Here is a 72,089-nt window from a genome sequence, read left to right on the forward strand (position 1 = left end):
ATTTCAAATGTACAGTTAATATAAATCATTAAAAATATGTAAAACCTAGTGATCTTATGTATTTTGTATTTCTAATACACAGAACTCCAACCAAGAGCTTAGGCATCATTATCAACGTAAAAACATCCAACATAAAGAAACCAAAAATAACACATTGCATGAAAAGGAAATTATCACCTCCTAGTGATTCATCAGTGATCCCTAAGTTAGAATGGGTTAATGACCTTGCTTGCAGAAAGGTAATCCATCAAATTTATCAAGTCCCATACCTACACGCAATATACTATAAATGGTGAACATTCTAAACATGAAAGACAATGCATACAAAGATTGCGTAGATTATCTTCGGATACATCGCATTATGTTTCTTGTTGATCACTGGATACATCAAATTAGGTTTCTTGTTGATCACTTGGATACATCGCATTAGGTTACTTGTTGATCTCTGGATACAATGCATACAAAGATTTGAAACTCAAAGAACTCATAGTGCATAGAAATAATTATGGAGATCATTAAAAAAATACAACTTTCTCCTCCAAATATGACAAAAAAATGAAATTGAAGTATTTGACATCAAAATGGAAAAAAGAAAACATGTACTGGTGAACAATAGATAACAAAACACTGACAAAGTGACAGTCCATGCATTATTCTTCCCTACAACGAACACTAACAAAGAATAATAAGACAAAAAATTACAATCTTGATACAAGAGAAATATGCATGCCTCAAAGCATTGAAGAGGATATAATATTGCATTTAATAGGAGCTACCCCACGGTAGGAATAAAGACAATTTATCAGAAAGGAATGGTGATGTATATGTGAGAATGAGGCAAGGATGCAATCATCACAAGGAAAGGAATAACAAGAAAATTCATTTTGGGTGCTTGAGATAATCTAATTCGAGGAGATGTCATGTGAGAATACGCCAAAGAGAGAACCAACAAGATATAAAGGAGAAGCAAGAGAAGGTATAGCTCATCTCCCTTGATTCTTGAAGAACTAAGAAATTAAGGTTTCACGAGAGTGTCAAGTGGAATCAATGTTCAAGATGAGTGGTTCTATAAATACATGTAAGGAAGGCACAGACGCAATCCATGCGAAAGGAGATTTGGAAGTTCAAGATCCCAAGGAATATACATCTCGTCAGAACATTTTCATTGTTGCACTTCTAATGAAGCAAAAGGTTCACCAATTTCTTCCAAGTTGGGGTGTCTTCCTAGAAGTTAAGGAAACGTATAAAGAAAAAAAAAAATTGTAGGAGCTTGCAAACAAAAAGGCTAAAGGATCTTGAGCTAGCAATGTTTTCTGAGAGGCAAATTCTAAAAATGAGAACTTCATCGAGGAGGTCATTAACATAGTGGAAGGTCGATTGTAAATGTGTTTCAAAGAGAGAATTAAAATCCTATTTACATTGAGGAAAAGGGCATTGATGACTCTACAAGTAGTCATCAATAGCACCATTAGACAATTATGTGAAGAGTTATGGCAGTCCTTGAAATTGCATATCTAAGTACTGAGTTTTAAAAAATGCTCCACACATAATGGCAGAGTACATGTTGAATGGTGCATTACATGTATTGTTTATTGAGATTGCTACAAATAATGATAGTAAAATAAGTCAATATAAATATTTATATAGGTAGTCCCAACAAATTCTGAAATCAAGTTCAAATTCTAGAAGCAAGTTCAAACAGAAACATTTTCAAGAAGTCATGAGGAACTACAAAGAGAAAATTTATTTTTCCACCTTTATCCAAGCCTTAAAGTTGACTCACAAATAATATTCTATATAAATTGCTATGCTTGAAGTCATACTTCCTAGTACAAAAGAAAATCTATATAGGAAAGTAAAGAGGGGCATCTACTCCTAAAAATCTCAGAAGCGTCTATTGTTAGCTATTACACATAGAATGCACCCTAAAGTAATATTATTTGTATTTTTAATACTAAAAAAATGTGCAATGAAGAAAGTATAGAAAAAGCAAGCATGCGCATCATATATAAAGAGACTAGAGAGCGCATCAAAACAAAATGTACCAACATTTGCGAGATTGGATATCTACACTTGGTAGAAACAAAATCCTTAATGAAAGGAGAAGAGGAAAAAAAAGGTATAGTGTAATCATATACAAATGATTGGAAAGCACATCAAAACAAAATGTACTATCATTTTGCAGAATCAACATGTATTATTCATCAACTGGCTTCTACGTAAACAAGAAAAATAACCTGGGTCCTATCAAGGGAAACACAATGAAATTCCCACAAATGAAAATTATAAACACACCTTGAACTTCTCTAAAACATTAACCTTACTGTGTACCTCAATAGCTCTCGAGCACGTGTCTCCAAAACTTCTACTAGGCATTGAGGATCATCTTGCCCTGCCAATATAAGCTATCACAACTTGAGTATATCTCCATAAGGTAAACCTTTGACACACTCCATACCTGCTTCCATCACAATAAGAAGGAATGAAAATAATAACCTTGTAGCAACATAATAATTCCAGTGAACATACCATTGAGGATCAAGAGCAGATGAGGTGTAATGGATGGAACTGAAAATGGAGCATCAACACTATCTGCACTATTCTGTCCCAAACCTGATTCATAGAGTTTTTAGGTAGCATCAGTATTTGGGAAAATGCACAATGATTTCAAAAGCAACTAGACCAAGAACACCAAGAAAGCATGCCTAAACTATTTTCCTAGAATGGATAGAAAGACAACTTAAACCTTAGACATACAACTTGCACCACATAAGCTTCAATGGAAGTGACCAAAGGAAGAAATAGAAAAATAATTGAGCACAATATTAAATCAAATGTAATTACAAAGGTGCTACAATATTTGTTAGTCTTTTAAGTTTTAACACGTGATCTCAGTTATATTAACCGGAAGCACACCTTGCAAGAAAATTTCATATTTATGGATTCATCTTCTATGTCTACTTGCATGGAAAAGAAAGGGGTTGCTACATTGTACTACTCAATGAGTTCTAGGTAATTTTCTAATAGGAGTGTCTAATTGAGTAAGAAATTACACCATTTTCTTCATAAATTCTACGGTGTTACCTTCATCTAATTCAAAATAAAGGGAAATTTGTAATCACAGTCAATATGCATTATGTGTGGACTTGGAGAAAGTGAACCTCTCACTTGGCATTCCTACTAAAAATCAAATTTTAGTTTTGTGGCTTAGTTGGCAAGTAGTGAGCCCATAATAATGATTCTGAGAGATCCTTGCATACTACTATTTCCTATTCATGGTATAAAATCAATGTTTGAAGAAATATTGATCACACCTAAACTTCTCTAATAACTTCGAGTTCTAAAAAACAAATATAGTTTCATGGGCCACCTCTTGATATTTTTCTACTTGGTCATATACAATGGTAACAATAGTTAAGAGCAATCATAATGAATTCACACAGGTATATATATTATAAGAAAAGTTATCTCAAAGAAATGTTGAATATCAACAGAACAATTATATAATAGGTAAGACAAAAAAATAGACTTATCTTCGTGATGCTTTGACCTATAAGTCAAAACTACAGCAAAATCTTGACACCATAAGCATGCATAATAGATGTAATATTTTAAAAAATCCAAAGATCTGAAATCAATATAATCAAGGAAATCATGATTGATAAACTCATTAATTTGATAGTTTCCATACCTTGGATGATAAAGCAATACTTTTGGGCATCCTCTACTAATTTGCAGATCTTGTATTGATTTCCATAGGGCAGAGTAAAGAAATATCTGTTGCAAAAGGTGTTGTTTCCAAAGGTCTTATTCCTCATTTATTCGCTTTTTCCCTCACCCATGCAGAGGTTTTTGTAGGCTCAGAACATAGTGGCCCCTCTTGCCTATATTGTTGTTGGGACATGTGTATTCCTTATATTGGTCACCTCGGTGGCAATAGACAAGCTAGCATTTGGCCTGCTAGGGATAACCCTAACAGTGAGTTTTACTTGGTGGGTTCTAGTATATATTCTATAGCCCATACTGCAGGCATACATGGGCGGGCTTCACCTTGAAGGCCTTCACAAGACTCTGGTCATACTTCAAGTTAACTCTAGCATCAACTGTTATGCTAATGTATGCCTTAATACTCTTTGCAGGATACACAAATTATCTTAATTATGTCTGGATGTTTACATAATAGTTTAGCCTGTTTTGACAAGTTTTGTTTTGTTCTACACCTCATTCTGCAGTTTGGAAATATGGTACATTGAAGTATTGGTGCTTGTATCAGGTTTGCTGCCAAATGCAGAGGTCACTCTAGATTCCATTTCTGTTTGGTATGAGACTTTCCCATTTAAAGATAACTAATTTAAAGCCAAATACAAGCTCCATGGCTATGCATTGTCCCAACTTAGTTAGACAGCTATGCCAGTTAATAGATCTCTAACGTACCAGGTTTTGAACATATATGCAGCATGAATTATTACAACTAGGAGTTGATGGGAACGTTGGGTCTTAGTGCAGCTACAAGGTATACATTTATGATCTATAGTCATATATTGTTTTATTGGGGCATCTTTACGGCTATTGCAGATTTTGGGAATATCTCAAGATTTTACCATCCAGAGAGGGTCAAACAATTGATCCCTCCTGACCTTAGGATTCTTGAATATTGGGGAAATCTGCAGTCCACATAAGTTCAACAGTTTTATTGCAATGTTGAACTTGATTTCTCCTTGGAAAACATTATATAGCATGGTATACTTTTTTTCCCATTTGCTGTATCTAAAAATTTCTTTTCTTTATTGTTGTATTTATATTATTTGTAGTATAAGAGTGGGTAATGAGCTAGGAGCCAGGAGACCTAAAACTACAATATTTTCAGTTATAGTTGTGGTGGTCACTTGCTTCATAATAAGTGTCATACTTTCCACTGGGATTTTTATACTAAAGAAAGAACTCGCTATGGAATTCAAAAGCATCATTGTGGTTATATGCTCAATCTATGCATTGATACCTCTGCTTACAATATCTATTATCTTTGAATGGCACCCAACCCATTCTCTCAGGTTGGAATTTTCATATCAACAATTTATCTATAGTAGAAAGTTATAATGTTGGTAGTTGATGTTTGCTATATTTAGGCTTATATTTTCACAATATAACATGCAACCCTTTGCAACTCATGTTGTTGAAGAGCATGAGAATGTACAGTTACAAGTAACAAGCAATGAGAAGTTTATGTTCAAAAACAGTTCTTTATATTCCTAGTCTAAGTAGAAAATTGCTTTTTGTTAGCCAAATTACAGAGAAAAATCTGCATGTAGAGGTTGTGTTCACAACAGGCAGATACTTGGTGAAGAAAAGGGGCAAAAATATCATAGCTTTGGGGGTGGAACAACATTCATTGTATAGGTTTGAAGATGTGGCAATGAAGAATCCAAAGGATGTGGTAGATTCACATGAAATGGTGAACAGTAGAGATACTTACGTCGGCTCACTTTGGCAATGGTTAGCATTTGTGTTTGCAACATTTTTCTCTTCTAAGTAGGTTAGAGATGGTTGTTAGTCTACCTACTATTCAGGGGAAGGTTGGAGATGTTCAACATGTTTGGACAGGGAGCAGAACAAGGAGATTGTTGACACAAGCCAAGATAAGAAAGCAAGTAGAGTGTTGGAGTTTGCGCATGGGGAGATTTGGGGGATTCTTGTCACTTGAATTGATCCCAAATCAGTCTAAAGGGGGTCAAATGATCATTTAGAGAAGGTACCTTTGCTAATAGCACAATCCCTCTCTCCAAAACTAGTACACGCTAGCTCTAAAGGAGTTTCCTAAAAAAAATCATATGCTTGAACTCATATTTAAGAGTGACCAGTGCCAAACCTAATGGGCAATGGAAGAAGATAAAAATATAAGAAATTCATCAAAGTAATCAAAGATTTAAATTTGCTAAATAAAACCTGAAACATTGAGATAATAAGACACAGAGCCGCGATTAAAATCTCAACAATAAATAAGTAAATAAATCCAACAAATATGATTTTAATATAATCAAATATGTAGTCATATATAGTTCTAAAATAATTGAGCTAAGAATTTAGTCATATATAGTTCTAAAATAATTGAGCTAAGAATTGTTCCAAGGAAACAAAGGGGGCTTGAAGGTTTGAAGCATTGTCATAACTTAAAACCTCATTGACTTACACAACTATAGACAAGAAAAATTTAATATGGACAAAGATGGAAGAACTCTGAAGGGCACTGATAACTTGAACTACCATTCTTCCATCCTCACACAAAGTAAGAAAAATATACGTCGTAGTTAAGCCTAGCCTTGATGATCATATCTTTAATCAACTAGAAATCCCCTGCCTTGAATAAGAGGTGTAACCCTTGTCTACTCATGAAACCTAATCATGGCCATAATACCTTTGTCACAGATCCAAAACAACACAAGCTTTGATTTTTTTCATGGAGATATTGTGCAATATCTCCATGAAAAAATTAATCACAATACCCTCAAGCAAAGTGCTTGAGTATGCTCAGAATAGGTTCCAAGACATAAAAATAGGATAATGTAATTTTATTTATATCCAACAAATGACAACAAAAGAATGTCAATAGCACTACTAAGTGCTAGTGTTGATTTTTTGTGGGAGCACGGAATATGGCTCCTAAGAAAAAAAGTAGAATGCCAAAAGTAAACTAAACTAAAATACTGCTCTAATACGACAAACCAAACACAAGCTTTAATCTAAGATGAACTGAGCACAGATAAAGGAAAACCAATTAAAAGAAATGGACCTAGAATCTAGAATATAAATAAAGCAAGAATATTAAGATCCACTAGCACTTTCTCCCTAACATCTTAGGTTGAATATAGGAAACTCCCAACATCATACTCTACAGAAAAGGAGCTAGAAGATAATCTGTATTGTGCACTATGTTGCTACCTGGACAAGGACTACCACCACTAAGGCCTAGATGGCATCATCTAATTGCTGCAATGGGATCCAGAACGACAATAACACTAGGGTTTCTAGAAAGTAGGAATAGCTCATAAGCCCATACTAATCTAGAATCAAGAGCCATGTTGCTAACATTCTGTCTCTCGGGTCCCCTAGCAGAGAGGAGCACCAGAGAGAAGTGATCAACTGAGTGGACAATAGTCTAGGGGGTGGCTAGAAAATTTGGGACCATACTCTCAGAGCCTCTTGCACATATAAATATGTAGCATTGGTTTGAATACCAATAGAAACTGGAAAGGGTTCATGACTCCCTAAACAGAGGGTGGAACCATCCTTAGATCTCATAATAAAAGGGGCAGCGAAAAATGAAATGTTCCTCAATCTCAATCTTAGTCATAGCATGCCAAGACTATGACCTAAACAACGCATAGGAAAAAAATAATTTATTTGCCCTAGAAAAGGTTAAGCAAGTCCATGAAAGCCATTCATCATATGGTCCCTCACAACCCTCTATAACATGGTATGGTCTAATGCTTAATGTTGGTATTAAACTAGTATTGGCACCAGAGGTTGCAAAAGAAACGACGTAAGGCATAAATTGAGGACAACATGCCATCTCAATTTGAGAAATAGTAACATTTCATGTTCAAACACAAAACACTTTATTTATAGGATATCAATTTACAAAATCTGAAAATGAAAAAATCCAACCAATTTGTAAATGTATGAACTTTATCTTACAATCTCAATAGGTTGTACGAGATCATTTATTTCATGTTCAAATACAAAACACTTTATTGATAGGATATCAATTTAAAAAATCTGAAAATGAAAAAATCCAACCAATTTGTAAATGTATGAACTTGATTTTATATTCTCAATAGCTTGTACCAGATCATTTAATCTTGCTCCTGTCACTTCTTTAACAATCTTTTTACCCTTCAATACTTTGAAGGTGGCCACAACCTTCAATCCCAACTCCTTGAAGAAGCATGTTAAAATTGACAACTAGGGAAAAAATTCATGTGGGTCATCTTATTCATGGCTGATAATATTTTTATTAGATTCCTCTCATCGAGAGGTGTAGGATTGATATAAAGATCATACGATTCTGATAAGTATTCATGGAGATATGAATTTATTTTGACTATGGAATTATTATCAAGCCGACCTACAACTCATGTAGGCTCAGAAGTCCAACAATCGCATCTATTCAAACACCAACATTGTGTATAAATATAAGAGTACTTTTCCTCATTTGGACTCACTCATCTCATCACATCCCTCTCTCTCTACTGCGCAGAAATGAGTCTCTTCTCTACTGCGTAGAAAAGGGTCTCTCTCTCACACATGTGAAGCCAGAAGCTGTTGAACCTGAAGCTATAACTGCAGATCCAAAGTTTGACCAGCGTTGACCATCAGATCTCCTCTTTAGAACTGTGTTGTAGGTCCATCTGGATCTCCTCTGAAAGATGCAACTTTTGGTGGTGGAATGAAGTCAATCCGACAAACAGTTTGCAGGATATCGACTGCCCTAGTTTGAAGCCGAAAACTGCTGAAACTAAAGCTGCAACTGCAAAAGTAAAGATTGACCTACGTGGACTAGAATATATCCTCTTTGGAACTACGTTTTAGGTCCATCTGGATCTCCTTTGAAAGCAACAACTTTTGGTGGTGGAATGAAGTCAATCCGACGAACAGTTTGTGAGATATCATCTGCCCTAGTTTGATAATGAAGCACTAATGCTGATGCTACTGATCTAGGGTTTGCTACTGCTGATATGAATCAGATTTATTGTACTATTTATCTCTACTAAATTATTGAAGATAAAAGAAGATTTGATCAAAGGGTTTCCCCACACATTGTGGGTTTTGTCTCTGGCTAGCCGCCACATCTTGTGTCTCTTGTCTTGGCTTGTTTTCTATCGATCGTTTAATGTTCTATCTGCACTTTACTTTATGTACATGTGATTGCTAATCTGTGGAATATAATGAGCAAAAGAAGTAAACTGTTACAATCATATAACATACCATAACTTAACATGGTTTCAGAGCTGAGGTGAAGACAAAGCCCAAGCAAGAGAAATCACCAAAGAGAAGATTGGCATAGCTATCCTAAAAGAACGATGGGGTCCTCAACACTCTTTCCTGCCGAAGACAAGCTTCATGAGAAAGCTGACTATCATGGATGGAAGATGTCTATCGATCTAACCCTAGAGCATCAAGGAGTGTTGGGTCACGTGAGAGGCAATATTGTTGAGCCTCCATCAAATGCACCTCCTGCTACCAGGAACAAATTGAAGAATGGAGAAATTAAAGCGAAGAAGATCATCCGGGACTCTATCAACAAGCGCTTAGTGGCCTACGTCTCTGATCTAGACACCTCCAAGGAAATCTACGATAGACTAGTGAGTTTATTTAAAGTTAATGATGCAAATCAAGTTTTGTTTCTTAGAAATAAGCTGAGGGAAATCAAGAAGGGTAGAGATGAGAGTATGCAAGCATACTTCTTAACAATCACCGAGATCAAGAACGATCTCCTATCTATTGGGGAAGCTATTATTGATAGAGAAATGGCACTCACAACTCTTGGAGGATTACCATCTGAATCGTATGTGTTCAGGACTACTCTTCTGAACAATAATGTAATTCCTGGTTTCGAGGAATTAGTGGCTAGATGCATTCAAGAAGAAACAAGGGTAGAAGAGCAGGAAATGACCTTGCCTAAAGGTTCTCCTGCTACTTTTTCTTCTCATGCTAAGAAAATAAATAATTCTGGGTCTAAATCGAAAAGAAAGGCTGGATTTAAGGGTGGAAGAAAAGGATGATGTTTCATTTGCAATAAAGCAAGTCACTATGCAAGGGAATGCCCTAATAGAAATGACTCTCTCCATGACAATGATCAAAATCCCTCTCACGGTAATCGAAGGAATGGAAAATTCAACAGCAAAGGTAAACGGAATAATTGAAATCAAGGAAGAGGGCAACCATTCAAGAAGGCTAGAAATTATAGGTATGAATCTAACACTGTTGACAATAAGCAGGCTGAATATTATCTACTAGTTGCTCTATCTACCTCTGCTCGTTTGGACTCAATGGGAATTTGGCTCATTGATAGTGGTAACTCAAGACACTTCACTGGTTACAAAGAAGTACTCCATAATCTGGTAGAGAAAGAAACTAACCTAGAAATTGTCCTTGGAGATTACATGAAATACCCAGTGAAAGGTGTAGGCAATGTTTCTCTCAAATTGAATCAAGGTAATACGATTCACTTACAAGATGTATTATATGTACCTGATCTCAAAAAGAACCTAGTATCCATCTTGGCAATGGAAGACAAAGGCTACAAGGTAACCTTCAATGACGGTAAGGTACGTATATGGAAAAATAATGTTAAAGATGATTTCACTCTTAGGTTTCGATTTGATTATTTATATCAGGTCGGTGGAAGTCCGCTAGGTGTCATGTCTTGTGACATAATGCTTTAGTCCAAACTTTGGCATCGAAGGTTTGCCCACCTTTATTACAAAGCTCTACCTGATGTAAGATAGATGGTAACAGGGATCCTCGAATTCCAAGTAGAGAAAGAAGGTGTATGTCCGGGATGTGCCGAAGGAAAGCTCAAAAGGGGACCACTCCCTTCAAGTCAAAGCAAGACCTCTGTTATATTACAACTAGTTCACTTATACATATCAGGTATGATGCCTGTGAACTCCTTGGGAGGATATTCATATTATCTCACTTTTATAGATCACTATTCTTGAAATACCTAGATATACTTCTTGAAAAAGAAGGATGAAGTGTTCCCTTGGTTTCGACACTTCAAGGCCCTAATCGAGAATCAAACTGAAAAGAAGATCAAGATCTTAAGAACTGATAATGGGACTGAATATGAATCTAATGAGTTCCATGATTTTTGTAAAGAGGCTGGCATCAAGAGGGAGACTACTACACCATATACTCCTGAACAGAATGGTGTGGAAGAAAGGAAGAACCATACAATTATGGAAGCTATCCGGGCCATGCTACATGATCAAAGACTTCCAAAGTTTCTATGGGTTGAAGTTGCAAACACTGCTGTATATGTACAAAATTGATGCCCTCATCAAGCATTGGGTTCCAAGACTCGTGAAGAAAAGTTCACCAGTAAGAAACCTAATGTTTCTCATTTTAGAATTTTTGGAAGCCTTGTATATTTTCATGTGCTGAAAGAAAAAAGAAATAAATTGGGTGCATCTGGAAAGAAGGGAATTTTCGTGGGCTATGGTGAAAATACTAAAGGCTATAGAATCTATGTAGCCGGTCAAAGGGAATTTGTAATGTCACCTTTGACGAAGATATGGCTCTCAGCAAGGTGAACAATCTTCTGACATTGAGGAGCTCTCAAGAAGCGGACACCAAGGAACCAAAAGAAAAGGATGATGAATCAATGCTTGATGTAGAAGAACCCATGGATCTGATTGATCCTCCTCCACATGAGCCTTCCTCTTATAGGAAGAGGCCTTCATGGCTTAGGGGGCTACTTGATGCTGCTGAAGGACATGCTGCACCCCGAGGAACCTTTCATGAAAGTAAGAAACCTAATAGGTATCATGCATACCTGACCATCATGAGCACGATCATACAAAATGAGCCTTCATCATTCTCAGACGTCGTCAAGCATCAAGTATGGAAGGATGCTATGACCAAAGAATATGAGTCTGTCATGAAGAATGATGTCTGGGAAGTAGTTCCCAGACCCCAAGACAAGATAGTTGTTACTTCCAAATGGCTTTACAAGATAAAGCATGCAACAGATGGAAGTAGAGAAAAGTATAAGGCTTGTTTTGTTGCTCGTGGTTTCTCCCAGAAGGAAGGTATAGACTATGATGAGATATTTGCACCTATTGCCAGATATAAGACCATCCACTAGATCATTTACCTTGCCGCTTCACATGGATGGAACCTACATCAGATGGATGTGAAGACTGCATTCTTACACGACTCGATCAAAGAAGAGGTCTACGTGGAGCAACCCGAAGGATTTGAAATTTATGATCAAAAATATCATGTATGCAGGTTGAAGAAGGCTCTCTATGGGCTGATGCAAGCACCCCAAGCATGGTATGAGAGGATCAACAACTACTTGATGAAGCTGGGATTCACTAGGAGTGAAGCTGATCCTAACCTTTACTTTAAGGTTGAAGAAGATAAACCTCTCATACTAGTGTTGTATGTGGATGACCTCATTCTAACATGTGCAGACCCTCTCATTCTCAAATGTAAGAGGGAGTTGGCTTCTGAATTTGAAATGAATGACCTAGGATTGATGCACTATTTCCTAGAACTTGAAGTGTGGCAAAAGCTAGGAGAAACTTTCCTATCTCAAGGAAAATATGTGGTGAAGATATTGGAAAGATTCGGTATGATGGACTGCAAGCCTATAACTACCTCGATGGAGCTTGACTTCAAGAAGTTAAGCGGTAGTGCTGCTGGACCTATTTTATGAAATGCTATCGAGTATCAGCAACTCGTCGAAGCATTAATGTTCTTAGTGAACTCTCATCTAGAAATATGCTTTGCAGTCAACACGTTGAGTCAACATATGGTTGAACCCCACCACATACATTGGATTGGTGCCAAGAATCTACTGAGATATCTTCGTGGCACTATCACTTATGGGTTAAGATACACTGTCGGAGATGTGAGACTATTTGGATACACAGATGCTGACTGGGCAGGCAATTTGGAGGACCGTAAGAGAACCTCCGGGTGTTGTTTCTCCTTCGGATCTGCTTCAATATCCTGGATGAGCAGGAAGCAGAAGTCAGTGGCTTTGAGCACCGCCGAAGCAGAGTATATGCTGCTACCATGGCTTCTTGTGAGGCAGTTTGGTTGCGAAAGATCTTCAGTGAGTTGTTTGGATTTACTTTGGATACTATCGTGATCCTTTGTGACAACCAGAGTGGGATTCGTTTGTCAGAGAATCCCATATTTCATGATCGCTCCAAGCATATCGATATCAGATACCATTATATTCGAGATATGGTGCAGTAGGGAGCTATAAGGCTCCAACATATCGGTACATATGAACAGGTCGCCGACATTCTGATAAAACCCTTGGGAAAGTAAAATTTCTGACTTTCCGGGAACAACTTGGAGTTGTTCAAAGATCCTCCGATGAGGGTCATGTATGATGCATTGAGCTTTGAGAGCTCCAGGTGGGTGCGGGGTGCTTCTTGGAGCAGCATATGACCACAGGATGATTCACTATCTCCTGGTGGTATACATGTACAACCCATGGCGACATTGTAGCAGGATTGATGTGTTCTCCTATGAGGCCTGGATTGATGTGTTCTCCATGGCGATTGTAGCAGGATTGATGTATTCTCCTGTGAGGACATGATTGATTAGTTGTCCTGTCGAGGCATCCTACCCATGTAGTCTAGGACTCATGGCAAGTACCTCTCATCTGATCAATGAGCAGGGAGATGAAGTTAGGGACCATAATAATATCGATGGACACATCGTTGTATCTACCATACTCCCTACGCTAGGATGACCTCCATTCATCTGGGATCAATGATACTGGTCTAGGACCAGTGGTAAGAGTTGTACCATACTATGACACTGACTTCGGATCGGTTGAGATTGGCCTGGGACCAGTGGTACATACTCTGAGACTGACTTTGTGTCAGTGTAGTACTAGTCTGGGACCAGTGATAGTGGTACATATTATGACGTTGACTTCGGGTCGGTTGAGACTAGTCTGGGACCAGTGGTACACTCTCTGAGACTACGATACTGGTCTGGGACCATTGGTAGGAGTGGTACTTACTATGAAGCTGACTTCTGGTCGGCTGAGACTGGTCTGGGACCAGTGGTACGCACTATGAGACTGACTTTGAGTCAGTGGAGGATGATACTAGTCTAGGACCAATGGAGTTGTACTCACTATGACGCTGACTTCGGGTTGGTTGAGACTGGTCTGGGACCAGAGGTACATACTCTGAGACTGACTTTGAGTCAGTATGATACATCCTCGATCATTTCTTCTTCTTCATAATTCGGACAAAAGCAGAGAAGAACAGAACAATGCAAGAGCATAGTAGAACAAAGCAAAACAATACAGATTAGTAAAGGGCAGAACAAGACAAAGTAGAACAGGTAGAATAGAGCAGAGCAGGGTAGGGGACAAGCTGTACAAGGCAGTGCATTTGATAGTAATGACCAATAGACAGATTATAGATGAAGTTCTCCCTAGTTGAGAGGGAGTGTTAAAATTGACAACTAGGGAAAAACTTCATGTGGGTCATCTTATTCATGGCTGATAATATTTTTATTGTATTCCTCTCGTTGGAGGTGTAGGATTTATATAAACATCATCCGATTCCGATAAGTATTCATGGAGATATGAATTTATTTTGATTATGGACTTATTATCAAGCCGACCTACAACTCATGTAGGCTCAAAAGCCCAACAGTCGCATCTATTCAAACACCAACGTTGTGTATAGATATAAGAGGACTTTTCCTCATTTGGACTCACTCATCTCATCACATATCTCTCTCTCCACTGCGCAGAAATGAGTCTCTTCTCTATTGCGCAGGAAAGAGTCTCTCTCTCACACATGTGAAGCCGGAAGCTGTTGAACCTGAAGCTGCAACTGTAGATCCAAATTTTGACCAGTGTTGACCATCGTATCTCCTCTTTAGAACTGCACTGTAGGTCCATCTAGGTCTCCTCTAAAAGTCACAACTTTTGCTGGTGGAATGAAGTCAATCCGACGAATGGTTTGCAAGATATCAACTGCCCTAGTTTGAAGTCGGAAACTGAAGCTGCAACTGCAGAAGTAAAGATTGACCTGCATGGACTAGAAGATATCCTCTTTGGAACTGCACTATAGGTCCATCTGGATCTCCTCTGAAAGCCACAAATTTTGGTGGTAGAATGAAGTCAATCTGACAAACAGTTTGTGAGATATCATCTGCCCTAGTTTGATAATGAAGTCGCTAATGTTGATGTTGCTGATCTAGGGTTTGCTACTACTGATATGAATCAAATTTATAATACTATTTGTCTCTGCTGAATTATTGAAGATAAAAGAAGATTTGATCAAAGGGTTTCCCCACACATTGTGGGGTTTGTCCCTGGCTAGTCGCCACACCTTGTGTCTCTTGTCTTGGCTTGTTTTCTATCGATCGTTTAATGTTCTATCTGCACTTTACTTTATGTACATGTGATTGCTAATCTGTGGAATATAATAAGGAAAAGAAGTAAACTATTATAAGCATAGAACATACCATAAGTTAACAAAATAGTACCTTGGTAATACTCATCCACATAGCTAGTGTAGTTGCAGCTATTTTTCATAATATTATATGTGGAGTTAGAAATAATTCCATGTGACCATAGGAACTCTGCCCTTGCGTTAACATCTATGAAGAAATCAAGCAATGTGTTACCAATCTGTAACCCAACAAAAAAATATTAATCAGATAATGTCTTGACTTCATGCACCACCAGAATAAAAGACAAAGACACTTTCCCTTTATAGACTTACTATAAATCAACTTGTAATGACTGTATATATAAAATTTTATATGCATTATTTATATTGGAAGAATCTTGTCATACAATATAGTTGGTTTACATATTCCAAAAAAATACAATTTAAAGCATCTTTTGACCATTTAAATTGGATCCCTTACTTTACCAACAATAATGGAAATAGCTATAGTACCACCATAGACAGATAAAAACGAAAGTGAGTATCTTTTGAGAAGGACAAAAGAAAGATCAACAAACTTTGTCTCTTAAATTGGTTAATCCAAAAATGCATTTTCAAAGAATAATTGTACAAGATATTGTTGAAAAGCTTTCCACAAATGTAGAATTAGACTTACCAGTATACCCTTCAGATTGAAGATATTCTCCTCAACAATAAGTTCTACCCACTGAGGAATATAGTGACCTAGTTAAGAACTTCATACAAGTCAGCTTGAAGATGAAGGGAATGACAATAGATAAATGTTTTCATCTTTCCCTGCTATCAGTTTTAGTAAAAATCTTAACTTAAATAATAATTTCACCTACATATCTCTCCCCTGTTAAATACAGATATCTAGTCCTATACTCTAGAAACTTGTCAAACCAACCATGGAGAAATAGCAAGTTGTCCTCCGCTGCAAGAAAATTAGGCAATCATATTGTTGTTACATACAAAGGTATTGTAGAAAGTTTTATCATATAATTTACATCTGGCCACTGATATTTGATACTTTTTTTAGCATCATTTTCACCCAAATAGTATGATGTATCATTAGAATAGGAAAATCCAACTCTAGCGGGAGTCTCTAGATAAAGCATGTTTTCTTCTGCACAAAGCAAATAGGCAGTAGCCTGAGAAATACAATACATTCTTCTGAACTATTGGTAATCCTTGCATTAAGAAGGATGATTATATCATACAAGTACCAAAAATCAAATATTAGCACACATACCTTTGTTCTAGTTGTACTCATTCATAATCCATTTGCCTCCCCTAGGATGAAATGGACCATTCTCGGATAGTGCCCCAATGCCAAATGAAGAACAACCAGGCCCTGTAATTTTCCAGAGCCAAACATGATAAGTAGAATAAAAGATGTTAATAAACTCCGGGAAACCTATTACAAGTTACAATAAAATTTATGAAAAGAGTCAGGGGCTTACGTACTATTCTCTTAAGGGATTTCTCTACCAACTACATATATACTATGGATATACATCAACTATGTAAAATTACATGTTCCTTCTTAGCTCAATTTACATGTACCTCTTGAACATTGAACATGAATTTTAAATATTTATTAATAATAAACATTTAGAATATTGAGACCAAAGGAGAGATTTAGTGGATGGACATTGAATTCTTAGGATTAAAGCTTGAAGACTTGAGTGCCTTAGAAAGCCACATATATTTATAGGACCATATGTAGTTTTTTTCCTGAATAATGGCCTATCTATTCAGTTGCAAGTTTACGTCTGTGCTTTCAAGACCAGCAATTCTTTCAATTTCGAAAAAGACAGAGTCATATGTTAATCATCACTTAGCCCTAAACAAATTAAATATCTTTCGTCCATGTTTTATTAGGTTGTCTATACCATTAAACAACATGAAAATGGCCAAAAAATGCAGATGTTGCTACTTCAACTAATCTCCATTGAGCCATACAACCAAAGGCTTCAAATTTGAGTCTATCTCAGCTTCTACAAAGTAACAGAATAGATCTCAGCCACTCTTTTCATCTACTGTGACATACCCAACATATTGCTTGAAGGTCATGTTAGGATATTCCAACACATATGAAGTAGTTAAGTATAATTTGGTCTAGTATATAGTTAGGTAAAGTGTGTTTCTTTAATATGTACTTTTTGTAACTTACAATTCGACGGTCACGATATGTAGTGATCCGACGGTTCATTCTCTCCTCGATATTACCGACACTTGATCCATGGATTAACACCCGATTGGTCCATGATCTCTATTTAAAGAGCATGGAGGGTCATCTGTAGGGTAACCGTTCATGAGAGAAGCTTATGTAAATTTTCATTCTTTTATAAATAAATTGCCTGAAGTGGCCGCATTGGCTCAAGCCGTGGACAATACTAGTGTATTGATCTGTGATCTGTTTGTGAGCGGTTTCCTTTGGTGTTCTAGAGCTTCTTATCACATGGCCAAAAACAAAGCCATGTTTTCTTCTTTAAATGGTTGTAACACCAAAAATATATGTGTTGGTGATGATAGATCTCTTAGAGTTGTAGGGACTAGAACTGTTCATATAGACAATGGTCAATTTAATGATGTATTATGTGTTCCAACCTTATCCTGCAACCTTCTATCTGTATATCAGATAACTCATTCAGGTGAAGGTAAAATCGTTGAATTTTCACCTCACAATGTTGTAATTAAGGACCTAAGAGATCCTCGTGAGATTTTAGCTACTGGCATTGCTGATGACTCTACAAGGTTGTATAAGTTTCACAACTTTGGGTCATCAAATCTTCCCTCGGTATTTGTTGCTCATAACAATGAAGTGAGTAAATTTTGACATGATCGATTTGGTCACTTAAACTATCGCTCCCTTCAGAATCTATGTAAAGAAAATATGGTGACAGGTCTTCCAATGGTATCTTGTAGAGATGGTGTTTGTTCTGGATGTGTACTCAGAAAACATCATCAGGATAGTTTTGAAAAATGTGCCTCTTGGCACGCCTCAGCCCCTTTACAGCTTGTGCATAGTGATTTATGTGGTCCACTTCCAGTTGTTTCATTCTATGGCTACAAGTATTTCTTAACTTTCATTGATGATTTCTCTAGACGCACTTGGGTATACTTCTTAAAACTCAAGAGTGAAGTATTTAACATGTTCTTAGCCTTTAAGGCCTTTGTTGAAAAACAATCTGGACATCAAATCCTTAAGCTAAAATCTGATAATGGCAGAGAGTATGTTAACCACAAATTCATCAACTTTTGCATTGAGATTGGAATTCAAATGCAACATACTGTTCCATATACTCCACAACAAAATGGTGTAGCTGAAAGGAAGAATCGCACCTTAAAGGAAATGGCTAATTGTATGCTTCAATCTAAAGGACTTAGTCTTAATTTTTGGGCAGAAGCAATTAACTTTGAAAATTACATAATAAATTGCACTTCTACTAAGGTTTTAAAGAATATCACTCTAGAAGAAGCATGGAGCTCAATTAAACCTGATGTAAGTCACTTTCGTGTTTTTGGAAGTGAAGCATAGGCCCATATTCCATATGAGAAACATAAAGCTTTAGAACCTAAGAGTGAAAAATGTATTTTTGTTGGATATTCTGAAGATGTCAAAGGATATAGACTTATTCCACTTAAGTCCAAAAATGTTATCATTAGAAGAGATGTAAAGTTTGCTGAAAATATATCGGCCTATGAGCCTAGTTTGGCGGATGTGCCACCTCTCCCTATCTCTTCTACTTTTGAAAATATTTCTTCTTCAGATGATGAAAGCAAGGATGACAATCCTCCCCCACCTTCTCAAGATCCTCCTTCAGCTCCTCAACTTCCAAAATGGGTCCGTGCTACTCGGGATGTAGCAGGTGATCTTGCCGGTGATCCTACAGATCAGCGATGTACACGTTCTCAGTTCGATAGAGCCTCTTCTTTACTGGCTCAAGCTTCAACGAATTATGATCCTGACACCTTTGCAGAAGCTTTAGGCCATCCAGATTGGGACGCAGGTATGAATGAAGAATATCGTTCATTATTGGCAAATGATACATGGGATCCTGTTCCTCTACCAAAGGGATGAAAACTTGTTAGGTGCAAATGGGTTTATAGAACCAAGTATGGACCAGATGGGAACGTTGATAAACATAAAGCTTGTCTTGTTGCTAAGGTTTTTCACAAGTTGAAGGCATTGACTATACTGAAACCTTCTCCCCTGTTGCCAAAATGAACTCTATCCCCCTTGTTCTTTCCCTTGCTGCCTCTTTCAAATGGGAAGTCCATCAGATGGATGTTAAATCTACTTTCTTGCATGGGGACTTGCATGAAGAAATCTATATGGAACAACCTACTGGCTTTATACAAATAGACTCCAGCCTTGTATGTCGGCTTAAGAAATCCCTTTATGGTCTCAAGCAAGCTCCTCGGGCTTGGTATGCCAAAATGGATAGCTTTCTTTTAGAATCTGGCTTTTCTAAGTGTCATTCTGACAATACTGTCTACAGCAAGAAAGAGGGTAAGTCTCTTATCATTCTTGTTCTTTATGTTGATGATCTTATCCTCACTGGTAGTGATCCCAACCTTATCGACCATGTGAATTCCAGCCTTAAAAAGAAGTTTGAAATGACAGACTTAGGACACTTGCATTATTTTCTTGGTCTTCAAGTCTTGCAATCCAAGGAAGGTATTTCCCTTTCCCAGTCCAAGTATGCCTGTGATCTTCTACACTATTTTCACATGGAAAACTATAAGCCAACCCCTTCTCCCTTTCAATCTAGAGCCAAACTTTCAGTCACTTGTACTTCCCTGAAGTTGATGCTACCTTATACCGTCAACTTGTAGGAAAACTTTTGTATCTAACCCATACTCATGCTGACCTTTCCTTTGTTGTTGGCCTTGTTGCTCGGTTTATGCAAAACCCACATGAAAGTCATTAGAAAGCAGCTAAAATAATACTTAATTATGTTCAAGGTATAGTTCAGTTTGGGATTCATTACAGTGCCGAAGCATCTCCTCTATTGGTTGGTTTCACTGATTCCAATTGGGCTAGTGACCCTGATGATCGGAAGTCTACTGCAGGTTATGTGTTCACTCTTGGTTCAGGACCTATTACATGGGCTTGCAAGAAACAAGGTGCCATTTCTCTTTCTTCAGTAGAATCAGAGTATCGTGGTGCCGTAGAAGCTAGTAAGGAAGCCTTGTGGCTTCTCAGATCCTATCAGAGTTTGGCTTTCAGCAGCAGCATCCGACTACACTTTGGTGTGATAATCAAAATGCCATTCAACTATGCAAAGATCTAGTCCAACATCAGCGCAGCAAACACATTGAATTGCACACGCACTTCATCAGAAAGCTCTTTCACGACCATTTTCTTGAAGTGCAATATTGTTCAACAGATGATCAAGTTGCAGACATCTTTACAAAGGCTCTCACAGAGGTGAAGTTTACTAAACTTCGATTTATGGTTGGAGTTCAGGAAGTCGTCACTAAGGGGGGATAGGCTCTAGTGCCTCCTTCCTTCTCCTATTGTGTCATATTTGTACATCCTTCAATCCTATCCCAAGTTGTTCTTAAGGGGGGATGTTAGGATATTCCGACACATAGGAAGTAGTTAAGTATAACATGGTCTAGTATAGAGTTAGGTAAAGTGTGTTTCTTTACTATGTACTTTTTGTAACTTACAATCCGACGGTCATGATATGTAGTGATCCGATGGTTCATTCTCTCCTCAGTATTACTGACACTTGATCCGTGGCTTAACACCTAATTGGTCCATGATCTCTATTTTAAGAGCATGGAGGGTCATTTGTAGGGTAACCGTTCATGAGAGAAGCTTATGTAAATTTTCATTCTTTTATTAATAAATTTCCTGAAGTGGCCGCATTGGCTCAAGCCATGGACATTACTGGTGTATTGATCTGTGATCTGTTTGTGAGTGGTTTCCTTTTGTGTTCTGTCTGAGGAACTTACCCTGTAAATTCCTACAGGTCACAACTAGCTATCTAGGCAGCCTATCTACAATATCACTTTTTCGAGTTGATATGATTTTTGAGACTAAGAAGACCAAAATGGCTAGCCGTTGAAGACCATGCATCTTGAAGACACGTTGTGATGCTCTACAGATCCAGACTTTCTCTTTAAAGGAACACAATTTTATTCAACACTGATCATAAACTATCAAAATGGGTAGAGAACTATGTTTGTATCTAAGAAGCTTGCACTTCTTCTTCCTTTGTTGTAAGATTCCACACACATACTTTTATATTAAAACCAGTTGGCTCTCCAAGCTACTTGGCAAGTAACAAGTTACCACTCCATTAAGAAAGGTTGAAAAGTGAGGCAAGGCACGACACAAATAACTTTAACAACCTTTCTTTTCTTAATCACAGATTAGGAGGAAAAGTTTGATAGGCCCCAGATTACCAGGTGTTGCACTTTGACTTTAATACATACAGGTGATTTATAGAAGTTACTGAATAGAGGGAATAATTCCAAGGATGGCTATATAGAAAAACTAATCCCAAGGAAGACACTTTGAATCAATATTTGCGTTCACATTTTCGAATTGGAATGTTTTCACCATGGATCAATTTGATTCTAGATATGTCAAGCTCCCACCTAAATTTGTCAATCATATGCTAACTACATGGTCATTTCGTCAAAATAAATGTTGAAAACAGTGCATTTATAGACTCATAAAGTTGGTTTTTATTTAAAAACTTGTGTCAATAATTGAAAAACCCTCGCCTCACCTCCCCCTTTAGAGCTCCATTAAAGTAGAAATTGAAAAAACTTAAATTAGCATCCTCTTATGAAGTCAAAATGCCCTTTGGTGACGTACTGCCATGGTAGGTTTTCCATATTCATAATTCATAAATATTTACAACTATAAGTTAACAACCCTACATAAAGTCAAAAATGTTGCACTATGATGCATGGATATGTAGTATTCAATACCTGGAAGTCACAAATAGAATGAATTAAAAATTTCACACTATAGATCAACCACTCCAAAAGTGTCTACCAGATTGGAACTAAATGACCATTTACATAATAGATGGATCTGTCAAATAGATGTTAATCAAATGATCATTTATTTTTAAAAACATTGTTGAAAACAATGGATTTAGGGACTCCTAAAGGTTAATTTTAGTTTTAAAATTTATTAATACTTAAAAAAATCTCTTTTACCTTACCTTTAACCTTTTAAAACCAAATGTTAGTCAAATAAACAAAAAAATTATATAATTACATGTTTTATCGTTCAACAAAACTTTATCTACTTTACCTCAACTCCAAACATCTTAGACTTCTGGGTGTCGAGAGATGATAGACAGATGTCTAGTGTGACGTCATATCTATCAATGTATTGGCTGACCTCCATGCTTAGTATTGACTACACTTCTTCACAGGTCGAAGAAACAGTGCCTCGGTAATACTCATCCACATAGCGAGTGCAGTTGCAACCATTTTTCATAATATTATCTGTGAAGTTATAAATAAGGCCATGTGACCACAAGAACTCCGCCCTTGTGTTAAAATCTATGAAGAAATCAAGAAGTTGGTTTCCAATCCGTAACCCAACAAAAAAATATTAAATCAGATCATATCTTGATTTCATGCATCAGCAAAATAAAAGACAAAGACAATTTTCATTTGTAGACTTACTATAAAACAAAAAAATATTAAATCAAATCATATCTTGATTTCATGCATCAGCAAAATAAAAGACAAAGACAATTTTCATATGTAGACTTACTATAAACCAACTGCTAGGGATTCTACATATAGAATTTTTTATGCATTAATGAAATGGACCATTCTCTCATAGCGCCCCAACGCAGAATGAAGAACAACCAAACCTTGTAATTTTCCAGAGCCAAACATGATAAGTAGAATAAAAGATGTTAATAAACTCCAGGAAACCTATTACAAGTTACAATAAAATTTATGAAAAGATTCAAGGGCTTACGTACTGTTCTCTTAAAGGATTTCTCTACCGACTACATATATACTATGGATATACATGAGCTATGTAAAATTACATGTTCCTTCTTTGTTCAATGTACATGTACCTCTTGAACATTGAACATGACTTTTAAATATGTATTAATAATCAACTTTTAAAACATTGAGACCAAAGGAGAGATTCAGTGGATGGACATTGAATTCTTAGGATTAAAGCTTGATGACTTAAGTGCCTTAGAAAGCCGCATATATTTATAGCACCATATGTAGTTTTTTTCTTGAAATATAGCTTATTTGTTCAGTTGGAAGTTTTCATATGTGCTTTCAAGACCAGCAATGCTTTTAGTTTGACAAAAGACAGAGTCATATTTTAATCATCACTGAGCCCTAAACAAATTAAATCTCTTTCATCCATATTTTATCAGGTTGTCTATACCATTAAACAACATGAAAATGCCAAAAAACTGCAGAAGTTGCTAGTTCAACTAACCTCCATTGAGCCATACAACCAAAGGCTTCAAATTTGAGTCTGTCTCAGCTTCTACAAAGTAATAGAATAGAGCTCGACCACTCTTTTCATCCCCTATGACAGACTAGCACATTGCTTGAAGGTCATAGATGGCTCTCCGGGCAACCTATCTACAATATCACTTTCTAGAGCCGATAAGACTTTTGAGACTAAGAAGACCAAAATGGATAGCCATTGAATACCATGCATCTTGAAGACACATTGTGATGCTCTACGGATCCAAACTTTGTATCTAAAAGAACACAACACTATTTAACACTGATCATAAACTATCAAAATGGGTATAGAAGCATGTCTGTATCTAAGAAGCTTGCACTTCTTCTAGCCTCATTGCAAGATTCCACACACAAACTTTTATATTAAAACCAGTTGGCTCCCCAAAATGCTTATCAAGTAACAAGTTACCATTTCATTAATAAATGCTGAGAAGCTAGGGAAGGCATGACACAAATAACTTTAACAACCTTTCTTTTCTTAATTACAAATTAGGAGGCAATGTTTGACAAGCCCCAGATTACCAGGTGTTGTGCTTTGAATTTAATACATACAGGTGATTTACAGAAGTTACTGAGTACAGGGAATAATTCCAAGGATGGCTATATAGAAAAGGTAATCCCAAGGAAGACACTTTGTATCAATATTGGAATTCACATGCTTGAATTGGAATGTTTTCACCATCGATCAATTTGATTCTAGATATGCCAAGATTCCACCTAAATTTGTCAATCATATGTTAACTGCATGGTCATTTACCTAAAATAATTATTGAAAATAATGCATTTATAGAATCATAAAGTTGGTTTTAATTTAAAAGCTTGTGTCAATAATTGAAAAACCCTCACCTAGCCTCCCCTTTACAGCTCCATTAAAATAGAAATTGAAAACACTTAATTTTTTTACAATTATAAATTAGCAGCCTTTTATGAAGTCAAAATGTCCTTCGGTGACATACTGCCATGGTAGGTTTTCCATATCCATAATTCATAAATATTTACAATTATAAGTTAGCAAACCTGCATGAAGTCAAAAATGTTGCTCAATGATGCATGGATATGTAGTATTCAATACTTGGAAGTCACAAATAGAATGAATTGAAAATTGCACACTATAGATCAAGCACTCCTCAAAAGCGTCTACCAGATTTGAACTAAATGACCATTTACCTAATAGACATATTTGTCAACCAGATGTTAATCAAATGATCATTTATCTATAAAAAAGTTGTTGAAAACAGTGGGTTTAGGGATTCCTAAAGGTTAATTTTAGTTTTAAAATTTATTAATAATTAAGAAAACTCGATTTACCTTACCCTTTAACCTATGTAAACCAAATTTTAGTCAAATAAACAAAACAATTATATATAATTACAGGCTTTATTGTTCAACAAAACTTTACCTACTTGACCTCAACTCCCGGCATCTTATACTTTTGGGTGTCAAGATATGATAGACAGATGTCTAGTGTGATGTCGTATCTATCAATGTATTGGCTGACCTCCATCCTCACTATTGAGTATACTTCATCACAGGTCGAAGAAACAGTGCCTCGGTAATACTTATCCACATAGCGAGTGTAGTTGCAGCCTCTTTTCATACTATTATATGTGGAGTCAAGAAATAAGGCCATGTGACCATAGGAACTCCACCCTTGCGTTAAAATCTGTGAAGAAATCAAGTAGTGGGTTGCCAATCTGTAATCCAACAAAAAAATATTAAATCAGATCATATCTTGACTTCATGCATCAACAGAATAAAAGACAAAGACAATTTTCATTTGTAGACTTACTGTAAACCAATTGGTATGGATTCTATGCATAGAATTTTATATGCATTAATGAAATGGACCATTCTCGGATAACGCCCCAACGTCGAATGAAGAACAACCAAGCCTTGTAATTTTCTAGAGCTAAACATTAGAAGTAGACTTACTGCTATACCCTTCAGATTGAAGATCTTCTCCTCAATAGTAAGTTCTTTCCACTGAGGAATATAATGACCTGGTTAAGAACTTCATGCAAGTCAGCTTGAAGATACTAAGTTTCTTACCCTCTGAGGACATGTAACAAGAGTGGGTCGAATCAATCGATAGGTAACAAGAATGCAAACAGTTGGGGATACTGAGTTTCTTAGCTTCTTACCTGGAACATATGAATTCATTCCTCCTTCCAAGCAAGTGTGGTCGAGCCGAAGCACCTGGAAGTAGTAGTGTTGAACAAGGGTCGGGCCGAGCAAGAAGTAGTGTTGAGCAAGGGAGGTCATCCTATAACTAATTTAATATAATTTTAACTAATTTAATACTGGTCCAATTAATCAGATGGTTGAAACTGTTTTAATCCTCTAACACTGTTAAGTTTAGGTATGTTCTACGCTTAGAGCAATTTATTTCAATTTTCACAGTTAGCTCAATATCGTTTCTAGATTAGCAATCACATCAGCATTAAAGTAAACTACAGGTAGAACATAAACATAAATCACAAAATACAAACAAAGACAACAGGATATAAGATGTGGCACTAGCAAGGGACAAACCCCAATGTTCGGAAACCCTTGATCAATTATTCTTATATGTTCTTCAATAGTTCAGTAGAGAGAGAGAGAGTACATATACATAAATCTGAGATTTTATGAAAATAGCAGTAAGCCCATCATTTTGTTAATGATGACTAATCTAAAGTGAAATCCTGAATTTTGATGACAGTCTTCAATCAATGATAGAACTGTAGCATTTCCATTGACAGTGAAGAGTTGTTGATCTGGTGAGGGCACTTGTGGATGTACTAATCTTCCTTCATAATCTTTGACCAATAGAGCAGCTCTAAGAGACCCATGCTATGATGCTATGGCCTATGGTCTAGCACATATCAACACAGAAGTAACTATCTTCCTAATCATCAAAGCTTCAGAATGTTAGCATCCAATAATTTGAAGCCAACCCTAATGGTCTGAGATAAGTTTGAGTGCAGACTCCTTCATCACACAAGTTTACCTTATGATTGTGACTTCCACATGGAAGAATTCTCATACCTAGAACAACCTTTATCATAGTACTAATAGTAGTGAGCTGTCACCTACAGCTATGCTAAAGCTTCCTTTGGTTGTGACTTAGCAACCCTTCTAGCTATGGATGAGAGACAGTTCATGGGTCTTCCATAAGCCTGCGGCTAGACCTCCTCATTTATGCTAAGGTTTCTTTTTTCTACGATGGCTTCACATTGGTTAGTGTTAAGGGAACTTTCAAGATAGCGTATAAGAGCCTCTGCTTAGGTCTCCATGATAGTGGCTAGATGATCCATTTTACTATGGATTAAGGCCTCTCCTTTATTGCATATATGTGCCTCCTGTTGCAGAATATATGACTGCGTCCTAGGGCACCATAAAGACATCTTGAGACTATAGTTTAGAGCCTCATACATCAACAGATTTGTGCTGTCCATAAGTGCATATTAGATCATACATTGACTGCCCTTTCTTTCCAACTTTTAAGGCATGTCTTCCATAGACTTTGGTCTCCTCTATATAGTCATTCAACTGCATTTAGAGGGCTGCATTAGTCATCCTATTTTCTACGGCTAGGGCATAAAAAGATCCTCCTTCCTCTGCATCTAGATGACTTCTATTGAGAAAACGCTTATGGAATTTAAGGATAGTGTCTTAGGGTCTCTAATAGACATGCATTCAGCCTCTTCTAATTGTGTTTCCCTGACTGCATTTGACTATAAATTAGGGTAGCGTAGACACTCCTAGAAGACCCTTTGTCCTCCACGTCTAGGGCTACTCCCTGACTGTAATTAGGGCTCTCCATGGCAACGTATAAGAAGTTGTGTATAGGACTCCTCCATGACAGCGTTAGGGTCTAGGGCATCTCTTCTAGGGCAGCGTATAGCCTTTACTTCCATGGCTGTGATTTGATCTTCATTAGGACAACGTATTAGACTAGGGCACTCCCTCTAGATCTCTCTTTCATAAAACCCAAAACAGAATGAAGAGAGAGATCACAAGAGTGTGAGTGAGTCCAAATGACTTGAGGACCTCTTCTATTTATACTAAAACGTTGAGCACATGAGGGGTTTATTTGGTTGTTGGCCGACCTTGACGAATTGTCCCATAACACAAATAAATTCATATCTCCATGAATACTTATCGGAATCAGATGATCTTTATATCAATCCTACACCTCTGGATGAGAGCGATCCAAGAAAAATATCACCTGCCATTAATAATATGACCGACATGGAGTTTGGCCCTAGTTTCCAATTTTAACAAACACCTAAATCAATGACCCATGAATGTACACATACACTTAGAGGAGAGTTGATTTCAGAGGGGAACGACTTACGATATAATTAGAACATAAACGAAGAGGGATTTCTATAATTCTTGATGGCTACATCAAGACATATCCATGAAGCACACACATTATGGATTCCCACAACAATAACAGGTTGTCATCGAAATGGGAAAACAAAACGGACGAAGAATTAGAGACATACATTGGTCTTGAGCTTGTTGATGATTTTGGATCTCAAAGCATCGAAGGTGCCATCATTCATCAGAGATGAAAGCACATGGTATGGTGGAACCGGAGACCCCATCTCGATCACCTGGCTTATTTCTGACTTGCAACCTCTTTTTTTTAGGGATGACGAAACATTCATTCATAAATAAAGTTTGAGACATGACACTTCTAAGAAATTTAAAGTTCCTTCACCGATCATTTCCGTTGAAAATTTCATCGGTGAATTGACAAATGGTGCAATATGTATTGGGGATTTGTGTCTATCAATGTGTGGTTTGAGCACCATCTTATTATAGGAGAAAAATATGTGTTTAATGGTTAATAACATTTGAGAATAATGTGTTTAATGGTTTAATAAGGAGTTATAGTTTAATTTAGAGGGTCAGAGTATTTAGATTTTCTTAGATTTTAATAGTTAAATTCTCCTTTTTCTTACAAGCAAGTTTCTTATATACTGATTTGGTAACTCACTTGATTGTGATTTCAAAAATAAATTATTATTATTATTGATTATGGTGAATTATTAACATGTTGGAGAAATTTAAGTAAGGTTGTGATCAAATCTTTTGGTTAATATTATAACACCATGAGTATATCCAACAACCTGCAATCCAAATGTACCAACAACTTATAATTTAGCATGAGCCCAAACGTTGAGGGTTCAAAGTCTATGGAGGTTTACATACTATACCAAAGAATATTTATATAATATTAATTTATTTTTAAGGTTATGGCCAAGACAAACCAAGATGTTATGTGGGTTTTAGCCTCTTAGTGATAATGTTTTGCTACTAAAGTATACCTAAATATACATACCCTACCAAAGAATCTTTATATAATAATAATAATCTATTTTTAAGGTTATGGCCCACAAAAACACCAAATTGGTATATCAAAGTCTCTCTTTGTGGGATAAGGATTGTCTTCATGAAAGAACATTAATGTTCTCATAAACAAAACTTCATAATTAATCTTAAATGTGAGGAGAATACAATGATTGTCTCAACTAAGTATAATTAACTATTGACTATGAATCAAAGAGATTTAGAAGAGTCGGTGAAGGAGTGTGTTGTTAAGGTGCTCAGTAAGCAAGGTCACTGGTTCTAGACTTGCCAATACCAAAAAATCCATCATGGTTTCTGCTGGTGCAGCACAGGTCGGGTGCAATCCCTCGGTGACTTTGATGGCTTAGATGCTCCTCAGTCGTGGCATGTTAGCCACAGGGTAAGCATGATTTTCAGGCTTCACCCTCTTATCAACCAAAAAAAAGAACTACTGACTACGAAGTCAACAAGCATATCATCATTGTAACTATTCAATTATTATGTTAGTGGCATGCTTATTATGTTTGTGGATGTTCCTTTTAACGCATGAGGTGTAGACCAGTTGGTTTGCATGAGGTTTAGTCCATGTTAAGTTACAAGTTCAAACCTCATGGGAAGGGGTTGAAGATAGAAGCCACTTTGGGGAACCCATCTTACAATCCCAGTGATAAGAATCTCATAGTGAGTGATCCATACTTCTTCCATCTAATCTGTGTCTAATCTTTTAATATATCTACATCTAATCTACTAATATAAAGACTGGACCAACCTAAAATTGGCCTCTTTTTGTATTCTATAAATGACCTGAGAGTGTGATTACTCATTTTCCATTTATCTACTATAAACAAATGACTTGAGAGTCTTAGTCATACTTGAAAAACAAGTGGCGACAATTTAGAGCCTAATCAGACTCAGAGGTGCTACTGCACACAAATTTCACAAAAGAATAATCTAATCTACATCTAATCTATTAATATATCTACATCTAATCTACTAATATAAAGACTGGCCCAATCTAAACTTGGCCACTTTTAAATGACATGAGAGTCTGAGTACTCATTTTATTTTTGTCTACTATAAAAAAATGACCTGAGAGTCTCAGTCATACTTGCAGAACAAATGGTGACAATTCGGAGCCTAATCAGACTCAGAGGTGCTGCTCCACTCAAATTTCACAAAAGCAGATCCAGACTGAGGAATCAATTTGGACTCGAAAAAGTCTGTAATTGGGAAACCATCGAGTTTGGAAAAAAAATAAAAAAAATCTTCATCATTTTTGGGCACTAGCAATTCACATCCTTGACAGTAAGGAAACACATAATAACCCATTTTAAAATAATTAATTAAGATTCTGAAAGCACATTAGGATTGAGTGACCTTGTACCTGGATTAACTAAATTGATTACATATTTATAGGTTTTCGTATCATCCTGGTTTCTCTTTAGTTCTCCTGACGATGGACTCATATCTGTAGTCCAAAATGTATGTCGTGCACAGAAATTTCACACAGGTGTTCAAATAAACTGTGAAGGAAAAATACTTTTATCATTCATACACCCTCATTTGAGCAAAATTGTTGGAAATCTTTCCGAGAGGATGATTTGAAGAGTGCCCCAAGTCACTAGGACCATAAAGCGCAAAATTCTAACCCCATAGAATGTGATGGCCAATGATATTTATGAAGACAGTGCAAACCTCACTGTGAGAATGGGGATCTTTAATAAGCATGGAGTTACATCTGAGCCATGAACTTCACCGGTTAAAAAAAAAAAAAAAAAAAAGAATGTTGCTACTGTATCTGTTATTCCCAATTCCTCAATCTGTAAGTGTGGAGCAGAATAATAAGAAAAAGTGCTAATGTCTCTTAGCTCACGAGCAGAAAATAATTTATTTTCCCTAGTAGAGGTTAAGCAAGTCCATGAGAGCCATTCATTATATGGTCCCTCACAAATATGTATAACACGACATGATCTAATGCTTACTGTGAGTATTGGATTACAACGTAAATGAAGAGGGTTTGCTATAATGCTTGATTTCTATATTAAGACCTCGGAATCCATGAAGTGCACACACTGTGGATTCCCAGAACAATAACAGGTTATGATCAAAAGGTGAAAATACAATGGAAGAAGAATTAGATACATACATTGGTCTTCAATTGGTTGATGATTTCGGATCTGAAAGCATCGAAGGTTCCATCGTTCATTAGAGATGAAAGCACATCCTGTGGTGCAATTAGAGACCCCATCCCCATCATTCCCATTGCTCGGCTCGGCTCAACTACGGAGTATAGATCCCAGGATCTATATGGAAATCCGAAGCCCAAATTGGAAACCCTTGAACTAGCGAGGGTTTTAAAATTTGACGAACAAATATAACTATGCTTTGGTAGCACGGAGTAGTAGATTTGAGTAAAAGAGTGAAATGTTGTTGCTGCCCTTTTTATTGAACTAGAGCTACGAAAACATAGATGGAATACAAAATACTAGATATCATGTTTCATACAACAGCGAGAGCCCAATCATCTCATGTTATACAGAGGATCAAGTTAACTAACCTAACACACCTTTAATACTGATAACCAAAATGTACATGTTACTAATCAAGTGAGCATTGTGTCATGCCTCTATCATGTGCAATCGAACATAAATGTTGTTGATGGGGTTGACCTATCTAACATATCTACCACAATTGTAGTCAAACTTGCATGTTGATTCGATTAATATGCTAGATAATGTTAATAAAAAATACATTTTAATATCCAACCTAACATGTCACTAATAGTGACAACGGAATGTACATGTCAATGACTAAGCTAATTGACCTAATATGTTGTTCAGTGAGATGATTAACACATAACTCACTAAGCTGATGAAGTTGACAAACCATTGGTTTTGTCATTGAACTAACATGCCTTTAATAGACACAACAAAATGTACATGATGTTAAACCAGTAACCATCATGACATGCCTTTAAGAGTAGTAACAAAGTGTGTAAGTTTTGGATTGGGCAAACCAAACTTGTAACGTACTTCTCCCTTATCCAAGATAATGCTCTTGATTACAAATTGAACAATGTATCATGGCATTGTCTTTCTCTCTTCGTGTGAACTTTCTCAATTAGCATCTAGATACCTTGTGAGATAAAAACTCAATGTATGTATTTTATTTGGTATTCCGTCAATTATTCATTTTCTATGTCTTAATATTGTTTTAATGGCCTTCCAATGCATGGTTAGTCTTGAATTAAAATTTTGACATGGAAAATCCCAATTTTGCAATTTTGGCAACCAAAGGCACAGTGCAAGGACAACATGTATCCATCTTGGTGGACAGCGGGGCAACCCAAAATTTTATTGATGCACAGTTGGAGGAGTTTAAAGGAATTCATAGATTGATATATATCCTTAACAATGTGGGCGAGAGAGGATGACCATGCTTCACCTCAGTTGTCTTCTTGATTGTTGGTTTGACATGTTGAGGATATGGGGTATGGAACACATGTTGAGGATTTGGTTGATGGTTCAATATTGAAGCCAGAATCCTTCCTTAACCCTTTAGCAAAAGAGGTGTCTCCTCAAGTATCTCCAATAATATCCTATGAAGAGTCATAACATTTAACTTGGAATTATGGCCGACCATGATAATCTAATAATTAATTGAAATAGCACGAGACCCCAATTTAAGGATTGGGTGGATCATATGGTGGGACTATGCTAGTGGGAACCCTAAATAAATGACTTGAAAACCCCTTGATTTCCTACCATCATGGCATTCATCTCCCAAATTTCTTGTTGGATACACAAGTCCTAGAAAACATGACAAGGGAGATGAGAGAGAGTTGACAAGGAAATAACTACAACATCATGCATATTAGAAGAGCACAGGGGAAGATTTGGTCTATGACTAATCTCGTGGTAGGGAGGAAACCACATTTCTTTCTAGAAGGTGGAGGAAATGTTTGTGTAGACTAATAAGGCTTTAGATAAGTATTCTAAGGCTCAGATGTATAACTGATAACCAGATACAAATCGAATTAGTGTTATGTGAAGATAACTGAAAGGAAACTATAAGTGTAGATATTTAGTATATAGATTTGTAGAAACTGAGTCTCCTTTTATGACTGTTATTAATTCTCTATGAAATAAATTAAAATCATAGTTTGTTTCATGACAAACCAAATAAAGGATCTTGATAATGACTCCAACATGAATTAATCTATCTTGACTGATAAAGAAATAGAAAAACAAAAAAGGGTAGTAGAATTGCATGAAAACATAACGAGGAAGACCAGTAGGGAAACTTGGTTAGTCTTCTGGCCTAGCTTAGTAGCGGCCTAGCCAAAAGACAGTTCCGAAGTCTTGAATGTTAGATGGAGAGTGCAGTTGGGTATAAACCTCAGAAAATAAATAATGTAGGCAACATGTAGTATAATCGAGAAGAAAATACATAATATCATAACATGTTATAAATGTAATTGAGATTATGTCAAAGCCATAAATTCAAGAGGAACAAGTCTACGATATTGTAAAGAATAATACAATTGTAGGAAGTAACAAATAATAAGAAGAACTACATTCATAATCTTAGAAAAAGACAGTCAATTGAATTCTCAGTTTCAACCCCTCTAACGATTAACATGGTAGCACCATTCACAATATAGAAACTACTATAGCCATTAAACAATTAGGATTGTAGTATTATTGACCATATAGAGTCACTCTAATTGTGTTGAAGCCATAACGCCACAATTCGACACAAGTACATTAAAAAAAAGGTTTTGACCCAAGTTAATTTTCCTTCTAAAAACCCTAACTAGCTAAGAAGGAGAGAAACTTGAGGAAATTACATTAGAAATCCAAAATTAATAACCAAGTCTAACAAATGCATCAATGGAGACAAAAACCTGGAATAGCCTGCCAAGCTCAAGTGGCCATTACAATCATTCACACTTTTAAGGAAACAGGACAAGCAAACCCTGACTCTTCATGTCACCATAAGTCTATGAAATACCTGGAAAACGAAGAGTAATATAATCTTGATCATGACTGCTAGAAATATGTCGGCCATAAGCGAAACGAGAGGTGGAACACCTATGCAAACCCAAAAGTATTTAAAAAAGGAAGGTTGTTGAATTGTATGTAACATATCATAACCATTCCATCAATTTTGTAGATAATACCGAGCCATAACGTAGCCTTAGGTAACCCAGTGAGGGTTAATAGTGAATACCTTCTTTTTAACTCTTTTTGCTAGAGCCATTGCCCATGACACCCAGAACCAAGCCACTTTGTCTGGTTGCATATCAATATCAGAACACCAAGTAAAAAAAAATGAAAGTTGGAAACTTAGCACAGAAACAATATTAGGTTTATTAGAAAACCTTACATCTCCATTATGGAAACCGACAGTAAAATTTCGCAGGGAAGGGTGCAGAGGTTACCTTGCCAAACATCTGGAACTTGCGAGGGAGAAGCTATCTGGAAACCCTACAGAAAATAGTGCAAATGAACCTCGGCTAGCATGGATCGGGTAGGTAGTTACCATGACCAAACTCAAGAAAACCTTCACCATCAGATGGGCATCTACATCCTAGACTGTTGATGAGATCCAACTCCTGAGATAAAGACAGGTGTAAGGATTAGAAAAGGTCTCCATAAGTTTCCAATACGTGAATTCATTGCAGGGTAATGTCGTCGCTGGGTAATGTCTCTAAGGGGTAATGTCTCTAAGAATATGATAAAAATTCATTTTACTTCATTGAATCCAAAACCATCAAGGTAAGTTAACAGGGTATGGTAATCATTTTATGGAAAGATAAACTCTTGTTCATTTTCCTCTTCAAGGGCAACCTCCCAATGAACTAATGCTCAAATACAATCATTATACTTAACAAATCCAATAAGGAGGACTCAAATATTATTCATTTATAAAACCTAAATTTTAACCACTATTGGTGCCTATGCTAATGAATAGCTCATATTACATTTATCGCATGAAAACTACCTAGTATGAATTATTTAATAATAACATAACAGACTTTGTATACATTACATTAAATGACCACCATACTTATAATATTATTAACTATTATGGACCACATTATATCACTAGGGGGGATCCCACCATTTCATTCCCTTTGAAACACATTGCTCTCAAATTTTAAATCAATGGTGTTCTCCATAAGCCAACTTCTTGAGTATGGGCATTGCCCCCAACCCTAAGAGTGAAGTAGTCCAAGAAGTGTGTCCATAAAGGGATCATCCATAAACCAAGGTCCCTTGTACAAGTACTACACTCCACCCTAACAATGAAGTCATCCAAGCAATGCATCCAAAAATTGAACTATCAAGTATAAATGTTTCGTTCAATGTTGACAATGATGTCACCTAAGAAAGGATTACATAATCTTATATCCTAACTAATCACACATGAAAATAATGAATAGACATGAGGATTTTGTTAAATAGTACCACCATGGTCATATGGATCTAAACATCTTTCCACCAAGATACTATGTCATCCATAACCAAAATATCATCCACATAGATACAAAAGGTTAGTTATTGATATGGAGTTATGTACTCTATTGTATGTACAAGTATTATTACACCAGAATGTCACGACTAATCATCAATGGAGTTATTTTACCAAGGTCCCTTAAGATTATGGTAAAAGCTTAGCAGGAAGAATTAAAGTGGAACTTCAAAGTTTAATTTGTTTTACTATAACAAGGTTAGGTGTGACTAGGTTAGGTAGGAGGCGCCATATGAGATCCTGACAGCAATATCAACATATTTTACCGAACAACTATCTCTTTCACCATGTTTCTCGATTAACACCCTAAATTTCATCAAGGCCTTCTCACATTGCTTAGAAGAACATAATATTCCATCCTCAAAATCCTCCACCTCCTCAAGTTAAAAAATAATATTAGGGGAAGGAAAAATTACTTTGAATCCTAACACAAGAATAGGATTTTTGCTACTTGTTTTATCAAGAAATATAATTCTAGTAATGAAACAAGATGACTATGCAATCAACAAATGTTAATGCTCAAAATAGTTTTGTGAAAAAATTTCATCACCTAAGGAGAACATATAGACGAAGAAGATACTAAATATGGGGCTCCCATAATAGGTACAACTTAACCTCCGCCCATCAATATCCCATTCTAGTAGTTTGAGTTAATTTGATTGTCCCTCTTTAATGCATCGATCAGTACAACACATGAACTCTTGAAACCTAATATTTTCATATATTGAAAAGGCTTGGTTGATCCAATCCCTCTACTCTAGTTTTTCTAACATGGATATGTTGTCAATATATTGTGTGTAAACTTAAGATAATTTGTGATCCCATTTTTATCATCATGAATTAAATATTCCCATCCATTCTCTACTTTATTTTGTATTAACATGAGAAGGATACATGAAAACTGGACTTACTAGTGACATGACTTCTAAATACTCCACAACATCATAAGATGATCCATAGAAACATCACTAAAAATCAACCCATATTAAATAGTTATCAATTTAATAATTCATTATATAATTTAATATATTTTATTTTCTAAATAAACTATGGCTGATAATAATTTTGTTAACAATAACAAAAAATCTTATATAATAGAATATGTTTGTGTGTTTTTTTGTTAGCAAAAACAAAGTTGATCATATTTCTATTCGATTTGAAAAAAATACACATAGTAGATACTTATAGTATTCACAAGGAATTGAGGTCACTATATTCTCATTACAAATTTCTATCTCAATATTTAAAATTCGAGAAAAAAAATTAAGAAGCCCATAACCCTTTATAAAATTGATTGTAAACATCTAGTATTTTAAATATTCATAATTAAATTATACCATGATAAAAGTTTAATTACTTCCAAAAAGGAAATGTTGTACTCTATCATCACCTAGAATAGAGTACTCTCATAAAGGTCTATGTAGATATGACATTCTATTCACTCGAGATTGATTATTGCAAAAAATATTTGGAGTTCTACTCTTCACCTAGACATAGACCTTATTGCTCTAGATATTTCAAAAACAAGTCACGCACAGTCCATTACTACGTCATCACTTTTGAGCCTTGTCCTCAATTACACAAGCAAAAGTGATGCCACCTTCTCCTTCTTCTCCCTCCTTATATAGAATACATTGATGGTAAGGAACCCAACCCCTATGGTCCACTTATCATTATATAATTATTCCTTTGCCTTAACATTTTCCATTCACATAAACCTATATTATATATTATTCTTCCTTTGTCTTAAATTTTATAATAATCAATATAATAATTAATTTGTAAAATTTATACTTGTTAAAAATTTCAAATTTATGAGTGGAATGTCAAGAAAAGGTATCATGTGGATATTGAACATTGCATGTCTTAAATCAATATAGAATTTTCATATCTTTAAAAACTGCACCACTAAAAGGTGCACCAATGCTCGTTTTGCACATACCAAACAAGATTTTAGAAGGAGACCAAAATGCGAGATGAACATCACCAGTGTAGAACTTTAATTTGAAAATCCCAGAAACTCAACTTTCCCATTAAATAAGAAAATGATAGATAGGAAATATAGGTGAAAATGTTGAAAAGCAAAATCACTTGGTTCTTTCTCATATAACTTTTCTTGATGAATGAAAATAGTGTATTCCTTTGTAGAAAAGTATGAGCTTTGAAATGTTCCATGATAATTGCATATTCTTGGGGCTTGGTTTTCAAGGAAAAGTCCAACGTTCACTCTAAACTCACTATGATCATCAATAACCACTTGGTGAATGCTCATAGTCAACTAGTAAACCAACCACAATAGAATTTGAAACTCAGTAGGTCAGAATAAAAATTATGTTAACACAAGAGTTCAATAAAAACTTGAATTTGGTTACTCGTGCCTACTAGGGAGATATTTCCATTAAAGGAAATCATAACACAAGCAACAATACCACAAAGTATAAGTGATGAGAATGATGAAGTTAACAAAGATGTAAGTTAAGGACTGGGAAATTGATGGTGATCATGGGAATGATAGATCTCGAAGACAACATGATGATGCTGTTGGAGAGGGACATATCATTATGGAGGGATGGATTTAGTTTCTAAAAGGGTCTCAACTCAATCTACCTAGTTGGATGGGTTTTTTATCTCAGATATAGTGAGATTGGTTAAATTTATCTTATCAATTTCATGAGGGTAGGAGAGGGGGGCGAAATAGGGATGGGAAGCTTAATAGTCGTCCACAAGGAAAATATATTCTTGCATGTAAAGGTAAAGGGAATGATACTGGGGTAATTTGATGCAAAGCAAGGGTGAATTATGCCTCCCTGAATACACATCATGAGACTGTGTTTAAGATTCACCATTCTAAAGCTACGAGAAGACTAGAGTGTAAGCACAAGAGAGAAGCTAAACATATTATGGGTTGAGAAGAGGGCCAAGAATTCCCTTTCTAGTTCTTCCTCTTTTAGATCGGAGACACAATATTTAAGAGTGTTAATAAGGTAGCAATAAAGATGAGATGGATTGTCAAGCATATGCTAGCAAGTGTGTTGTTCGACTGTCATAGTGGAAAAAATGATCTAATGGATAAAATGAATGCCTACTTCCGAAGAAAATTTCAATGTTGAGTAGCAACTTGGGAGGGGTAGATGATGGTTCCCTAAGCTAGGTCAAGTGCTTGCAATGGATTAAATATTAACTTATGTTGCCAAGTCTCACGAGGAATATGATTATGCAATAAACTCACATGAAAAATTGGAAGTCAAAGTCTAAGACTCATTACAAAGAAGCGGTTCAAACAATGACCACTAAGTTTTGAATGGGATCTAAAATTTGACTTTCTCAAAATTGAATGAAGTTGGAACCACTCTGAAACAACCTGAAACAATTAATGTTAATATTAAAAATTTAAGTAAAATTTGACAGTATCCTTATCTTTCCTTTTCAAAAAGGAAAGATAAGGAGAATGTCAACTTTTACTTTAACTTTGAAAATTAAATATTACTATTAATTACTAGGGTTAGGTTTTGTAGGGCCCTAGGGTTAAGATATTTCTTTTCCCTTTCAAGTATTTTTTATTAAAAAATTAGTATTTGTTTGTTATCAGCTATGTTCCACTACATTCTTCAGAATTGGTGACTTTAGTAGATAACTAGTCACTTTGGTGTTTTAAGGTCAGGTCAATACAAGACCAACCTTAGTCAATTTGAATCACCAAACTAGACTAGTACAACTCTAAAACCATTGGGACCAACTGATTCCACTAGTTCTAGGCTAGTTCCAATAAGATTGTTCCCTTCTCATCTTCCTCTCAAGTCATTTTGTTGGATCCTTTTAGGAATGGTGATTTGGAGAGTGCCATAAACTATTGGACTGTTATGAGCCCCTAAGATCATAATTAGTAAGCCTTGACAAACAAAAATTTGCAAGGAACTAGTACAAACATCCCAAAACAAATTTACTGAGGACATGCATGCAAGGAACTATTACAGACCTCCCAAGATACTTATTGAGGACATGCATGACCAAAAAGCATCAGAAAAAATTATCCACCCTCAAAAACCCTACCCAAAACATTGAACTGTGGTGAAAAACAAATTGCTCGTAGGATATTAATACTACCAACAATCATTCCCTCTCAAATTTCACAAGAAGCTCCTACTCAAGCTACCTCCTCCACTATGGTTACAATAAGTTCTTGCAACTGTGTGAGCTGCAAGAAATTAAAACTTCCTTGGAATCTCTACCAATCTTAGGGAACTTGACTTCTCTTCATGCCCCAAATATTTTGGGTTGATTGATCAGTTAACTGGATGATCATTGAGTTTGAATGAAGTCTCACTGCTTAAATGACCTTTCGCTAGTTACTCAAAAAGTTAGAACTAGTTTAACTGACAACAACTTGAGATAATTGACCTTTATTGCTACAAATTAGCAATCACATATGAAAAAATAAACTCTAACTCCTCCAACTCAAATTTGTTGAGTAAATAAGGTGACACAAGCCATGTCACACAAGTTAACATCATCCAAGTTGTCTGTTGATTTGGAAATTTGAATTTTTTCAATTTAATCAAGGAAAAGTTAAATTGAGAATTTCTTGTTGCATCTTTCAACACATTGTTCACTTGAATGTATTACTTTCACTATGAACTTGGCATAGTTCAAATGTTAAGTTCATAAGGTTTTGGGTTGATGTGGTTCTATGTGTTGTGTATCTAAAGAATATGTGTCCATCTCTTGCTATTAGAAACAAGACTTCGTATGAAATGTGGTATGGTCACATTCCTTCAGTGAGGCATATTAGGATTTTTGGTTCCTCCTGTTATGCCTTCATACCTAAGGAACAGATAAAAAACCTCAGTGCAAGGAGTCACAAATGTATCTTCCTTGGGTACTCATACATCCAAATCATAGCATCTCTATGATTAAGTGAATAAGAAGTTTATAATATCTAGAGATGTGATGTTTCTTAAGTCTTCCAAGATTGACAATGTTGTTGAGTGGCAACTAAATTGTTTGGATAGATTCGAACATGTAAAGTATTTTCAAGAGTTTGATAATGAGATTCCATATCTCCTTCTCTTAGCTCTATACTTTCTATGAATAGCCTTGATGAAAATAAATTGAAGGAAATTCCTTCCCCTCCTTTGTCAGGAAAGAGCTAAGATACTACTGGAAGTAGGTAGCCAAATATGACAAGAAGTGAGGGCACATGCAAGATACAGAGAAATGATTAATGAAAAGGCATGTACTAACTATATACATATCATCAAACATAGTTCATCCCACTTAGCATGCCTTGCATCATGCCTAGTTAGTCATAAGATCATGTTGGTCACAACCTCCATAGCTTAAATAAACAAGTGGTAATACTCTTCATCTTCTAATTTATGTAATAAACAAGTGAAAGGGAGCAAGACACGTAGAGGAAACACATGGAATGAATTTAAGTTCTTGCAACCATGCATGTCATCAAAGACAAAATGATACGACAATGATAAGAAAACTTTTAAGCTACAATAAGAGGTGGATTTCAAAAGATGTGCTTTGTTTTCCATACCTAGCCTCCAAAGAGTATGCATCAAATGGAGTCTTCATGCGGTCTCAATATTCTATCATACCTTTGGTTCCTTGCTCTACTTATTTTTCTCCTCAGCTCCTTGAGAGTCATCTATCATGTCATGTTTCTTCGTGGCCCCCGAGAGACATAATTGTGTAGTTTCAGCGGGTAGTGACTGTTGCGGGATGAGGCCCTGGGAGGACACATTTACAAAGTTTTAGGATGCAAGAAAATTTTATGGGATGAGGCCCTGGGAGGACACATGTACACAATTTCAGGATGCAAGGAAAACTGGGTAGTCAAGGGACAAAACTGCATAGTTTCTGAAGATAGTGAGTTCCGACTGAGGCAAGGACATTGGAGGAAACCATTGCGTAGTTTTTAATGCTAAGGGAGGTTGGGATTTATGCACATTGCAATATTCGGACAAGCAAGGGAAAAGCTTGAGGGTTACATATGTGAAGTGCACAGTTTATGAAAGTTGGATGAGGCTAGGTTGCTAAGGAAACTCCGAATTTTCGCTAAGTGTGGGATCAATGGAACTAATGTGAAAATTGATAAAATGTTATGAAACCAGCTCACCAAAAATATAGAAAAGATAGATCAACACCTTAGAAATAAGCCTCTTCGAGGGGGCAACCTCCTTTACATTACAAAAATGAACAATTCTTGGATGATAAAAATGAAAAGACCTCCTTTCTATATATAGGAGTCTAAGGGGTCATAATATAATCAGAGCTGATATAACAATAATAATGTAAGGGCACAACAATAACAATAGTGAGCTTCTATGGGGCACAACAGTAACAATATGGGTGCTACATGGGTACATCAATATAATAAGAGGGTTGTACTAATAACAATAAGGGGTTACATTAGTAGTATAGGGGCCTAACATGCCCCTCTCCTTTAAAAAGTGTTGTCCTCAATGCTTGAGTAGTTCTTGATGCTTCTGTATAAAATTCTTGTCCTCCCATTTGGAATATTCAGTGGGTAAGTTCTTCCACTTGATGAGATACTCTGAAATTGATCAATTTCATAGCTGTCAGGTTCTCGTTTCTGTGACTGCTCCAGGTTCCAATATGATTTTTCCTTCCTCCTCAATTTTTGGCAATATTGTTTGAATTGGGATCTTTTGAAACTTTTGAATAAATGGCCATACTTCTTCTTCCTTCTTCCATTCATCCCTTGCTTTGTTTATCCAATCTGGTTGGATAATAGAAATAGCAAAAGACAATGCTTCCACATCCTCATCCTTTCTTGAGAGTGCATCTGCAACAAAATTTTGCTTCCATTTTCTATAAATGATGTCAAAGTCATAACCCAACATATTTGTGACACATTTTTTCTGTTCTTCTAAAGATAATAGTTGTTCTAAAAAGTATTTAAGACTATCATGATCCATTTTTAACTTGAAGTGTCTTCCCATTCGGTAAGGTTGCCATTTCTTAAGTGCATGTAGTATTGCCAACATTTCCTTCTCATAAATAGCTTGCTTGAGATGTAGTAGTAAAAATACCCAATCACCAACATCAAAACATTTTTCACTACAATGTTGATCTACCTATTGTTTCATTCAATTTTGCACCAAAGTGGTGTTATCCTTCAAAAGTTGGAGAACTTGTTGTTGATGCTCGATGTGATCTTTCACTTCTTGAACATTTTTCTTCTTGATATGTCCTTCTAACTTGATAGTTTGAGGAGTGATGACCAATGAATTACAAGATATGGTTGGATTCATTTCTTATTTCTCGATGTGATCTTTCACTTCTTGGACCTTTTTCTTCTTGATATGTCCTTCTATCTTGAGAGTTTGAGGAGTGGTATTTATTGCCAATGCTTTACAAGATATGGTCTGATTCATTTCTTCTTTCTTTGGGGTTGGGTCCTGGCATATATCGTCTTCTTTTGATGTTTCTTGATCCTTTTATTCCTCCTCTTCATACTCTATGTAAAATAATTTCTTCTGAGCACACTTATGACCTTTAATGCATTTTCTATCACAATTGTAACAAAGCCCTTTTTCTCTTTTTTCTTCCAATTGTTGTGGTGTAACCCTTATAGCTTGTGGAAGGCTAGGAGAAACAACACTTACATCTTTATAGTTGTGAGGGGTAGACTTCCTTGTTGCCATAATTTTACTTTCCACTATGTAACAAAGCCCTTTTACTCTTTCCATTCTTGTGGTGTTGCTCTAAAGAAGGTGTTGCTCTTTGTATCCTCATAATGTGCTATCATTTCCTTCGTGAAAATTGACCACATAACAAGTTGCTTATGAGAACAAAGCCCTTTATACCATAAAAATTTATCCAGTTCTAAATATGAAGATGCAATACATACCTTTTGTAATAGTGGTACACCATGTTGATCAAAATATTGCTCCATTTGAGGTATCCAATTTACCATATCCTTGCCATCAAACTTCCTCATATCACCTTTTCTTGATTTTAGGAGCTCGATCTTGAAATGACTATAACTTTCTAATTTCAGTTCTTCCAGTTCTAAAATTGCAACCTGTAGTAGCCCTCTGCGTCCTCTTTCCAGTGCGACCAGTCTGATCAAATTTAGATTCTCCAAGAAAGAGTTATGAACAATCTCCTAAGATGACCTGATTATATACCTTTTTAGAAGACCAAACTTGTATGAAGTGCCATGTGTCACTGTGTTAACCTTAGGATCTGAAAAATATATATAAGAAACTACAGTCTGTTCTCTTTCTATAAATTCTTAAGAAATTTCATTCTGATGCTCAAAACAAAAGCTATGATGATTTTCCCCAGGTCATCTGTTTGGAATGTAATTCAGGAGTCTACAAAAAGACCAACTTCCTCAGATCATATCTCGGAAAATATAGCGTGAAAAGCTCTGAAATTTGGATCCAAGGTTCAACACGATTTCTTCTCAAATTGGTTTTTTCTTTTAGCATCTGAAATGGCACAAAAAAAAGTTATAGCGAAAATATTATGATGACCTGTTTGTGTTGGAAATAATACTCAGAGGGGGGGGAATCAGTATTATCAAGTCAATTATTTTACAATTCAACCACAAATTTGTATACCCTACTTTAGTTAGAGAAACCAGCGTATATACGCAACTTCAGTTAAGGAAAACAGCGTATAACTCATATATTTGAAATTTTGTTATTCTTCAGGTGTTAATCTTAAATCAGTGTGTCAAAACCATATAGACATCAACCAAGAACAGGAAAATAGTGCAGACAGTCACACACAAGAACACAAGATATAAGATGGAAACCCAATGTGGGTGAAAACCACCTACTGCAATATGTCTCTACCTTCTTTCAATTAGAAACTATTTTTTACAATGATTCTGTATTGGTGCAGTCCTTTACCAGTATGCAGGCTACAACCTACAGAGGGCTACAACCCTCTCTTGTTCTCCAGCTTCTCCTAGAAGGGAGCTACAACCCCCTTTAGTTCTTGTACTAGTAGTGGTACCAGTATGTAGGTTACTACCTGCAGAAGGCTTCAACCTTCTCTTTCTTCCAAGGACCACGTTTCATCAATTTTCAGACTAGATCCATTAATTATTTCTGCAACAATCAATCTCCTTTGTACAACCCAATATAGAATCAATCGAACACTTCTCAGAATGCTGTAACCAAAAAACAGTAATAGTAACCAGACACCAATTCTGAACCTAGAACAATGCAGCAATAACTAGAGGCAACTAAAGCATATTTCATGAAACATACGCTATTTCGCTATGCTGAAACCTGCGTACATATGCTTTTGTATCACTGCCAACCTGCATATACGCTTCTGTCACTTACTGAACCTGCGTGTATACGCATCTTTGCTGCGCTGAACCTGCGTATAGATCCATGAAAGACAAACTTCCCTTTTCAAGTATTCAAGCATTAATTATACCCGGATTTTCAAATTCATAGATCAATTCATGAGTCAAATACAATAGATGACAATCACACAAAGATACTACTATTCAAGCTTTGAGATTTGACCTATCAATAGAACTTATCCATCTTGCAGTGTTCAGGTTCCTCCTTGATTAAGATCCAGCAATGCACCATAACCAATCACCAGTGTTCCAGATCTTGCTTTTCTTGAGATATTCAATTCTTGAATCGATACCTTTGTCAAATGATCTCCTTGCCATTTTATAGTCTTAGGCCTTTCACAATACCATGGTCCAAAACCATAATATTTCAATACCATGGACCCAATACTTGGGATCAACACTTTGGACGAGATACCATGGTCCAAAACCATAGGTTCAAATACCAAGGACTAAATACCACAGACCAAACATAAGGTCTCCAGATGTACGCGCTTTTCCTTGCGTGAAAGTGCGTGTATACACATACGCGTCTTTGGAACGTCTAACCGGCGTGTATACGCGGCTTGGTCAAGATTAACCTGCGTATATATATTTTCTTCATTCTGAGAGCCCGAACTGAGATCTGTCACTAGAGTGAGTTGCCATCAAGGACAACACGTGTGCCATAGCGCCAAACCTGTGTCATAATGCCAGCAGTTTGGAGCAGCAAAACCCTAGAATCCAAAGCTCTGATACCAAATGTTATGAAACCAGCTCACCAAAAAGATAGAAAAGATAGATCAACGCCTTAGAAATAACCCTCTTCGAGGGGGAACCTCCTTTACATTACACAAACAAACAATTCTTGGATGATACAAATGAAGAGACCTCCTTTCTATATATAGGAGTCTAAGGGGTCATAATATAATCAGAGTCGACATAACAATAATAATGTAAGGGCACAATAATAACAATAGTGGGCTTCTATGGGGCACAATAGTAACAATATCAGCACTACATGGGTACATCAATATAATAAGGGGGTTGTACTAATAACAATAAGGGGTTACACTAGTAGTATAGGGGCCTAACATAAAACTTGACTATGATCACACACTTGAAAACTTAGCGATGCAACATGGACCATCAAGAACATATAACACATACTTTGCTTAATGCAACAACCTTTGTGGCAGCTTACGACAAGTGCAGCTCCGATGATAGACCTTGAGAGGATAAAGGACACACATGTGAAACATTCTATGTGGTGAGGACAACCCATTCCCATAAAGATTTCCCATTAAAGAAAAAACAAACCTCCCCTTTCATGACAAGTGATAACCCCCATGCCCAAATATGACACATTCTATGTAAAGATAAAAGCGTGAACGACTCTTAATATCAAAAAGGGGAGCTTGAGATCATCAACTTACCAATAAGTGACTAAAGAATGATCGATCACAATATCCATAGTAGGCTCCGAAATTTAAGTGCGGGCCAAAATTTTGGAGGGTGTTGCAGCCGCTACAACATAGCCTTCACCTTCTTGCTAGCTTCTTTTTCAACTAGTGTCTTGAATTCTACGAACTTGGAGAATGTCTCATCTTTCTTCCACATGAAGAAGATCCAACACTTCTATGAGAAGTCATCAATAAAAATGACAAAATATTTGTGTCTGACAGTGTAGGTTGTTGAGAAAAGTCCATAAACATCATAGTGGATCCTTTCTAGGACTGCATGTGTCATGGAATGTGGATTTTATGTACTTCTGCAACGTACATCCTTTGCATGCATCCTACTACTTAAGTGCTCCTTCAGGGAGGCTAGTGGTTATTTGTTTTATAATATTTGTGGTACCATGATGCAAATGACCAAGTATTTTGTGCCAAAGTTCATTGACATCGTGACCTGCACTTTCTCTGCCTTCGTGCTTAATGCAACACATTCTTCCATGTCTAGCTTATACAGAGTCTTCACACGAACCTCGATCTGATTCACCTGTCCTGTGGCTATGTGTCTCAGGAACATGTTTCCTTTGTTGAATATCGCTTCACAACCATGGTAAACCAACCACTTGGTGAATGCTAGTAGACGGACCCCTAATCCTTTACCTTTACATTTTTTACTAGTGCCTCGTATTGAAAATTTGAAGACAGAATATTTCATTTCTCTTAAAAATTTTCTTCAAATCGACCTTTGTGTAGCAGCATTGAATGCAACGATAAAAAATTGTCTCTAATTGTATTAGCAGATATGAAAGGGATAGAAGAGGAATTGATGTCTGAGATATCTTGTCAGTAAAAGTTGTCACATTCTTCTTAGTCGACTAGCCCCACAAAATAAAGATCCCAACAAATTTTTGTCTTTATATAATATAGCGTGAATGGTAAGTAAAATAACAACCTTGGTATGGGCGCAAGACAGTGGTTGCATGCATGTTGGCGAACTTAGGGCATACTGTTAGAGTCAATTTTGCAGTTGTTAGATAATATTGTCTGAAATTGATATGTTTGTGTCTTAATTGTTAATTGTATTAAATAGGTTTTGTCTAAAGTGGCCATTGTCTTAAATATAAAGTTTTGTCTTAAAATATTTTTTTCTCAAACTATTTTTGTCTTAAAATATTTTTTCCTTAAATTGTTTCTCTTAAAATAATTTTGTCTTAAATTGTTTTTGTCTTAAATATAAATTTTTGTCTCAAAATATTTTCATATTAAATTATTTTTGTCTTAAATATAAAGTTTTGTCTTAAAATATTTTTGTCTCACTATACTTTTGCATTAAACTATTTTTGTGTTAAATATAAAATTTTGTCTCAAACTGCTTTTGTCTTAAAATTTATGTTTAAGACAATTCAATTGATATTAAATTTTAATGTAAAATAACTAAAATAAAAAGTGATTTTTTAAAACAAAAGATTTCTTTTGTCTTAAAAAAAATGTCATAAAAATGATCTATTGGTTTCGAAAGGTCTGTTGAAGGAATTACTTTGAATGCTAGCTCTCCTTTGAACAAGTACTTTCCTTTACTCCAATATGCGTTAAATTTTCCTTCGTCCTTCTTACATACAGCTTTCAAATTAAAACCCTCAATTGAAAATGTCATCAATTTCCTGTATATTCTCTAGTTGTAGCAGTGACTCTTGTCGGCCACAATAAAAATATGTTATTATTATAATATAAGGTGATTGTGGTAGCTTTTTAGATTTTGGGGTTAATTTAAATCTGGGCATACCACAATAGTTTCCTAGAGCCCTATGATGCTTTTTTATGTTTGGTTTTGGAATTCCAAACCGAAACGCTGATCAAATCTAAACAAACAGTTATCTTATCAAATCAAACTTAATATGAAATACTATGTGGCATCTTGGAAGTAAATGAATCAAATATCATTACCACATATTAAAATCTCATTATCGCGTGACTATTATAAAATGATTTTGGAAAAGTTCATTTTAATTGGAATCGTCACCAAAATTTCAATGAATTTTGGGATTTTCCAAAGTTTTTGGATCTATTCAGAACGTCGATAAACTATATCTTCAATGAATTTTTGGATTTTCCAAAGTTTTTGGATCTATCCAGAACCTCGATAAACTATACTTGGGAATTGCTGTAAATGTATGCCAAATTTTGACTTGCAAATTAGCAGAAACAAGGTTGGTTTGGGGAATCCCTATTCTACGCTTATCAAACCATCTAAACTGAATTTCACACATCCCTGCCATCAAAATACATTTCCATTTTAGTGCGGATATCCATTAAAACTTCGAGTTAATACTTGCACCCCAGTTAAGTACTAGGGTCTTGTTCAATATCAATGTTTCTGAATGTGACTTTTGTAGCTTGCATTTGGGTGTGGGAGAGTACCCAATAAAACATAAATTATTATATATATCCTCTGCATTTACTTTATCTTCAATAACTGCAAGCCTTGGACCACGGTGTAAGGGATTTCCCATCATAATATAAATATTTTCTTGTATATTGAATGGCTAAGGTATTTTGTTCGTTAAGGTATTTTGCGGTAGGTGGATATTTAAGTTTTTTTTTCAATAGACCAATACTTTTCATTTCCACGCCAAAGATGATGATGATGATGATTGGGATGGAAACAAAATGAGAAGGTTGAAATTGATGTTGGTATTGACAAAATCACATCTCTATATTCTAAAAATTCCCTTGGTTAGGTGTGATTAGGGAAGTAGTGTGTCAACATGTTGGGTAGAATTTTACTTCTTCATGAAGTGAACAATAGTGTAAAATTCTATTGGTTTAATGTAAAATAAAATGTTAGCACGTTAGGGTAATATTTAAAATTCGTTAAACTTAAATGGGTTAAATTTATTAAATTTTATGTTTAATTTTTAAATGAGACATGGATTTAATAAGATATGAGATAGTAATTAATATCTTTTTAATTAGCCCACGGGGCTTTGGATTGAGGGTGAATGGGTGCATTGTTAATGCACGCCTTGCGATAGGTCACTGGTTCAAATCCCCTGTGGGTGCTTAGGTAGTATTATATAGAAGAAAAAAAAAACTTTTTAATTAAATGTAATTGTGATATTAATTTTATTAAAATTAATTAGCTTAAATTTGAATTGTTTTGGACGATTTTTTGTTCATATTAACTTTTCAATAAACTTAAACTAGTAGGTTTAGTATTATTTTGGTCACTATTAATATGTTAATTTTCATGGATATTTCATTAGAAAGCTCACCACAACAAATCTTAAAATGATACTACATGTATTATAATCTTATATCTTGACGTGCAATGATCATTTATAATTAAGATGTTATATTAGAAACATGTTGCTTAAAACACTGAAATGAACTAAGAAAATAAGGAAAACTACAATTAAGAGAGCAGAAATTAACATATAGAACCATGGTGTACCCTTGACAATATTTTCCTAGAGAAAATCCAATAAGAAATGTGCATTGTGCATTGCTACTTCACCTAAACACATTAATAAATGATTACCTCCTATGATTCATAAATGAGAAACTTGAATTGACTTTACTAATGTGGATCCTTTGCATATTTAACTTATAGTCTGTGTTTTCAATCTTATGAAAATAACTTTACCTTTATAATGGATACAAGGCCTCTATTATTTTGTGTACCCTACACACAACAACTAGCTAAAAAGGCCAATAATAATCAAGATTCTAAATTGGTTTCTCTATTACCTATCACTATGTAGGGAAAAATAATGTGTGCCTATTTAACAGTTTGATTGTGAACATGTCTAACTTGTTTGATTATGGTTCTATGATCAAAAGGCTCAATAAAAGGATTTAAGAATGGTGCTTTAATTGAAAAAATTAAGTCAACTTTAAAGGTCTAAATGGCTATCTCAATTCTATATTAGCACACATTCAATTGAAAATCTAATGCTCCAAGCCTATTTGGAAATAAACTATTTGATGAATTAATATGTTCTATTGTTAACAAAAATATGCACTCAACACTAGAATGTGCAATACTAGCACTCCTAGACACCCATGCAATAAGCATATACAACCAGGCTTTTACATGGACAACAATGTTTATTTTAGGGTTTATAATATTTATCTTAGGGTTTATCTTATTCCGCTCTATTTAGTATTATTCCACTGGGTTTATAATCCCTTGGGATTTTAATATTATTGATTTGGGTTTATAATACCAATAATTGTTAACCATGGTCAACCATGCTCCAACATCGCATTGTGACAAAGATTGCCTCGATATGAAATTCAGTCATGGGCAACCATGGTCCAATGTGGGCATTGTGACAAATATTGTCTTGATATGAAAATCAATCATGGACAACAATGTTTATTTTAGGGTTTATAATATTTATCTTAGGGTTTATCTTACTCCGCTCTATTTAGTATTATTCCACTGGGTTTATAATCCCTTGGGATTTTAATATTATTGATTTGCGTTTATAATATCAATAATTGTTAACCATGGTCAACCATGCTCCAACATCGCATTGTGATAAATATTTTCTCAATATGAGAATTGTTGGGGTTTTTTCTTATTGAGAGTGTACAAAAAAAAATAACTTTAGACTATGGATGAAAAACAACCTCAACATTAAAAATGGTTGCTAAACAGTATAGATCTACAACAAATGATAGAAACAAAACCTGCCAGATCCATGATCTATGTAACAAAAATAGTTAAACAAGAGAATGGAATAAGAAAATAAGCGCAAGTAACTCAAATAATCCCATGGAAACGAGACATATAAATAATATATTTTATTAAACGACACCTATGAAGGGAAAAAATAATGTTACCAGTCCCCCTCTATGGGATGGGTTCTTGGCTATCCTTAATTTCTTTAGCTTTTGTAGAGTCTCTCTCCTCTATAATGTGTAAAACCCAACAAACAAAATATTTGAGCTCAATGAGAACTCAAATGAAAGAGAAGATGGTGTGCGACAATGATAATAATCTGAGCTACAACAGTGAATGCAACAATGAAAATGATCAAAAGTGAAGAATGAATGTAAAACCCTTCTATTTGTAACAAAATATTAGGTTATTCTCGAATAATGGAAAATAATAAAATATTATTAACCAAATTCTAGAATTAACCATTTGGAATATTTTATTATATTTGGTTGGAGGGAGAAAATATTTAAATTGGTTAAATACTTTTATTTAGAAATAATAAATAAATAAATGATTTATTTATCATATCAAAAAATATGGTTAATGAATAATAAACAAATAATGATTTACTTAAGTATTCCTAGGGGATTTAGTAAAACTTGACAAAGGAATAATAACTAATTAGTGTTAGTTAATTATTCCTAGAGAAAAATAAGATAATTAATGATTTATCTATTTATTTCTCATAACTAGGTCAAATATGACGAGGAATATTAGTTAAACAATAGTTTAATTAATTATTCCTAGAAGATAATTAAATAAATAGTGATTTATTTAATTATTCTTCATGGGTTTAACCATATATAACTTAACAAATGTGGTTTATTAAGTACTTTCTTACAATGAAAGCTATTTTACTATGGTCAAATTGGCCCTACATGGTGTACTTCGATCCATCTAGTAAATTATGGCTAGATGATGAATTTTTGGTGATAACAGATTTCTCCACAATGTACGAGTGTTAGGAGCAAAACGTATGACCGAAGTACGTTGTATGGGAAAAATCACTAGACACTAAAGGGGAGAGAGAGAGAGAGAGAGACCAATCGAGCTGAATCAAAAGAGGATAGTGAAAGACAGGGCGAGACTGACTAATTGATGTAAGTCTCCTTTTATGTTGTGGTACCTAATCTCAGTGACGTGAGGGAGGCACACCTATACCCGTCGAGATAACTTCGTACAAAAATAATAATGCGCCCAGAAAAATGAAACTGAGCACAAAAATACATGCTTAATGGTACATGACATGCTGGCATAAATAAGCCTGAAAATAATACAATGTGCCCATATACATAATGTGCCTAGAAAAACATGAGCTAGGACTGAATAAAACAACATTTGGGTACATGAGATATAATGGCCTGTCCCTCAAAAAATGGGTAGGAGGGAGGGTATAACAACCAAAGAAGCCCTGTTGAACACAAAAAGGGCTCTACAAAACTGAATGTATCATCTAAAGCAGACATGCATGCTATGAGTGTTGCAAGTGGTAGGAACCAAACCCATAAAATTTGAGGAACTACATCTGAGGCTATAGCATAATATGAAGTCATCCTGGCATGTGGGGGGCTACTTGAAAGGCCACCCCCTCATCAGGTCTGGAACAACTCACACACACTCAGGAATCACTAGTACAATCTACTGCATCATTGGACCATCAAGTGTATGAATCAAGAGCATGAAACAATCAAGTCAAAGGGTAATGATGATTCCCTTTGCTTGATCTGAGGCAATGAACAAGAGTGGAAGCTGGAACCAAGCTACACCACCCTCTAGGCCGTTCTTCTAGAATAGATGTGTTGATGTCGATAGAATAGGGCCCACCATAAGTGAGGCAATGATGATCCTCAACTAAGGCACAAGGGAAAATAGTAATGTGAGTGATGGAATGACATGAGGAAAAATTGGGAAAATGTGACTGAGGGACAAACACATAACTTCCCTTGTCATAGCATAAAGTGCTTGGTTTCCCTGGCAACAACTGACTCGACTCCATAGGGGATGGGGGAAAATATGATTGAAGGCCAAAATGGGCAACACGGGATGAATGGTATGCAAAGATGGATGGAACAATGTGACATGATACAATGGGATGTGAAGGTGACTCATTGCGGATGCTTTGAACAAGGGTGACTTGATGACACTACCACACAATATAGGCCCAGTGGGGAGAATGAAGACTCGCACTGTCGACAAAACCAATATATAGTGTGGATGATGGATCCATCTGAAAGGTGCAAAAGATAATTGATGAGATGATGCAACTTATCTAAATGGATGACATAAACAAATACACCTAAATCAATGGGATATTTTAGGGATGAAAATTCATAAGGTAGAATGCATTGCAAGGATTAGGAAGGATTTGGCCTTCAATATCCTCCAGAAGAGATGCCTCCTTTCCTAAGACCTTACAAATGATGTAAGCTCCTATCCATAGTGTTTCGATAGCATCCGAGGTAGGGAGAGGGTATCTAAATCCATTGACTTTACTATGGATGAAGTCTTTTGGTTCCACAGGATAGTGGGCATGAGACTATTGTGGTAGGAAGTACGCACGATGGTGCATATCATCCCAAGGGTAATCAAGGGTAGACATAGCTTCCATTATGTCCTCATCAAAATGGAAGATGTGTAGATGGGAGGAATATTGACTACATAAGTCAGTGATGGTACCTGGTGCATCATCCTCAGAAAGAAGGTTCACATATGCATCATCTGAAATGGTAGACAACGAGCTAGTACATGGAAAATCTATTGATGTTGAGACCTGGGTTTCTGATGAAGGAGGTTCAATAGAAGTGTGTGCATAAAATTCAAAAATGTTTTCCTGTGAGGAACTCAAGGATGATGATAGGTAAAGGATATGGATCGTGGAGTCTGTCAGCTCGACATTGGGGGGACAAGTCACGACCGTGGGACCAGAGTCCCCCTATTCTAGTGTACTAGTGGTACCAAAATCCACATGTAGAGGAGTAGATGATCCAATATGAGTGGCCTCAAAGTCGCAAATCACTTGAATGAAATCTCGTTGACCAAGTGGAGTTTTGTTGGGGGATTAATGTACCATACTAGGATCCCCAAATTCACATTAGGGATACTCGACGAAGCCATGATAGGGACAGAAAAGATTCTAGGAGGAGGAAACAAGAAAGTTATCTATCTTGCAGGGTAATGTCCTGGCAAAACAACTCATGGATGGTTGAGACTTGGAGGGATAGTTCTTGGCGGGAACAAAGGGGAGGAACCCACAAAAGGAGGAGGTCCTAGAGGGTGGATTCAAATGCTACGATTGAGATGGTAACAATAGGGTGATGAGGAGATGGATGTTCATGAGATGTACCAAACTGCTTTTGAGCAGCTCATGATACTTGTAACATGAAAACACTCAAAGAGTTAGGTTCATGGATCGAAGGGGGAGGAGCAGGGAAAGCACCCAATAAGGTGGAATCTTTGTAGACTCCGAGTGAAACACCAGTGAAAGGGGTGGTAGACTACTTGCCGGACATCGATGAGATAATGGGTTCAGGGGAGGTTAAGGATGATGGTTCGTAATATGTCAATTTATTGATAGTGCTTATCTTCCCTTCATGAGGAAACACATCTTGCGAAAAACTGTAGACCCAACAACTGGCATGGCTTATGTATAACTACGACCCAAGAGAATATTGTAATCTAGAGGGGCATCAATAATCTCAATGTCTACATGGACAGTCTTACCTGCAAGAGTCACTGGAAAATTGCAGTACATGGCGAGAGGCTGGGAGGGGTGACCATCCCAAGAACGCAAAGTGATGGTGGATGGGGTCAATTTAGCTGACTTGATTTTCTTCCAAATAGCAACGACATTGCTTCTGATTGTGTTAATCACTTATAAAGCACTAGAGGAATCGCAGTTCCCTGTGGTGGACCCGGATATCTTTGAAGCTGCTTGATATGCTTCGTTATGGGAATCCAATGACCCTACAAGGGCAATGGAGAATAATTTCTTTTGGGTTATGTTTGAAATAGAGCTATGCATGGTGATTAACCAACTTCCATGGTTATCACTTGCCCTATTTGATTAGTATCATGATGTTGCAAAGTTTGAGGGAGATTTTAACAATGTCTATATCTGTGCCAACAAGGTCTTGATAGAAGAATGGCATGCATTTCCATATTTGGTATCAGAAGAACATATTTTGGTTATCATCAGAAAGTGGTCGAGTGATTAGCTCACCCTGGCCAAGCCAACAACAGTAGAAGGTACAGGCAAGATTGTTGTAGAAACATAGGCTGATAAAAAGGATCTCGCAAAGGATCCAAGAAGGATTCCAAGAAGGATCCCAAGAAGAATTCCCAGAAGGATCCCAAGAAGGTCACTATTAACCCGAAGGAAACCATTATGTCAAAGACAGAGTGCATAGTCAACACAACAAATTCTGAGGAGGAAGAGGGAGGTGAAGACCCTTTTATGGGCACTTAGGACTTTGAGTCTCTGTTCGTTATCAAGAAGTGGTAGAATTAAAGCACTAGCAGTGTGTGGAAGAAACAAAACTGGAAAATTCCACCAACGTAGAGCCAATGGCCCTTACAGAGGGGGATATTGATGAAACTGGGGATACTATCCCATCCACAATGGAAGACATATAGGGGCACCAAGAAGATCAATACCAATCTTTCTTAGCGAAGGTTGAACAGGGCTCAAGAATTGTAGGTACAAACCAGTGTTCTACAAGCAAGCATGGGTCAAGAAAGCGAGCGTGACTTCCTCACAAGCATAACTTACCTCACACCTCAGCGCATTGTGGTTGTTAGAGGGATCATTACATGTTGACACTTCAGAAGACAACGCACGCCTTCTATATATGAAGAACTTGAGCCTTAACCTTGTAGAACTCCCCATTTAGACATTACATGAGCTACATCAAGGAGCCTCAGATGAGCTTAGGGTTTGGGAACAACGTGCATTACTGGTTAATAGTGAAGTCAATACTAACAAACAAAAAAAGTTTGAGGAAAAGGTGTAGGTGCTCAAGGAGCTAGAGGAGGTCGTTGTGCACAGTTAGCAGGTAGAAGCAGCAATAACGTAGGTATGCAATGAGCTTCCCAAGCTCTAGACTCCAACAGAGGAAACTTCGGTTGAGCAACTACAAAAGTTGCCAGCCACAGTCAAAGAATCTAAGGCTGAGGTAGGGAAGGTGTGATTTGAGCTAGAAATGTAGATCTTCGAGCTTCAAATGAAGTCGCAGCCTACCATCCCTCCAGAATTTCAAGAGCAGCGCGAGGCTGCTATTAAAGCTAATATGGAAATTCTTGTTGATGTAGTTAACAACTATAGCCAAATTTTTGAAAGTAAAATGGAAATGTGGGCCTTGCTACAGGAGAACCTGCATTTGTAGAAAATTGAAGCTGATATCTATGAAAAGAAACTACAGTTTGATGAGATCAAGGTGACAACACGGACCTTAACACCTGTGAAAAGGTTCACCAGACTCCAGGAAGGTAAATTCTTACAGACTTAGATTGATGAGTTTTATCGGAAGTCCTCTATCATTTTCACAAGGACATAGCCATGGGCTGATGAAGAAAGCCAACTGTCATAGAACATCTAGAGAAAATTAAAATCCCTTTAGGAGACACAGAGGATGATGAGTTTAGCAGTCGTAGGGCCAACTACAAAAAAGTATGTTGAAGGTCTGATAGGTCGCATCACATAATACAGTAGAACTTCAAGCCTTGAAGTTTGAATTCAGCGGCCTCAAAGCACGCGTCGATGATATACCAACAGAGTGATTTTGGGATGAGTCACATCTTTGAGTTGGGGGCCTATTGGGACGACGTTCCCTGGGTCAAGTTTTCATATGATATTGTAAAATCTCCACATTTTAAGGAGCGGAGCACGAGTAGTGCATCTCACTAGGGATCATGGGGATTTAGGAAGGTCAAAGCCCCTTAGATTTTATATTTTTTTAGATACACCCATGGTTTGCAGACCATGGTATTGTAATGGGATAAAGTATATAAAAGGGTGCCTTAGAAAGTATAAAGGGAGAGATAAGTCAGATTGCTGATATGATTTAAGAAAGAAAAGGTACAATCTTTTTGTATTTTTGACGAAGGGGAAGGGTCTTGCAACAGAGTGCATGGAGACCTTCGTAAGTCTGCAGCTGAGTGTGCAGGCCCCTACAGCTGTGTGCGTAGGATCTGGAAAGTTTGTATATGGAAGATCTGAACTAATAAAGAATATTTGAAGTAAATTTTGTGTAAAATTACATACTTGTGTGTTTTCTGTATTTATGTGCAATTGAATGCCATTTATCTGTATTCTTTTCTTAAATTCTCCACCAAGATCTGGATCTATTGTTATACATTATTTTATGCATGACTAGATGTTTACGCAAAGTCCATAACTATGTTTAACTAAAAATTGCTTTAAGTTTGGGATTTCAAGGGTAAGGGTTTGTGAAGGTTAGATCAGGCTTGAAGCTGAAGAAACGCCCTAAATCCATGGCAGATAGCCTTCTGGATGAATAAACTTGGTTCTAGCATCCCCCAATACTGTCTTGAGTGAGAATACACCTTGCACTAAGTGGGTTGCTACCGAAAGGGCCGGTAGTGTAGGGTTTTGTTAGTTAGTGCAACTAACTTTGAACGTGGGTCCAAGCCCCGTCAAGCAAAAACATATTCGATGAGAGGTTACCTCACCAACAGACCCCATCATGCCACATCACCCCAATAATTAAATTATGATGGTGTTGAAAATGCCAACCCTTGAAACTTCTCGAGTAACTCATCCAGGGTTACAAGGACAACGTTGATGTTATCGGGAAATCAAACATCTCATATCTCTCCTACTTGTGTGCCTGTGATCATGGCTCCTAGAAATATGGCATATAAGGTTCGAGCCTCCTAACTCCTCTCATCCTTGAACTTCTAGACGTACTATACATGTATATGGTTTGGGCTTGTCCCACCTTTAGCACTTTGTACAACTCTCACACAAATGGGCCTATTATAACTCGAAGGTTGAGCACTTAATTCATTAAGACCCAACCCCTACCTAATCCCATATGAGCACATACACATATAATAATGAAGGTTTTCACAATTGTTCATCCTGATATTTTGATGGGGCTTGGTTGTAACCCCGCGAACCCCACATTTACCCAATTCCATTGGATTTCCAGGGTAAACATGAGACGAATATTTACTATGACATCAACCAACCTCCTAGCTCAAGTTAAGGAAGTGGGGCCTATAAATAACACTTTCTAACAAGAACCTGACATCCTATAGGTCTTACATGACACTCAGGGGCCAAAGAACCACCCTAGCTAACAAAACCCTTAGTTGCATTTCCTTTTTAGTAATCTGGGCCCATAACCACATGCATAATCCCACAAGGGTGCAGTTATGACCATCCAACACAAACACAATCTTATAAGAGTGTGGTTATAGCCCAAAATCCTTAGTTTAGAGGGTGCAGTTCCGAGATCTTGGGGACAATTCTAGTCCACCCTCTAGACTACTACCCAAAACTTCTTGAAACATTTTAGAAAGACAAATGAATTAATGACAATGTTACTCATACAAAACTTGAACAAGAATGTGACCTAATTAGGCCTAACCATGGCAGTCATTTCATCAAGTCATGAATCCATATCTAATCATTGAAGTCTAAAAATTGTCTAACGATCACCAAGAATATCTTATCATCTCTCATAATAGCTGAAATAACACTTGTTAGCTCATGCATTCATTAACCATCAAATACTTATCAAATCCTAAAGAAGTCACAGCTAGAGCACATTACAAATCCATGCTTATAACCAACATATAACTACATTAATAAACATGATAAAAAAATCATCAAATCATCGCCATTAAAAGCACAAGTGCTCATAGATTAAAATACGAAAATAGTTGTTATTAACTTATGCAAAATCCACCAAGTGAGGGACTTCCACCTACCACCAGACCATAGATTAGGCTGAACCAAATCTTTATTTAATCTAATCACCCTGATACCATATTCCAAGCATGATTGTGAGATCCCAAGACATAAAAAACCAACACTTCCTAGAGATTAAACCATATCCACCCCCAGGCTACCATGATCTCACCAAAATTAGTGAAGAGATCGAAAATCCCAATACAATTTTGGATGCATCAAATTTTATTCACTAATAACTTTAGGAATTTTCCTGTCTTTACCCACCTCTCGAGGGATTCCCAATGATTAAACCACCTCCACCCCAACCCTTGGGAATTTTCCTAAGACCACCTCACCCTGATCCAAAGCCTTCTCCCAATGAAAAGTTCAACAAAGAAAAGAAGCCCATCACACCATGGTTATCGAGCAATGACAAGGCAAGGATGAAACTATTATGCAACCAACTCACAAATAAATAGATAAATGTCTTAGAAATTATCATCTTCGAGGAGAAAACCTATTTTACATTACGTAAATGAGAAATTATTGGAATGATAAGACCTCCTTTCTATATATAGGAGTCTAAGAGGTCACAATATAATAAGAGCCTACATAACAATAATATTAAAAGGGCACAACAATAAAAATAGTGCCCTTTTATAGGGCATAATAATAACAATATGGGGACTACATGGGCACAAGAACACAATAAGAGGGTTGAACTAATGGAAATAAGGGTCTACACTATAGTATAGGGACCTAACATGCCCTTATCCTTCAAGAGTGTTTTCCTTAACAATTGAGTAGTTCTGGATGCTTCTGTATAAAATTTTTATCCTCCCATGTGGAAGCTTGAGCAGGTAAGTTCTTCCACTTGATGAGATACTCTGAAATTGATCGATTTCGTAGCTATCAAGTTCTTATTTCCATGACTTCTTCAGGTTCCAATATGATTTTTTCTTCCTCGTCAAGCTCTAGCAATATTTTTGAACTGGGAGCTTGTCACCTATAACCTTATTTAAGCATGAAACATGTAAATTGGGTGCACTCAAGAAGACGCAAGAAAATCCAATTTGTATGCCATAGTACCAGTATTTTGCAATACCTTGTAAGAACCATAGTACTTTGGTTATAATTTATTATCCTTCCTAGATTTCTTGAGGGTAATTTGTTTGTATGGTTGTAGCCGTAAAATACCCAGTCACCTACATCAAAACTTGTTTCACTGCTATGTTGATATGCCTATTGTTTCATTCAATTCTGCACCACAATGAGGTTATCCTTTAAGAGTTGGAGAACTTTTTGTTGATGCTTGATTTGATCTTCCACTGCTTGAACCTTAGAATTTTCTCTTAAAGATGATGTGTTGGATAGTGGATGATATCCATAAAGTGTCATAAATGGGGTCATTTTTTCTGTAGTATGGAAGGAAGTGTTATACCACCATTCAGCCTGAGGTAACCACTTGAACCATTGTGTTTGTTTATCATATACAAAGAAAAGAAGATATCCTTCCAAACATTTGTTCACTATCTCTGTTTCTCCATCAGATTGAGGATGATAAGATGAGATATGAGCTAATTGAGTACCTAGAGAAGAAAATAATTTCATCCAAAAATTTCCATTGAAAATAGTATCTATGTTGCTTACAATAATATTTGGGTTTCAGTTTAGCTTTGGAATTGGTTCCATAAATCCAGTAGCAATTGTATTGACTTTAAATGGATGAGATAATGCACAAAAATATGCATACTTGGTAAGTTTATCAATTACCACCAAGATGATAATATTTCCTTCAGACTTGGGTAAACTTGTGATAAAATCCATTGAAACATCCTCCAGACGTCAACCTGGAATGACTAAAGGTGTTAACAGACCCGGGGTCTTAATTGTCTCAACTTTATTTTGTTGGAAACCCAAACATTCCGCCACAAAATTTTGAACAACAGTTTTAAGGCCTTCCCGAAAAAATTCCTTCTTGACCCTATGGTCAGTTCTTAAAAATCCTGAGTGCCCTCCTAAGGGAGAGGTGTGCAGTTCCAAAAGAATCTTTTGTTTGAGTTTGGAATTATTACAAATATATAAGCGATCTTTGTACCATAATGAATCATTTTTCCAGCTAAATGTATCATATATACAGGGAAAAAATCCTGAGGGCCCTCCTAAGGGAGAGGTGTGCAATTCCAAAAGAATCTTTTGTTTGAGATGGGAATTATTACAAATATATAAGCGATCTTTGTACTATAATGAATCATTTTTACAGCTAAATGTATCATATATACATGGATCTTGCTGCAACTTTTGAATGAGCGTCTACACTTCTTCATCATTCTTCCATTCATCCCTTGCTTCAGTTATCCAATCTGGTTGGATAATATAAATAGCATAAAGAAATCCTTCCACATCCTCATCCCTTCTTAAGAGTGCATATGCAATAATATTTTTCTTCCCTTTTTTGTAGATGATTTCAAAGTCATAACCCAACATCCTTATGACCCATTTTTGCTGCTATTTTAAAGACAATGTTTGTTCCAAAAGGTATTTAATACTATCATGATCTGAAGTGTCTTCCAATCAAGTAAGGTCACCATTTCTTTAGTGCATGTAGTATTGCCAACATTCCCTTCTCATAAATAAGTTTGTGTAAATGATTTCCTTTGATTGGATGACTTTCAAGATAAATGGGTCTTCCTTCTTGCATTAAAATAGCACCAATTCCATTTCCCAAGGCATAAAATTCCACAATAAAGGTTTTTGTGAAGTCTGGCGTAGCTAAGGTTGGTGCTTGGCACATTGCCTCTTTAAGATGTTCGAAGGCCTTAGTTGCTTCTAGATTCCAACCAAAACCATCTTTCTTCAATAATGATGTTAGAGGCGTCGTTATTATCCCATAATTCTTAATAAAATTGCAATAATACCCTGTCAACCTGAGAAATCCTCAAAGATTTTATGGTTGTGTGGATCTTCCATTCCTTAATGGCTTTACTTTTGTTAGGTTCTACCTTAACACCCTCATGAGATACAATATGACCCAAATATTTCACCTCCTATACTCCAAAGAAACATTTGGATATCTTTGCATATAATTGTTTCTCCTCCAACAGTTTGAGCACACTATCAACATGTTAAACGTGATCCTTCTGAGACTTGTTGTAAATTAGTATATCATCAAAAAATAATAACACAACTTTTCTAAGGAATGTTTTTGAAATGGAATTCATCCTAACTTGAAATTTTGAAGGCATATTAGTAAGGCCAAAAGGCATGACCAAAAATTTGTAATGACCCTCATGAGTTATGAATGCTTTTTTTGGAATGTCTTCATTCTTCATTCTAATTTGATGATATCCTGAATAAGGATCCAACTTGGTGAAGTAAATCGCTCCATGTAATTCATCTAGAAATTCATCAATAAGAGGAATGGGAAATTTATATTTAATAGTGATCTTACTGATCTCCCTATAATCCAGACACATGTGCCATGATACATCCTTCTTGTGCACCAATACTACTGGAGTAGAGAAAGAAATTTGACTAGGTTGCATTATATTAGCCTCTAGCATTTCTGCAACCATATGTTCAATTTCACTCTTTTGGGCATACAGATATCTGTAAGGACTGATCTTTGGAGGAACACTTCCTTGAATCAAATGAATAACGTGATCATGACCATGAATAGGTGGGAGACCTTTGGCAGTCTCAAATACCTTGGAATGATTGTCCAAGACTTTTTGGATATCTGGAGAAATAGATGATTTCGATGTTTGAACATCTAGTGAGCATAATTGTGAAATTACACCTTGTTTTTCTCTCATTAATTCTTTTTGATGCCATTAGAGATGATTATCTTTCATGGTTTCCCTATGATACCCCTTAATTTCAATGTCGTTTCCTTCCTAAAAAAATTTCAAGAAAAGTCCTTGAAAATTAAAAGCTATCGTCCCCAAATATTGTAACCATTGGACTCTTAGTACAACATCAGCACCACCCATTGGAATGGAAATAATTGGACTATTCAATACATATTCCCCCATGGATAGGTTGATATTATGAAACTTTCCAGAGAAATTTGCAGTTCCTCCATTTGCAACCATATCTTAACACTCCAGTGCTAGATATAGGAATAAATTTGATTCCTTGGCTATCTTTCAATGAATAAAATTATGGGTAATACCCAAATCAGTCAATATTATTACCTTTTTCTTCTTGATACATCCTTCTATCTTGAGAGATTGAGGAGTGGTAATTCCTACCAATGCATTACAAGATATGGTCAGATTCATTTCTTCTTTCCATGGGGTTGGTTCCTCATGTATATCCTCTTGTTTTGAGGTTTCTTGATCCTTTTCTTCCTCCTCTCCACAATCTATGTAAAATAATTTTTTCTAAGCACACTTATGACCTTTAGTGTATTTTCTATCACAACGATAACAAATCCATTTTACTCTTTTTCCCTCTAACTGTTGTGGTGTCAACCTTATATGTTGTGGAAGGCTAGGAGAAGCAACACTTTCGTCTTTATAGTTGTGAGTGGTAGACTTCCTTTTTTCCATAATTTTTCTTTCCACTTTTCTGGCCACCCTGAATGCCTTCTCTAGTGAGTTGGGTTCCCAAAGGAGAACCTCATGTTGGATGTTATCTTTTAAAGTCCCTATGAAGAAATCAATCTTATGCTCGTCTAGAATATTGGTTACCCTAATATTCAATTTTTGGAAGTCTTTAATTTTCTCTGCCATTGAACCCTTTTGTTTGAGATTTATCAATTGGCTAAAGAAGGTGTTGTTGTTTGTATATTCATAATGTGCTGTCATTTCCTCCGTAGAAATTGACCAAGTGACAAGTGGTTTACGAGAGCAAATTCATTTATACGATAAAAATTGGTTGGGTTCTAAATATAAAGATTCAATAGGTACCTTTTTTTAGGGTTTCACATCATGTAGAGAAAAATATTGCTCCATCTGTAGTATCCAAGTTACCAGATCTTTGCCATCAAACTTCCTCGTATCTATCTTTAGAATGTGGTGGTCCTTAAACCCCACATTAGAGTCTTTAATATTGTAATTGATATTGATTTTCTCCTCATCATGATTTTCATGGATTTCCTTGTCACCGCTGGAATGCCTTTCTTCTAGCAACTTTGCCAAACCTTCCTTCAACCCCTCGATCTTGATATTCATCATTGCTTCCATGTTTTCTTTTAAACTATAATTCAAAAATATCACGTCCCTTTTTATACCATCTATTTCACCTTCCATTATGTTCTTCAAAACATCCATATTAGCTTCCATCTCATTCTTCAAACCATCCATCTTAGCTTCTATTACTTTTTGCGAGAGCGAAATTTGTTGCACTTGGTTGTGTAATTTTGATATGTCATGTTGCATTTCTTCCTCTTCTTCATGCATCATAGTAGAGATTTCAGGTTGCTTACTAGATGTTTCAATTTTCTTTCTTCGGGTCATCAATTAATGATACTTATGCTTCACTATTCCCTTTGAATCACCTCTAACTATTTTTTCAAACAAAACTTATGCAAATTTTAAAAAATACACACATTTTTCTTGCTTTGTAGGAGCTCGATATTAAATATATTGTATATTTGTAATTTCATATCTCGAAGATCTAAAATTTCATTCTATGGTAGCCCTATGAGTCCTCTTTCCAACCCCACAAGTCTGACCAAGATTGGATTCTTCAAGAAATAGTTATTCCCAATATCCCACAATGACCTGATTATTGATTGGTTTAGTAGAGAAAACTTGTAGAGTGTCATGTGTCATTGTTTTGACCTTCAACCCTAAAAATGATATACAAGATACCAAAATCTATTCTTTTTTGGTCATTTTCTACAAAATTCAAATCTGATGCTCATAGAGGAATATATGATGTTTTTCCCAAGGTCGCCTATTTGAGATGAAATTTTTCATCATGCAGAAGCCCTAGCTTCCTTGGATCATATCTCTGAAACTATAGCGAACCAATATCTATTTGTAGTAGTGAAAACCTAGGATCCAAATCTCCAATACCAAATGTTATGCAACCAAATCACAAATAAATATATCAACGACTTAGAAATTATCCTCTTTAAGGGGGAAACCTCCTTTACATTACATAAGTGAACAATTATCAGAAGATACAAATGACAAGACCTCATTTCTATATATAGGAGTCAAGGGGCCACAATACAATCAGAGCCTACATAACAATAATATTGTAACGACAGAACAATGACAATAGTGGGCTTCTATGGGGTATAATAATAACAATATGGGGACTACATGGGCACAACAATACAATAAGGGGGTTGCACTAATAACAATAAGGGGCCACACTAGTAGTATAGGGACCTAATAGAAACAACTGTCAAACCAGGAAACACCCATGCCAATGATAGTAAGTGAACCAAATGAACAGATTCATGTACCTTGCATTCACACCTCAATGAGGAAATCACACGTGCAACCATTTACCTTCAAAATCCTCATGTTGAAACTGCTTGATCCAAACTTCCTTTCTTTTCATTTGCTTTCCTTGACCTTCCTTTACCTTCCTGTGCTTGATTTCTTTCTCCTCTTGGTGCTCTTCTCTCTCTGAGACTGATCCCAAAGGAAAACTGACAAAAAACTGTGAACTTATCCTCATAAACCTTTTTATGATTGAGGTATCTATTTTGTTCATTTTCCTCTATATTTTCTTCAAATCCCTTCTCATACAATTTTGTGAGCCTTCATCTCCATCTTGTCCTATTTTCCCTTATTTTAATAAATAAATTGCAATTCATTCCTCTTTTCCTTCGCCAATCCCTTTTCCAATTTCCTTAGCCATTAATTAACCAAAAGTGACACCCACTAGGATGTTTTTCCCACCATTAAACTTGGAATACCTGCCCCATGACCTTAGTATTATTTTATTTACTTTGAAGCTTAACCTAAGGCTGTTGCAAACCCCTCCTCCTTTGGGGAAGACTGTCCTCGGTGTTTTATGACAACTATGACCAACAAAACTGTTGAAAACAAAACATACTTCCTATGGAGCTTTATAACCTAGCTTAATGCAGTATTTATAATAAAAAACTATTGAAAACCATGACTAACATGATAGGCGTACTGCTTACTAGATATTTATAACACAACTCATTACAATATTTACAATAACAACCACATATACTTAGGCACATTTGCTTCAACCTACAAACAAACATATTGTTTATGGAGCTTTATAAGTCCAACTCGATATAGTATTTATAATAATATACACATATGTACATTTTTTTAAACCAACATATAAAAATATATGATTCTTGCATTAGAAGCAAGGGAATCTAGAGGATCTCACCTCCAGCATTAAAGAAATGCCAAGTTTCACCTCCTTCCCAGGAAGTCTAGAAGCCACTGCCAAAGTCAAACATGCATCCAATGTCTAGCACTATGATCCTTGCCCTACATGATCACTCAGTGAAAATTTATCGCCTCATTATTCCAAGGCACACTCCCAATGTGATTTTGATTCCATCTAGAAATTCTAATGGCCAAAACAAATTTATTACCCGACATTATGTTTTCTTTGACACAGTCCCTCAAGAAATTCGCTCACTGCCTTTCATGTAATCACTCACCTTCTAATTTCCCCAACGCACCCTTCTCTGTTATATATTCCCTCGAGCGATCCATCACTTGCCAAGGTGTCCTCGAATCGTAAGGTCCAAAGACCAAGGCATATCGCTTCCACAAAATCATCATATTGATCATAGCACACTCATGGTAATCAATGGACATTATTGGGTACGAGTGTCCCACAATGGCCCTGCTCCTAAATGCTTTACCAACATACTTCTTCCTATTACAATTCCTTTAGTTGTTGCTATTAATTCATGTAGTTAGTTACATCCACCCAAAACGAGCATTTCCCTGCTTTCTTGTATCAGGCAAATTATTGTCATAGAATAAAAAGGAATTGATTTTTTTAAAATAAAATGCACACTTTTATTCCAAAGTTTCTTACGAAATTTTTAAGTCAGACATGAAATAAGTTTATAAAGGTTTATAGAATGTTCTTGAAAGGGTTTTTAAAAAGTTGGATGGAGTTTAAAAATATTCATTCAAAGGGTTAAAGGCATGCAATATGTTTTCAAGAATTAGTGATATTAAAAAGTTGTTTTTAAGTTCTTTCTTAATATATTAAGAAAAAAAGAGAAAAGTCTTATTGTTAAATAGTTTTATAAAGTGATTTTTTTGGAGAATTAAAAAAAAAGGGGGTTTTATTGGAGGGAGACTTTAGGACTTTGAAAAGGCAAGTTGGTCCAGAAAATTTTAATGCTATGTCAAGCATGAAAATGTTTTTTGGGTGAAGATTCGCCTTACAAGGGCACATATTAATTTTTTTTTTTTCGAGGGTGATATGGAAGGAAGCCTCATCCAATAGGGAAAGAAGTTATAAGATAGAAGAAAGATAATACTCATGGGTCGCAAAGCATGACTGAAGTAGACTTAGAAAAGTGATTGAGAATAAGAGGCACAAATCATTGTCATGTCTAGAGAGGTTTAGGACACAACTGAAGAACCGAGAGGACTAGAAGAAGATGGAAGAGAAATCCAAAGTGATTGGTGTAGTGTGGACCTCCTATGTTTACTAGTAATTTTTTTTATTTTTGGGTTGTAAAAATGAAAACTTTTCTTCGAGGTAAAGAGTTAATTGAGTACCGGTATAATAAATTGTTTGATGAAGTATATGATGCTTTATTATTGGACTTTATAAAACATACATTGGATGATAAGGTTCTCTGCAAGTTAGAAAAAGCTACATCTTCCAAGAATCATGCAAGATCCTAGAAGAACATTTTTTTGCAAGGGGGAGTGCCATACAATAACATGTTATGTCATAGGTAGATAAGTTTGCAATAGTACAAAAAGAGAGAGAAGACATTAGTGGATCCCAATATGTAGTCGCACAAGTGGAAGATGAAGAACATGCAGTAAATATTGCAGAGAGAGAAGCTAAATCGTTTGCGTATTAAGAAAAGTAAAAGCATATTCACTTCGATAGTGCACATGATGGTGAATCCCACTGTGACGAAACATATGTGGATGATGACTGCAAAATTAGATGTGGATTGGTGAATCCAACGACATTTGACGAAATTAATGAAGCTGAAATTGTTAATGAGAACATACATGCTCAGATATCCCACAATAGATTGGATGAAAATTATGTTGATGTTAAATTTGATGAAGATAATTCAACTGGTGATTATTGGTTGCACATGATGCAATAGAAATATCTAATTGATATGTTGTTATTTTGTGAGAAAAGCCCACTTGTGTCTGGAAGCCAAGTGGAAGATGATCTATTTGCAACAAGAGATATTTGTAGAGTGGAAGAGGATGAGGAAGAGAAGGAAGATCTCAATGTATAGCATAATGAAGATGTTCTTAACATTGATTTTTAGTGTGTAGATAAATAGGATAGCATTCCAGCCAAAAAAAAGAAAGACGAAGAAAAAGATGCAAAAAAAGACATGGAATTTTCTAAAGATTAAGAGGAAAACATACAAATAATTTTTCAGCAATGGATTTAAGAAGAAATTAGATTTTTTTGTGAAGAAATATGGAAGAAATAAAGTTAATAATATGAAGTGCAAGAAGTAGAGAAAAGGAGATAGTTTGAAGATGAAGAGTTGTGGGAGCATTCCATGAGTGAAATAATTGTTGAAAATGAAGTTGTAAAATACAAACTTAGATCGAATAGAACAGAAGTCAAATAAAAATAGTACTAGCAACAAGTAAATAAATATGGAGCTTATAGCAAGAAAGTGCAGTTGATTTGAAATTGCAATTACTCCCATGTTCATGTGATGAATGAAGTGAGCGATTGATTTGAGTTGAGTTAAACTAAATCCAATATTAGAAGTTCAATTTCATTCTATATTTGTAAAGGTTAAATTTACTAGGTTTTTTCCATGTTGAAGTTAGAATCAGTTGAGTCACGGGTTAAGCAATATAAATACCCCACATTAGGTTTATTGTAATAAAGTCATTTGCGGGATCAATAGAAGAGAAGAAACTCATACAGTTTTTTGTGTGTGAAATTTGTGCATTTCTGTTGGAAATAATACTGACATGGGGGTGAATCAGTATTATCATATCAATAATTTTATTTCCCAAATAGATTTATATACACTACTTCAGTGAAGTGAACTAGCGTGTACATGCAACTGTGATTAGAGAAATCAACATATATCTAGAGAACTTGTGATTTAGACAATTTATTATGTCTTGATCTTAAACCAGTACATCAATAACTTATTAGATAGTGCAGTAAAATTAGAATAAAGCATCACACATAAGCGACACACATGAACACCAAGATTTAAGGTGGAAACCCAATGTGGGTGAAAGCACCTGCTGTTGTCGTCTCTATCTTCTTTTAATAATAAGAAAATATGTTTACAATCTTTTAATGGTGTAGACTCATACAAGTTGTTATAGACATTTTTGGGCATTGCAACCCCAAGCATAAATATCCATAAACCAAGGGCTCCTAAGTCCCTAAAGGTGTTGTTCCAACCCCTAAAAAAACAAGGTCAACCGATTACAGCATCTCCCAGAAGTTCTCCATGAAAAACTACTCAGAACTGGTCAAAACTGGACCATTTCACGTGCTACATAGGCAAAGTGTGTTCCATCCCACCTGAATACACATAGTAGGTGTGATGCATGTCAAAAAGCCCTTCTATGGGGTGCGATGGGCGAGAAGGGAAAAATGGCAGGGTCAATCCGCAAGGTGGAGGAGCATGGAATCTTCCAGGAACTTCTCCTGTGACACTTGCCTCTCTGAATTCGACCATGGATGAGTAAGAGATCATCAATTTCCAAGTGGAATCAAGAACTATCAGAGAGAAGACACTAATCAAATCTCAAAAGCTGACTCACCTCCCTTGCAGACATCTATATATGGATCCCTCATCCCAGAGATCCAGAGGCTGGAATTTTGTATCTTGTAAGAAAGTGTTGTTGGTTTCTTTGTGCAATATCATAGTGTTGGGTGATCTAAGCTTTTCATGAGGTGAAGAAGGGCTTTCTTGCTGAGAGGATGATGCTAGGTCAGAACAATTGGTTGTAATCCTCTTTGCTCTTTCTTGATTATCAATAAAGCTATTCAAGTTTTCCTCCACATTCTTGTATGATTGATGATTTATGCGTTTGTGTGGTCAATGTACATCTGATCCTATATTGTTTATGATAATAGATCTATGTTCTTGGATAGTGTTATGCTGCTTTGATTCTATAGGTACTCCTTGAAGCTGGGTAAAAAAGGAAGCGAGTGGCAAAGACCTACCAGAAGAGAGAGGAATCAAGTAAGGAACCAAGCGCAAGACAGAGGTTGGTCTCCTTATTCTTCTCTTATCTATTTCTCATAAAGGAAAACGAAAGTAGTTTTTAGTGTGTTTGTTTCTAAGGTAGCTACCAGCCTTAGTGGGACTAATAGCTCTGTATAGACACCAGTTTTCCCGATAACAAAATGGCAACTTTGCTGGGGACCGAGTAGATTGTTTGTTCATCTACATTTGTTTACTTTATAAACTTACAGACGGAGCCTGAAGTCAAGCCATCTAGCCTTCAAACTGCATTTGTTATGCAAGTGCAAAGTAGATCAATGTTGCTTCAGTCAATCTTCGGGTTTTGTTTATGAATTAAACAATTGATTTACAAGCTTTCTAATTGCCCTCGTGGTGGCTCTAGTAACCTCCTTAGATCTACCCCTATGATTGATTTACTGATTACCACTTGCTCGGCCTAAATACCTGAACTAAACTGCAAACTGTGACCCGGAATCCAATCAAAGTCTCGTCCCTGGTCCAGCACACTGTTTGTTCTGTGAAATTCAAATGCATTGAACTTCCCGAGTGTAGTAGGTGCGTTGCATTTTAGTTTCACTACGTTACAGGTGTGCTGATCAGACAAGGCCTTGTTCCTAAATTTTGGTTTCTGTGTTCACTCTTTTCAGCTCTATTCAGGAGTTTTGCTGCCTGTAGTCAGTACACCTCTATTTGAAACCATTTCCTTGCTATTATTCGACCTCCATTGTGCAAAGAACTGTAAATGTTTTTATGTATTTTTGAGTCATTTTCAGTTCTCATTTACAAAGAAGTAGCGTAATTGTACTGTCGTTTCTTGATTTGAAAGTGTCGCAAGTGTCATTTTCAGTCATAGAAGAGGATCTGATTGTTCTTGATAGTCGATTACACTGTTACTCTTGTATTTTATTTGAGTTAGTAGTTTTCCAAGTGTCGAAAGAAAGTTTTCAATTCCAAATAACAAAGTATCATCATTGTCCTCATTTTGTTTTGAAAAGAAACTTGTTAGTAATTGTCGCTTTGGAAAATAATTCAGATTTGCGCTTAGCTTTCTTTTTATCATTCACACATTAAGAAGGCTGAAAACAAATACATGCATGTGCATTTGCATTTAGACTGTTTGTTGGCTTGATTTAGGACAATGCATATAATGTGTGCTCTGTGCTCTTTGTTGAAAGAACGCCATCTCTCTTTCCTTAGTAGCTAGGATTTTCGTTGCAGAAAGAAGATTAAATGACTGTTTATCATCTTAGATTGAATTTTAGGAATTGTACATCTACATCACGTGGTGAACCTGAAAGGCAAATTTCTTAAGCAAGATCAACCATAAAATAAATTTAATGAATCTAAAAACGCTTTTGAACCTAACGTACAACATCTAGAAGTCTAGGCTAGAGACGTATTCTGGCATCGTAAAGCCTGGTAACTATTGTTTTCACTGTTGGTTGGGTGATTCCTCCACTTTGAGACGATAAGTGCCAGTACGGACTTGTGCTCCCATGTACCGTCGAGTATATGCTGGGAGACCACAATAGGCTTTATCCTTTATCCATAGGAAGCCGTGTCTGCCGCCCTATCGATCGCAATGCACTGAACACAGCATTCAGGAAGATTGATTGTCGTACCGTAAAAAGTATTCTACAGTTTTGCGATTGGTTTGGTAATCCCTCTGTCTAGATTTCCAGAGCAGTCCCTTTCATTCCTTTTCAGACTCCTTAACGAAAAAGGTCCATCTGAGCA

At 36.1% G+C, this 72,089-nt stretch overlaps 1 long non-coding RNA gene and 1 pseudogene across 1 annotated transcript; both read right to left on the reverse strand.

The window, feature by feature from the left end:
• Positions 1–2,306: 2,306 nt before the first annotated feature.
• Positions 2,307–23,874, reverse strand: LOC149247687 (serine carboxypeptidase-like 45; annotated as a pseudogene).
• Positions 23,875–24,875: 1,001 nt separating this feature from the next.
• LOC149247688 (uncharacterized) lies at positions 24,876–31,541 on the reverse strand. The gene is made up of 2 exons (XR_016265644.1): positions 31,171–31,541; positions 24,876–25,375 (listed from the first exon to the last, which is right to left on the reverse strand). It is a non-coding gene; the product is annotated as an uncharacterized LOC149247688 (long non-coding RNA).
• Positions 31,542–72,089: the final 40,548 nt, after the last annotated feature.

This window comes from Pinus tabuliformis, chromosome 7 (genome assembly GCF_031772625.1).
Source record: "Pinus tabuliformis cultivar Carrire ecotype Pingquan chromosome 7, CPIR1, whole genome shotgun sequence".
Lineage (NCBI taxonomy): Eukaryota > Viridiplantae > Streptophyta > Pinopsida > Pinales > Pinaceae > Pinus > Pinus tabuliformis.